This window comes from Danio rerio, chromosome 1 (assembly GCF_052040795.2).
Source record: "Danio rerio strain M-AB ecotype USA chromosome 1, GRCz13ab, whole genome shotgun sequence".
Lineage (NCBI taxonomy): Eukaryota > Metazoa > Chordata > Actinopteri > Cypriniformes > Danionidae > Danio > Danio rerio.
The window spans coordinates 25,035,871-25,105,000 of record NC_141021.1 but is presented as its reverse complement, the minus strand read 5'-3'; the positions used below and the strand labels follow the sequence as shown (position 1 = coordinate 25,105,000).

The 69,130-nt window shown below is 40.1% G+C and overlaps 1 long non-coding RNA gene across 1 annotated transcript; it reads right to left on the bottom strand.

The window, feature by feature from the left end:
• Window positions 1–32,457: 32,457 nt before the first annotated feature.
• LOC147846824 (uncharacterized) lies at window positions 32,458–35,932 on the bottom strand. Its single transcript, XR_015476589.1, has 6 exons — window positions 35,262–35,932; window positions 34,835–34,941; window positions 33,739–33,869; window positions 33,478–33,563; window positions 33,136–33,178; window positions 32,458–33,038 (listed from the first exon to the last, which is right to left on the bottom strand). It is a non-coding gene; the product is annotated as an uncharacterized LOC147846824 (long non-coding RNA).
• Between the last annotated feature and the right edge of the window lie 33,198 nt (window positions 35,933–69,130).

Below are 69,130 nucleotides of genomic sequence, written 5' to 3'. Positions count from 1 at the left end.
TGGATAGCATATTTCGTAATTTAGCGATATTTCTCAGATGAAAGAAGGCAGTTTTTGTGACATGGGATGTATGAGGTAAAACTAACTTTGTATCCCTCTAATTGTAAATTGAGTTGCGAGATCTGCTGTGTGCAAGATTTAGGCCCAATAAGTAATAATTCTGTTTTGTCAGAGTTTAAGAGAAGAAAATTGTTGGTCATCCAGTCTTTGATGTCTTTGATACGCTCAGTTAGTTTAGAAAGTTCAGACGTCTCGTCAGGTTTAGTTGAAATATATAATTGAGTATCATCTGCATAGCAGTGAAAGCTGATCCCATGTCTTCTAATAATGTCTCCCAGAGGTAGCATGTAAATTGTAAACAGTAAAGGGCCTAAAACTGATCCTTGAGGCACCCCATACTTTACTGGGCAGATTTGTGAAGGCTGTCCATTAAGATTCACAAACTGGTAGCTGTCAGTTAAGTATGACTTAAACCATTGTAGAGCCTGTCCCTGGACACCTGTAGACTTTAAGCAATTTATGAGGATATTGTGGTCAATGGTATCAAATGCCGCACTAAGATCGAGTAAAACTAATAGCGAGACGCACCCTCGGTCAGCAGCTAAGAGTAAATCATTGGTAATTTTCACTAAGGCAGTTTCTGTACTGTGGTGAGCCCTGAAACCTGACTGAAACACTTCAAAAATATTGTTCGTCTGCAGAAAAGAGCATAATTGAGTGGAAACAACTTTTTCTAGTATTTTAGACATAAATGGAAGATTTGAAATAGGCCTATAGTTAGCTAAGTTGTTGGTGTCTAGTTGCGGTTTCTTAATAATAGGCTTAATAACAGCTAGCTTGTAAGAGTTTGGAACATGGCCTATAGATAAAGAAGAGTTGATAATGTTAAGAAGAGGTTCTCCTATAGCAGGTAGCAGCTCTTTCAGTAATTTTGTTGGAATTGAGTCCAGCATACACGTAGCTGGTTTAGAGCTATTTATAATTTTTACTAACTCTTCATGTTCTATGATTTTGAAGCAGTGTAGGTTATTATTATGATTTAATGAAATATTTACAGGATTTGGAGTATAAGCCGGTGCAGAAAGTTTGGCATCTCCTATTTTCTGTCTAAAGCCTTCTATTTTATTACTGAAAAAATTCATGAAGTCATCACTACTAATTTGCGGTGTAGTAGTTTGTTCCAAGGATGACCGATTATTTGCTAATTTAGAAATGGTGTTAAAAAAAAATCTAGGATTGTTATGATTATTTTCTATCAGTTTGCGCAGGTGCTCGGTCCTGGCAGATTTTAGAGCCCTCCTATAGCTGGACATACTGTCTTTGTACGCAATTCTAAAGACCTCTAAATTAGTTTTTTTCCATTTACGTTCCAGGGCGTAAATGGATAATAATTTACGTTATATATGTGTGTGTGTGTTGTGTGTGTGTGTGTGTGTGTGTGTGTGTGTATGTGTATATATATATATATATATATATATATATATACATATACAGTTTGTATCTATAGTCTGGTTTTAACAAAATACATAACATAATTCACAAAACCACACACCCAAACTGCAAAATACCTCATATATCCTGCAAAACGAAGCACAACAACCAAAACTACACACAGCATTATCAAAATCAAACTTTTGAATGAAATCGCACACACTTAATTCATCATACCAGAATTTTTGCACACTTTTGCATAATGGAAAGCACCCCTAACTTTAGAATGCTTTGCCATAATACTAAAACATGTATCAGAATGTTTACATGCACATTATATATATATATATATATATATATATATATATATATATATATATATATATATATATATATATATATAAATGTTGGTCTTCTTTGGTCGTAAAGTCCTCTACCTGCTCTACCTCTACCTCTCAATCTTCTTATTCTTAACCTCCCACTTACTCTTTCTCTCTCTGTGATGTCTTCCGTTGTTGTTGTAATAAAATAGGTTCTCACCTGTAGTCTTTTCATAGTGCTTACATCCTGATTGAAGTGTTAACAATTAACTATTGAGGTGTTTGGCCAGGTGGCACATGTAATAAGTGAATTAGCTCATGTTGTGTCATTTTGAATGGCAGTGTTTTGAAATGGCAAACATATGACTTTATGCCAGATTGTTGTGTCTTATGCAGAGAGTTTTTAGTGCATTTAAAAATGTAAAAATTTTGAAATGCAAAATGTGTGTAAAGCAAGAAATGTAAGAAAAGGTTTTGCTGTTTGTGTGTGTCAGTTTACATTATTGTGCTGTGCATGACATTTTAGCGTGTTAGCATTTGGCAAAAATTAAAAAATATATATAAATAAATATAATAAATAAAATAATAAAAAAAAAATGTTGCAACAGAATGTGTGTGTATCTAAAACTAGTTCTGTGCATGTGAACAATCTAATACATATTTTAGTATTATGGCAAAGCATTCTAAAGTTGGGGGTGATCTTCATTATGCACTATATCTCAGCAATGTGTAGTTGGTTAGGCAAAAATCTGGTAATATAAATGAAGTGTGTGCCATTTCATGCAAAAGTTTGATTTTCATAATGCTGTGTGTAGTTTGGTTGCAGACAGTGCTTCATGTTGCAAGATATATAAGGTATTTAGCTGTTTTGGTCTGTGGTTTTGTGAATTGTGTGAAGTTCTTTGATAAAACCTGACTAGTTTAATTTTTTTTTTTTTTAAATGTGTGTTAGCAATTGGAAAAAAAACTGTAATGTTCAAAAATCATGAATTTTAACCCGGAAAGTTCCTTTAAAACATTGTAATTTCCTTAAAAACTAAAGGCTTGGTTTATCTTCAGGTGCTTTCACTGTTTAAGGTAAAAAAAGGGGGGAAAGAAGAGGGAAAAAGTTGGTGTATAGTGTAAGTGAAAAAAAAGAATAGTGGAAAAAACTAAGGAAAAGGAGAAAGAGAAGAGTGTGGGAAAAATCAATAAGACTCCCACTCCAAATCCGTCTGCAAAAGAAGCAATCAACCACCTCTCTTTTTCTTATATTCTCTCTCTCTCTCTCTCTCTCTCTCTCTCTCTCTCTCTCTCTCTCTCTCTCTCTCTCTCTCTCTCTCTGTAGGGCGGATAAACAGAAAGACCTATTGGTACCTCTCTACCATCAGAGCACATCCAGACACACAGACTGTCCCAGACACACACACACAAAGTGCAGAAGTGAAGTGGGCACCCCAGACTGTTATATTCAGCCCATTGAAAGCTGCCTGGAGTATTACACAACCAAAAGCAGGGATCACGGAGAAAGGAAACAAAAAAAAAAAGACTGCTAAAGAAAGAAAGAAAAACGAACAAAGAAAGAAAGAAAGAAAGAAAGAGGAGTTTTAAGTAAATAATATTAATTGTGCCTTTGCTTCATGTTTTTATGTGCAAAAATGAGTACAGTAATTGTGTTTGTGTGTATGTGTGTGCATACAAATATACATGTGATGAGTCTGATCGGTAAGAATGAATGGTATTGCTGATTGTTTAGGGAGGCCCAGAGCGGTAGCCAATAATAATCCTGCATTTGAATGAACAGCTTTTTTCCCTCCCTGGAATTTTTGTGTCTCTTCCACCATCCCTATTCACACCCTTTACTGTACATAATAGAAACAACAGAATAACATCGAAAGAAGAAGAAAAGGGAGGAGAAAGGCACTCTAAAGTGGCTTAGGTCTATCTATGCTATTTGTCAATTGAAACTGAGGCAAGCTGAATGCCTTTGTGTGTGTGTGTGTGTGTGTGTGTGTGTGTGTGTGTGTGTGTGTGTGTGTGTGTGTGTGTGTGTGTGTGTGTGTGTGTGTGTGTGTGTGTGTGCACGCACGCATGCTTGTACAAGACTGCGTGAAGCATTTCTGTGTAGCCACATGGCAGATGGGGGCATGAATGTGAGTGTGTTTGTTTCTCCCTGCGTGTGTTTTTCTGCATGTGTAACAGATGGTTAGTTGTGGTATGCGTGTTGCACTTGATGTACTCAATAGCAAGCTGGACAGTGTCCAGTGGATTTTGAATACAGTACACAATACTGTCTGACTGATGAAAGACACACCTGCTTCACCTCATATACTGAACATTAAAATACTGGAAGTGTTTTGAAAATGAGTCTGAATGTACTGTGCACAACTCAATACATTTGTTTTTATTAGCAGTGGTGTAAAGACTGCATATAATTATCGTTTGCCAACTGGTCAATGAAATCATATTTAGAGAGAAAAACAGCTGGTAAAACACAAGCACCGTTTCCTTGTTTTTGTCTTTTCGTGTTTTTATGTGTGCACTTATTTCCTGTACTTTCTCTTAATGAAGAGACCAAAACTTTCAATTTAAAACTCATTAAAACTTTGCAAAAAAATCCCTAGAAAATCAGGTGCCCTATGACTTTTGCAAAGTAGATTATCTAAACTGTATCAGACTGAATATGCTACTGTATATACCTCATATATATTTATAATAATTCCTTACATTTATGTGGCACTTTTTCTGGAAACTCAAATCACTTTACACATTTTTTGGGGGAATTTTCTCATCCATCACCAGTGTGCTGCTGGATGACACAACGGCAACCATATTGCACCACCACAAACCAGCTGATTGGTGGAGAGGAGACAGAGTGATGAAGTAACATGAGGATGGTTAGAAGGACAGAGGCCATGGGATTTTTAATATATCATCTATAACATCAGTGGTCACTGAGCAGTATAGATTCACCATCCAGATACTGGGGCATCAGGACCCACACAGACCACAGGTTGAGCACCCCCTGCTGGCCTCACTGACAGCACTTCTGGCAGCAACCTAGCCTTCCCATGCGGTCTCCCATCAATGTACTTACCAGGCACATCCCTGCTTAGCTTCAGTGGACAACCATGTGAGAGTTGCAGAGAGCTAGCTGCCAGCAATTATTATATGTATCAATTGGCAATTATGTGACAAAGCTATGTACAGAGTAAAGGTCTAACATTTAGGCCCACAGCTCACTGACCCCTCAACAACAGATACAACTTTTATTTTTGTTGTTTTCTGTTGAATCTCATTTAACACCAACACATATTAAATCCTGTACTGAACTTCAAAGTGATAAAATTTCATGTTATTAACAATAATTAATTCTACTAGATTATCTCTGTGAAGCTGCTTTGACAATGGAAGTCGGTGGAAAACCAACATGTTCAAAACAACTTTTGTGTTTTGCTAAATAAAGTAAATCACATGTGTTAATATTTTTTTTATTAATTATTTCTTTTACAGTTTTTCTCGATTGCTAAAACACTTTCTGAAAACAAAGAAACCTCTATTTTCTTAATCCATTAAACACAAAATATATAGTTCTCAGAGAGAAGTACATTTTTAGATTTGATGTTCAAGGCCATACAATTTGTTCATTGTACAGTATACAGCCTAAAATGCACTGCACTACAGTTTACAATACTAAAAGGGACAAAAGCATAGAAACTTGATCGATTTGCTGTTTCTTGTCTATAAGCTGTGTCCGGCCAGAGCCCAGTGACAATGTCACAAGCAATATTGTACTTCTGAGGCAACGGGAGAAGAAACCTTGTGTGCCATACCCAGCTCTAACATGATTCCTCACCTATATCACCACATGCTAAATCCATGACTTGCAGCAGATTTAGGCCTAATCCCAATTCTATTTTAGTACCCCTACCCCTTTCCCTTGGCCTTTACAACCGAGGGTTAAAGGTAAGGGCTTTAAAATTTAACCCTAAGAATTAGGACAGCACTACACCACCTGCACACGTCTTCCTGTGATATAGCCTTGTGATCTCATGCTTCATGTGAGATCAGATGATCGCGACTGCTGTAGTGATTCCAGTTGTGTTATTTTTTGGTATTTATCTTCAGAAAATCACTAAAGGCATATATTATGTTATCATAATGATCTAATGTGGCAATAAGATTGTAACTGTACAGTGTATTTACACAGTGGCCATATTCATCAATGGTAACACACCAAAAACAACATTAACATTATAGCAGACACTGTAAAAAGCTCTTTCTTGGTTTCGAGTGTGGTCCTGAAAAATCTTTGTTCGAAGGGCTATTCACCCCTTCATCTTAGCCCTATGTCTTCAAGCTAAAGAGAACTGGGACACCCCTACCCCTTGGCTTGCATGCGCGAAACAAGGGGTAGGGGTAAGGAGATGGGGCTAAGGGCTAGGATTGGGCCTTACTCTGGTGTAGGTTTGTCAATCATACACATTCCATTTCCAAGAGGAGAAAAACTCCTCAAGTGGATTCAGAATAGGAAAATATCGAGGGGCATACAAGTTCATAAACTACCCATTGCACTCGTCCTCTCACATTGTTTCTTCTATCCATGCTTCTTACCTTCAGTAACCTGTTTACTGGTTTATAGTGCTTGTGTCACTTCATTTAAAAAATGTGACATAAATGTTGAGTGGTTGTGTGTAAGCAATGACATATTTTCTCTATTTGTATTTGATTCTTGCTACTTGTGTTTTCCAGTATGGATGGCATGCATTAGAGTGCAGAATGTGTTTTGGAAAATGTGTTTAGAATTTTGCTGTAAATTCTAGTCTAAGTAAGATCTGCACATTGTATTTTACCTTGTGAGATGATTAAGTGTTTTGACAGCAGACTACACAATTAGCTAAATGAGGTCAGGCAACTGAGAACTTAGTTTAGCCAATGGGTTTTAATGTTTTAACAGTTGAGAAAAACTGTAATGCAATAGGAATCATGCACTAACAATAAATAATGACTGGCCTGCTTTATAAAAGCAAACAGTAAAGTATTTATACTAATTATATAGTGCTAATTCATGATGATTTAAAATGAGTGGTTTGTTAAGTAAGTGCATAGAGTTTGAGCTGATGACAAGCTAATTTAATTAAATGTGATGTGACAAATCAAAATTAGCTTAAAATAGTGAAGATGCTGAATGCATTAATCAAGCCAGTCAAATCTGGTATGTACTGAAAGAAGTATATAGTCCACATGCAGTTCACTCACAGTTAGTGGTGCCACTGACTGTGCTCATTTTTATGCAAGCAGCTTATTATATACTATGCTTGCAGAGTTTGTTTTACAGTGTGTTGCTGTATAAATTTGCAAAATATTTTGTTGTAGTGTTAGTTGTATAGTGAACCCACATGTGTGAGTAACTTAAAATTTTGTATTTCAATTAGCAGCAGAGGTTTCTTTGTTTCTTTTTGTGTCTCAGCACTTTTCAAATAAATGAAGTCATTTGCAAGAAATAATAATAAACTTAACCAACATCAAATAAACATGAATGTAAATGTCATTAAGTTATCCACCTATTACGTACTTAAAGAGTCTGGAAATGTTTATTATTTGTGTTTATAAAATAAAATTAAAATTTCGAATGGAAGCAAAGTGGCGCAGTGTGTAGCACAATCACCTCACTGCAAGAAAGTCACTGGTTCCAGCGCTGGCTGGGTCTCATGGACCCACCATGTTCTTGTGGATTTCCTCTGGGTGCTCCAGTTTCCCCCACAGTCCAGAGACATGTTATATAGATGAATTGAATAAGCTAAATTGTTCGTAGTGTATGTGTATGTATGAATGTGTATGGATAATAATAATTAATTCCTTACATTTAAAATAGCAGGAGAATCTCCTAATCCACCACCAGTGTGCAGCATCCACCTCGATGACGCGATGGCAGCGATTTTGCGCCAGACCTCACACCACACACCAGTTGATTGGTGGAGAGGAGACAGAGTGATGAATCCAATTATGATATGGTCATGATAAACAAAGGGCAGTAAGCAAATTTGGCCACATTGCCGAGGTAAAACCCATACTCTTTTTTGAAGGACATCCTGGGATTTTTAACAACCACAGAGAGAAAGAGAGAGTCAGGACCTTGTTTTAATGTCTCATCTGAAAGACGGCACTCACTGAGCAGTATAGGGTCCGGTTTCCTCTAGGTGCTCCAGCTTTCCCCACAAGCCATTGACATGTGCTATAGGTGAATTGAATAAACTAAATTGGCCGTAGTGTATGAGTTTGATGTGAACGATTTTGTAGGGATGTTTCCCAGTACTGGGTTGCAGCTGGAAGGGTATCCGCTGGGTAAAACATATGCCAAATAAGTTGGCAGTTTATTCCACTGTGGAAACCCCTGATGAATAAAGGGACTAAGCTGAAGAAACACGAATATTGTTATACGCCTCATCTGGAACGGTGACGAGTCTGCATACAGACAGGAGGTGGAGCAGCTGGCTTTATGGTGCTGATACAACAACCTGGAGCTGAACACACTCAAAACAGTGGAGATGATAGTGGACTTTAGAAGAAACCCCCCTGCACTCCCTCCACTCACCATCATGAACAGCACTGTGGCTGCAGTAGAGTCATTCAGGTTCCTGGGCACCACCATCTCTCAGGATCTGAAGAGTGACATTCACATAGACTCTAATGTGAAGAAAGCCCAGCAGAGACTGTTCTTCCCTCGTCAGCTGAGGAAGTTTAACCTGCCACAGGAGCTGCTCGTACAGTTCTACTCAGCTGTCATCCAATCCAGCCTCTGCACTACAATCAGCTCAGCTGCCAAAACCGACCTCCATAGACTACAGCGTATAGTCTGGACTGCTGAACGAATCACTGGCACAATCCTTCCTACACTTTAAGAACTGTACTCTTCCAGAGTCAGTAAAAGAGCTTGCAAAATCACTCTGGACGCCTCACACCCAGCACACTACCTGTTCGAACTGTTACTGTCTGGTCGGCACCTCAGAGCACCAAGCACAAAAACAGCCAGACACAGGAAAAGTTTTTTTCCTCAGACCATCTACCACATGAACAGTTAAATATTCCCCTACTGTGCAATAAACGTGTAATACTTTCTCATACGCACTTGTACTCAGCATCTCAATATACAATGCAATACTTTCTCCATACGCATTTGTATACAGTACAGTATAACCAGTATATTTATAACAAATCAGTACATACAAATCAACATCTAGATTTCTTGACTAACTGCATCTCTGTTTAATGTTTATCGTATTTATTTTTTCAATATTTATTTTGTGTTGTCACTTTATGTACACTGGAAGCTTCTGTAGCCAAAACAAATTCCTTGTGTGTATGAAGTACACTTGGCAATAAAACTGATTCTGATATTTCAATTGTATATTATTTTTCACATCATTTAATCACCCTTTATTTGTTCCAACCATGTTTGAGTTACTTTCTTCTGTTGAACACATAAGAGGATATTTTGAAGAAGTTTGTCTGGAAATCTGTAACCTTTAACTTCCAAAGTATTTATTTTTCCTACTATAGAAGTTGATCTTCTTTTTTAAAACAGAAATAACACAAGGGTTTGAAACCATTGGATGGTGAGAACAGAGTGTGTAAATTCTCATTTTTGGGTGAATTATCATTTTAACGTGAGTTCATTTATATATAGACAAGCCTAGTCCCAGACTAAAATGTAAATCTGACCCGTTTAAATGAAAAAAACTCAGCTCTTCCCCTGATGGAGAAACTTGGCAGCCCTGATGGAGAATACCGCCTGGCTCCATTCAATATTAAACTGAGATTTAGCACAGAAATAAATGTACTGTATATAGGGCGTCTCGGTAGCACAGTGGGTAGCAAGATCACCTCACATCTAGAAGGTCGCTGGTTCGAGCCTCTGTTGGGTAAGTTGGCATTTCTGTGTGGAGTTTGCATGTTCTCCCATGTTCGTGTGGGAGTACTCCGGTTTCCCATACAAGGCCAAAGACATGCCCTAGGTGAATAGGGTAAGCTAGATTGTTCCTACTGTTTGTGTGTAAATAAGTGTGTATGAATGTTTCCCAGTGATGGGTTGCAGCTTGAAGGGCATTCACTGTGTACAGCATATGCTGAATAAGTTGGTGGTTCATTCCGCTGTGATGACCCTAGATTAATAAAGGGACTGAGCCAAAAAGAAAATTAATAAATGAATGAATGATAAATGTATAAACACTGCAGCTAAATCTCACAAATGTCTTTTGGCATCACTTTACCAGAGAAAGACACTGTACAGGAAGAGTCAAGAACTTTAAGCAATCTCTGCATCGCTGGAGGCATTATTCTGATTCCTAATTCACAATTCAAGCACCCAAACAAACCAGGATTGGTAACACAAAACTTAATGACATGCCAATCGATTAGGCTCAAATTTATTAGCATGCCAAGCTGGGCCAATAAAACTCTGTGTCTGTCTGAGAGCACCTGTCCTCTCTGTAGAAGGTACCAGACAGAGTTAATGAGACCAGCCATTCAGTGAATGACTCAATTCATCTTCATTAGCAGGCTTAGACACTGACTCCTTCCTCTTATTCACATACACACGTTTTCCAGACATCTTCATGCAGATATACAGTGCACAGAGATTCATTGTGTCATGAGAGTTTATTCACTCTATGATAATAATTCCACATGTCCATATTCATAACAGGACATATAGTATAAATGTCACAATATGCTCCCATTAAAATGAGATATGTTTAACAAGTTAAACATGGTTGTTACAGTTGTTATACCTTTTCCATTTTTCCAGTGCATTAAATGTTAAAATGTTAAAAACAGACGTCTCAATGTTTCAGAAAATACGACTTTTTGATCTATCATAAAACCTCAGTTTGGTCCCTAAGAGCGGTTTAACTAGACTGCAATGTGTATGTCTGTGTGTGTGTTAGAGTGTGTATGCAAGCACGTAAATATTGATTAAACCTGACGTTTTTCAGCAGGAGGAAGTAGACACTTCAAAGCTGACTTTTACCACACAGGCTAACACACACAAGTGCGCACACACTGCTGATTTTCTACTTCAAACACTCCTGGTGTTTGCTCTGAAAATAAGACCGCTGTGTAGCCAAAAGATTCATTTCCTATGCGGAAGGGAGCAGGAGGGAAAAAAATACAGAGCTAGATACTTGTCCACCTAGTGAACTGACTTAGGATTCATAGCCATAACAATAATGATAACGTCAGTGACCTCTCTGATAAATTTCAATGTCCTTCTGTTAAAATGGCCCAAACGCATCTTAAACAGACCCAAAAACTCTTTCATAAAACCCTAGTTTAACTAAGGAATACAAGTTAAGACATTTTCATGAAATCTGACTCTCCATAAACTGCAAGGGTCTTGAAATACAAGCTTAAAATCATACAAGTTTGAAATGACATGAGGTTAAATAAATTGACTTTTCATTATGATGAAGATGCAAATGATTTTTCATTTATGTGTTTCATTTAACTATTGATTTAAGCCACATCAGTTCCCTCAGTGGCCATCTTCGTAACATTCTGTTAATAAAATAGCCAAAATCTCTTTTTAATAATTTTAATAAAATATTTTTATATATTTAATCACTCTCAGATCTGCCAAAAATATATATTAGCACCTAAAAAATACAAACTTTGTTCCTCTTAAAATTTGTAGGTACTAATATATACTTTTGAGGTACCAATATGGACTCTTCAAGTACAAATGTTTACCTTTTGAAAAGGTACCACCCCCCTAACATCTCGCGTATCTTATTTCTGAGAGTGTGGTAATACAAAAAGGTCTTGTCAAGTGAAACAATCAGGATGTGTGAAAACTTTAAAAAGGCGATTCCTCTGTTTCTCCCATTTAGTTCTGTAGTGGTCTCTCTCCTCTCCATTATATGGTTTCTGGTTAAAATAGCAGGAAGATGCTATAAAATATTAATGTGAACTCAAAACAACTGGTACAACTAAGCAAAACATACACAAAAGACACCTACTATTAATATACACATAAACACACACGGTCAACCGGTGGAGAGGGAGAGAGAAATTATGGTTGGCGTGTGGCCTGTGAGAGTGTTATCTGCCAGTGTGGCATTTCTCTATCACTTCCACACACTCTCACTGAGGCCTCATGCCAGACTCACACTGTGCTGGCCCACTGAACCACTCACCGAGCTCAGGCTGTGCCAAATACACACACACACACACACACACACACACACACACACACACACACACACACACACACACACACACACACACACACAGAGTGACTGCTGGCAGCAGTGGGTTGTCAGGCAACAGATGGTTTCACTGAATGAGCCTCTCATGAGAGATAACTGATCTGGAAACGCTCAAACCATTATACAACCAAACACCAACCATTCACAAACCAAAGTGTGACCACAAATGAACAGCTAAACTAAATAAAAACCTTTAAACAAGACCATTCTAACCATTATATCAACCAAAATATCGACCACTTGGGGTGATCTCCTTTAAAAAGATAGCATAGTGCAGAAATTTCAACAGCTCTTAAGAAACCTATCAACACTTTGGTCAAAGTCAGTGCTAAAATCAATACCGCACTGTGTACACAAAGTACATTTGCATCCAGGTTCCAACATTCACTTTTTCATTTAAAAAACAAAAAAAAAAACAAAACAAAAGCTGATTTAGACTGTTTTGCACATTTATTTGCCCCTATGTGCAATCTGTAGGAGAGGTAGATTCCAAAGTAATTGCCACTTTTGTAGTCAAAGATCTCACAAAAAATGTGCATGACCATGGCCTCAAAGCTTTTCGTTTTCAGGCTATGATTCCATCAAGTCAGAGGAAATCAAAAATGTGACCCTGGATCACAAAGCCAGTCATAAAGGTCATTTTCTGGAAATTGAGATTTACAGTGTGCATCACATGAATTAGGACAGGACAATATTTGGCTGAGATGAAATAACTGAAAATCTGGAATCTGGGTATTCCAAAAAAACAATTTATATTACTAATCAAGAAGTAAGTTTTGTTAATTTTATATTAGGAATTTTTCAATATGTCCTTATTAAAAATTATATTTACTTATTATGTGTATCATTTTTGGCACAAAAGGATCATGCAATGTTTTTTCAAATGTTTTTGATTCATGCAATGTATTTTTGGCTGTTCCTACAAACACATCTGTACAACAAAAGATTGGTTTGTTTTTTCCAAGGGCACAAATGTTGGACATTTTAATGCAATTTCAGAATCAGAACATTAAGGTGTTTCAAACTTAAATAGTTAATCCTATGAAATTCTAAAACCCCAGGGTAAATTAAATTCTAGGTTATTTTTTTCACATTTCACCCTGTTCTTTTTACAGGAAACATTCCCAAACACAGCATTAAGGGGACAATACACACAGAAAAGAAAAGTATACTGTCATCATTTATTCACCTTCCACTTTATAATACTTAAGAAGATATTGTGAAGAATGTAATGAACTGAAAGTGACTGACTTCTATAGTCTTTTTATTTCATACTACTATATACTGCATATGAATATCTCTTTGACATCCCTTATTTGTATTTTTTCACACACATGACAAGTGGCTTGATGACATAAATGCTCTAGCTCTGCATACCCTTTTATTGTAAATTGCAGACAACCTTAAAGTATTTTTTCCTGAATGAACTTGAATAATAATTTTTTCTCAAGTCCAACTGATATACTTTAAATCATTTCCAGACATATTTTCACATATAATGCTAAAACTACAGTTTATGTAATTCATATATTTTCTTGATGGCACAAAGCATGTGAATAGGAGGTCCTTTTATGATGCAAACATTTTTTTTTTAAATAGACACCTAAGTATTTAAAAGTATTTAGGTATTTTAAATAGTTTCAAGAGTTTCAAGTAATCATAATTAACACCTGAAAAGCCAGCCTTAATCTTGTTCCAGATTATAAATTCAAAACTTCAGGTAAAAAGTGGTGCTCTTCTAAATGAAATGGTTCACAGTGGGTAAAAGTATGCATTGGAATGACAATAACTCTGGTTAATTGCGGTGTGAAAAGCCTTAGATTGTTTTCAGTGTGTCACATGTTGTGTTTGGATAGACCTGAAAGTTTGGCAGTGTACAATCTTTATTTAATTCGAATAAGATCACCAGTTTATCTGTTACAAAGTACTGTATGATCCTTATTACAATTTGTTCCTGTTTTAAATAATGTGTCATATGTCATGCCTTTACACTTAAACTGCAGTCTCAACACTTACAGCAGTAAGAGTCAAATTAGTATTCTCACAACTTACAACAAAGGAAGGACTATTTAGTTTCATCTTCATTTACTAGCCTTTGTGTCAATCCAAATAATTTCACTTTTTTATTAGGTGCAACCAGTGCCGAAATGGGACTCCTTTTCATTGCTGGAGTTCAGACCAGCCCTTTAGTTCACGACTGATTATATTAAAATAACATAATTTCCTTTTTCAGTGCAAATTGTTGCTTCACAGCAAAGATTTGTTTGAACAGGTAACACAATGGAATATCTAACAGTATCAGAAACTATTTTCTGTATGAATTAGTGCTCATAAATGTCCAAACCTTGAAATATAAAAAATCAAATAAATACAAATATAATGTAAATAAAATATATTGAACTTTCTAGTGGCAGTATTATGTCTTTTTCAAGGAAACAGCTGCTTTATAACTTTAAATATTTTTCATGAAAATGAGAACATTAAAGGGTAGCTAAATCTCCAACACTATTTTTTAAAACATCACAATGTCCTTTTCTGCAATATCTGAATATATTATGTGCACAATTGTTCATAGATATACTGTCCTTAAACACAAATAAAAAATAAAACAAGTATTTCACTGTTATTTACAAGACTTTTTTGACCACAATATTGTTTTCTAATAATGGCTTCATCTTTTTTTCCCCATTTTCAGCTTTCTGATCAAGTTAAGTCATTTACAAGGCCTGGCTCATTACTTTTAGCAGACTGGACTAGAGGCTGCTGCTGCTTAAGTGCTAAAGTACAAGAAATTGTTTGATACATAAACGTTGTTTTGCATTGCTCCTAACTAGCTTAACGTTAACTTATCATCCATATTATAGTCTTCATGTGCTGTTGTACTCTCGTTGCCGCTGGTTGTAGTGAAAAATGTACTCAGCTTAGTACATTTGGTCGCATCAGTTTTTAGACATTTCTTTTTATTTAATTCTGGCCTATTCAGCGCCACTTTTGCACTTTTTATTATCCATTTTTCATCGCTTGCCACTCACACATCTCTTAAACAACTGATTTTGCTGTTGAGCAAGGTGCCGCGGTCTGGGGAGTCGAATGATAATTATGTCATCATTAACCTGCAAGAATGCTCATGGGGCTGCAGGAAAATAAATAAAAAGTGTGGAGTTGTGGTAGAATAATAACTAAAAAGAGTGAGGCTATAGTAAAAAAGATAGATAAATAAATAAATAAATAAATAAATAAATAAATAAATAAATAAATAAATAAATAAATAAATAAAAAGTGTGACTCATGTGAGTGCACACAGCTAAGGACACCGGCAATTGTGGCCAAAAAATGGAACCGGCTCGCAGGGAATTTTCCCGGTCCTCCTGATTAGCCAATGGGTAGGTGCAACACAAAACAAACTATTCTGATGGTAAGTCAGTGTGCTCCAAAATGTTCAAACTCAAAGATGTTAGAAAGATGTTCTAACTCAAAGATTAAATATGAAATTTGAATCACTTTGTATAATGTAAAGACATTAAATTTAAGCCTTTTTACTATCACATGCCTACACAGAAAATCAACCAAAACAATGAGGAAATTAAGGGAATTGTTAAGGCCGTTCCAATAGTAAGAATCTTAATGAGATTCGCATGGTGTTATTAATTTATGACAGTAATAATAATAAGACATATCCCAGTGATGGGCTCAGCTGGAAGGGCATCCGCTGCCCTTAAATTGGCGGTTCATTCCACTGTGGCAACCCCTGAATAATAAAGGGTCTAAGGGGAAAAGAAAATGAATGAATGAAGGAATAGTAATAATACACAAAAGAATGAAAGCACAATTACCAAAATAAAACATATCACTGTATTTTCATCTCTAATTATCCATGGAACTAACTGCTTTAAATACGGGAAAACTCAGAACATAAAAAATTTTCTTTCCAAGTGTGGAAATCTTCAATTGCCTGCCAGCATGGAAATTCTGGATAAAAATGTATTAGCAAACACGCAAATGAAGTCACAACAACAGCATGTACAAAAACAGATCTGGGGAGGATCACTGACTGCTCTCTACAAAATCATGGGCAATGATGTTCTAAAAAAAAAATCTAAAACAGGTCAGATGGCACATCATTTTGCTGAGTGTGCTACAGTAGGCAGTAAAAATGCTTTTTTTTCTTTCTTTTTTTGCACAGTGTTCATATTATAAAATACAAACATAATAAGACAACCTTTTTTTTATTTGTAAAAAAGAGCTAAAAGACAGAGAGACAAGAGACACCCCAAACACTGTTTATACTGAGTGAAAATGAGGACAAATGAGGAAAATGAGTCCTAAGGACTGAGGAGAGTCAGAGGGGACTGAGACAGAGGGGTCTAGATGCAGACTTAGTGCAGTTGCATGCAATACTTTTAATACGCAATGCTTTTAATGCGCACACCTAACCCCACCCCTTACTTTACCCCTCACAGTGACATCATTAGTTCCATAGAGTGTGTTGTGTCTGACATTGCCAGTCTGAGATTTGCAGTGTTAGCTTGCAAATCCAAGTTTGCATCTAGATACTTTTGGAATTTGACTGCAGAATGTTACAACTGATCAAAAAGATTCTTAAATTCCCCAAAGTCATGTATTTTAAGTCTTTTAAAAGTACTCCTGAATACAAGTTGGAGCTGTTTGTGAATGTCTGGGTGACAGATGCTTGTTTTATTGAATTCTTTCATGGTTGTTTATGGGAGTGGTACATGTGTGTCAGTGTGAGCAGTGCTCTTTTGCAAATGTGAACTGGATGAGTCTCAATCCCACTCCCTCCTGTCAGATTAATAGCAGATGATAGTATGATACTGTAAAAAGTTGGAAGAAAAAAGGGATTAGGCTACTACAACTTCTAAGTTGCTGAAGACTATTGACAAAATCTAGTAGCTGTGCAGTTTACAAATGAAAATACATGGAACTTTTAAAAAGCCAGTTCAGGAAGTGAAAAATGAAATACAAGCGTTTAACGGAGTATTAATGAACTATTTAGATGCCATGTACTGTATGTCCACACTATGTACTTACATGAACTGTAATAGAAACAAATGTCGTTAATTAGCAGTTTCTGTATTTTGTGTTTTCCATTTATTTGCGGTTGTGAATTGCATTATGGAACCTTAATCTCTGCTCTTTCCACTTTTGATGTTAAAAATTCAACTCTACTGTTTAACAAAGTGACTTTTATTGACATTGTAGTAGTTATAATAATAATAATAATAATAATAATGTATACAAAATAATATATAGGGAAATAAATCTGTAAAATAACAAAAAATGTACTGGCAGCTTAATGCAAGATTTTTGTACCATAGTATAAAGATCTAATCAATTCATTCTACAGTATGCAGACGGTATAGAGTATATGCCGAAGCATGCTAATAGGACTTTTAATTTGCCAGTAACCTAGGTTAAGCGCTTCCAGCAGATCTAGAAACAGACATAATAACCGTACTTTCCTGGGCTTCCGTCGTGAGTTCCACAGATGGACCGACTAGATGGGTGTATGTCGAGAACTAATCTACCCTCCCATCCTTTTTTCCCGGATGTGCACAGTGGGCTCATGTAACCCCGCCGGTGCTACGCCACCCAACCTGCTCCGAGCTGGTATCAAACCGGCGACCTTCTGCATGCGAGTCGGTTGCTCTACCAAGGAGGCTAAAGACCATGGCCTCTAGCGTCTGTTGCTAGAGCACCTTTAGAGGTCAGGGGAGTGAGGTTTACCTGCACAGCATTTGACTAGCTGGCCTCCGTTACACTCACACAATCTGGAGGGCACTTTTCTCTGCCTGATCTACAGGTACGTGCGCCTCCACCTCACCACCCTTGATGGTGAAGCAGCCAGGGTGTACAAGTCGATTCCGCAGATTGAGAGTGCCACTGCGGGCCCACATGGTGCCTCTTTCTGCTGGAATATGCCTTGACTCCTGTCCAAAGCGTGTCGGTTTTCTGCCTCCCCGGAGATAGAGCCCACACAGATGCGGGCCAGGCTGCTTTCACCCTGCATGCTAGGGTCCATGCGCGTGCGCTGGCCCAGCTGCACGAGGGTGGTTTCAACCCAGGCTTGTTACAAGCGCTGCACCATAGCTGATTGAGTTCCATGGACCTCAAGTGCATTGCATGTGCACCTGGGAAGGACGATTGCCACATTAGTGATCAAGGAGCGCTCGTCTACGAGAGCTGCCCCGCTCTGCCTGTGCCTCCGGCCAAGTGGTAGCGTCAAGCACCTCGCAGACAACCAGTGCTCCCCGCCTCAGGACGCCGCTAAGTTCAGTAAAACAGACCGCAAATCGCTCCTGAGGCGGCCCATCTGGAGAACATGGAACTTGCTCTCTCACCCCGGTGAAGGGCAGGCTCCTCAGAGAGAGCACTATTTCCACTTTACTGGATGTGACAGCCCAAACTCTGCCAGACTGGGATGCTTTGCCTTCCAGCTCGCAGATTCTGTGCACTTCGCCATTGGCTCACAGGTACTGGGAGGACGGTCTCCTTTCTCCCACTCCTCGAGCCCCCCCCTTTCCGGATCAGCACACCCACTCTGCTATGCCCCACTGTTGGTACGTCAGTGATTGTAGCGATGAGTCCATTAGTGAGAGCTCTGCCTGCCTGGTTAGCATGGGCCAGCCCTTCGCAGTGGCTCATAAGCACAATCAGTCTCAGTTACGCGGTTTAATTTGCAAAACAGCCTCCCAAGTTCACGGGTGTGTATTTCCCCAGGGTCAGTCCTCTGTCTGGCCCTATATTACGAGAGGAGATTGCTGTCCTCCTGGCAAAGGATGCAATCGAGCTGGTCCCTCCAGCTGAGATGGAGGGCAGGCTTTACAGCCTGTACTTTATCGTGCCCAAAAAGAACGGTGGGTCACGGCCAATCCTAGATCTGCATGTTTTGAACCGCTGTCTGCACAAGCTGCCGTTCAGAAACATCCTCCGGTGCGTTTGTCCTCAGGATTGGTTTGCAGCAGTAGACCAAAGGACGCGTACTTCCATGTCTCCATTCTTCCATGTCATCGTCAGTTCTGCGGTTTGCATTCGAAGGTCGAGCTTGGCAATACAAAGTCTGCCCTTCTGGGCTCTCTCTGTCTCCGCGGATCTTCACCAAGCTTGCGGAGGATGCCTTAGCGCCCCTTCAGTTCGCGGGCATACTCAGTTATCTCGACGACTGGCTGAATTTAGCCCACTCTCAGGAGCAATTGATTATGCACAGAGACAAGGTGCTCCGGCACCTCTATCTGTTGGGTCTTCAGGTCAACTGAGAAAAGAGCAAAATTGCCCCGTGTAGAGGATCTCTTTTTCGGGCTGGAGCTGGACTCACCATGGCACCTCTCCAGGTAGTGCGCTCAGCTATGCTGAACTGTCTGAGAGAGTTTAACAGCAAAATAGTGGTCTCACTGAAATCTTTTCAGAGGCTCCTGGGGAATATGGCATCCACAGCCGCTGTCACGCTGCTCGGATTACTCCATATGAGACCATTTTAGCACTGGCTTATGATCGAGTCCCTAGATGCATGTCACGCGGGCACACACCGAGTCACTGTTACTGCGCTGTGTCGCCGCGCCCTCAGCCCTTGGAACGACCCCTCGTTCCTACAGGAAGGAGTGCCTCTAGGACAGGCGTCCAGTCATGTTGTTGTTTCAACAGATGCCTCCAGCACGGGCTAAGGGTCTGGCATGCAGCTGTGGCGCTATAGAAAGGAACCCAGTTGCGCTGGCATATCAATCGCCTAGAGCTGTTGGCAGTGTTGACAACACGGCGGTGGCAGCGTATATCAACCGCCTGGTGGGTATTCGCTCTTGCCACATGTCTCAGCTCGGCCGCCGTCTGCTCCTGTGGAGTCATAAGTGGCTGAATTCACTGCACACCAATCACATTCCAGGCGAGCTTAACCATGCAGCCAACGCACTCTCACGGCAGACTTTACATCCCAAAGAATGGAGATTCCACCCTGAGTCTGTTCAGCTGAGATGGGCGCGATTCGGGAAAGCCCAGATCGTTCTGTTGATTCCACTTAGAACGTTTTTTTTTTCCCTGTCCGAGGGCTCTCTCGGCATGGATGCATTGGCCCACAGTTACTGTGCAAAGTCAGGGAGGACGAGGAGGAGGTCTTGCTAGTTGTGTCCCCTCTGGCACAACCGGACCTGGATGTCAGAGCTCTCCCTCTTTGCAACGGCTCTCCTCTGGCAGATCCTTTTGACAGAGGGCCCTCTCTCTCAGGGACAGAGCACGATCTGGCACCCTCGCCCCGATCTTTGGAACCTCCACGTGTGGACCTTAGACGCAAAGGAAGACTTAGGTAACCTACCCACTGCAGTGGTTAATACCATCACTCAGGCTAGAGCCCCCTCCATGACGCGCCTACGCCCTGAAGTAGAGTCTATTCACTGAATGATGCGTATCTCACCGAGAAGACCCCCGAAACTGACAGATCAGCGTTGTGCTTTTTTTCCTCCAAGAGAAGCTGGAGAGCAGGCTGTTGCCCTCTATACTCAAGGATACGTGGCTGCCATCTCCGCAGTGGCTACCCGGTGGTTATGCCTTCCCACAGCATGGTGGGAAGGCATAACCTCATCATGCGGTTCCTCGGAGGCGCTAGGTGAATTAATCCACCCCACCCCCTCTCATGCCCTCTTGGGATCTCGCCCTTGTTCTCACAAGCCTGCATACAAACCTCTTCGAACCACTCAACTCAGTATCTTTAAGATTTCTGTCCCTGAAGACAGCTCTGCTGTTAGCGTTGGCATCAATTAAGATGGTCGGGGACCTGGAGGCATTTTCGGTCAGTGACTTCGGGCCGGCTTACTCTCACGTTGTCCTGAGACCCCGCCCGGGATATGTGCCCAAGGTTCCTACCACAACGTTTAAAGACCAGGTGGTGAGCCTGCAAGCGCTGCCTTCGGAGGAGGCAGACCCAGCCCTTTCATTTCTTTGTCCAGTTCACACTTTGCGAATTTATCTGGACTGCACTCAGAGCTTTAGATCATCTGAGCAGCTCTTTATCTGTTATGGTGGTCACAAGCACGGAAGTGCCGTATCGAAACAGAGGTTGGCCCACTGGTTAGTGGATGCCATCTCCCTCGCTTCCAGAGCCAGGGCGAGCCGTGTCCCCCAGGAGTGTGTGCGCACTCCACTCAGAGCATCGCATCCTCAAGAGTGGGTGCACACGGCGCCTCTCTAACAAACATCTGTAGAGCTGCGGGCTGGGCAAGACCTAATACATTTGCAAGGTTTAACAATCAGCAAGTGGAGCCGGTTTCCTTAAGGGTATTAGGTAACCCTTGGTAATTGAGGAAACAACTCGGTTAAGGTGTTGAAACATTCTCCATAACACGGAGATACGTGCGCTTATTCACTCTGTCAGTAAAGTTACCCGTTTAGATAAGCCCTGCAGAGATTCCTGCGAGGCCCCCAGCACTCACTGAGTGGAGGGGTCACACACTAGCCCATTAGGTTGTAGGTCTTCTCTCTGGTCAGCCCGTGTGTTGGGTATTTACTCATTTTTGGGCCATTTCATTGGCCCATTTACATACTCTTTCAGACAATTGGCTTTCTGAACGAAATTCCCATAAGTGAATTAAATCCACTAAAGCATTTCCGTTCCTAGTAAACAAAGCGTTATTTATCGGTTCCTAATGATTTTTAGAGTTTTTTTTTTTTTTACAAAATAAATATTCCAATTTTGGTTCTTGCAAATTAGGGCTAATATTCAGGTAAATTGATTAAATAATGATGTGATTTGAAACAGGTGACGTTAACAGGTGATTATAATTATGATTTGGTCCAAAAGCAGCATCCAAGTAAGGTGTAGTCCTTAGGTATGGGCAGAAAATCGCCAGTTTGCAAACAAATGCATGAGAAAATTATTGAAATGTTTAAAAACAATCTTGCTCAAAGAAAGATAAGAAAACATTTGGATATTTCACCTCCAAAAATATAACAGAATTAAAATATTCAAGTAATGTGGAGAAATTTCAGTTAGTAAAAAAAAAGGGCACAAGCATGAGCTGTACAACCGTGATCTCCAATCTCTCAGGTGGTATTTTCATTCATTTCTAGGTGATATTACCACATGGGCTCAGGACTACTTTGGTAAACCTTTGTCAAGTTCCACAATATGTAGTTACATCCACAAATGCCAGCAAAAATTGTACTGTGCCTAAAGGAAGCCCTATGTTAACTGTGTCCAGAAACACCGTCAACTTCTCTGGGCTCTGAGGCATTTGGAATGGACCATCACACAATGGAAACATGTACTGCAGTCAGATGAATCAGTATTTCAGGTATTTTTTGTGAGAAATGGACACCATGTGCTCCAGACCAAAAAAGAAAAAAGGATTTTCCACACTGTTACCAGCAACAAGTTTAAAAGCCAGGGTCTGTAATGGTCAAGTGTCCTTGGCTAAGGTAGCTTGCACGTCTGTGATGACACCATTAAATCTGAAAAGTATATAGAGATTTGGAACACAGCATGCTGCCTTCAAGAAGACTTCTTTTACAGGAACGTCCAGACACAGCAATCACACTGCAACCTAAAAAACACAAAATCAATACCAATATCAATACATCAATACAATGACCAAATCACCACACAATTCGAACCACCTTTTCTCCACCGCCATCCACACAGTGCAGAGAACCCAGTGGCCACTGATGGTAAAGCAAATCCAAAACAGAGCCTACAAAAGAAAGAAAAGATTAACAAAGAAAAATACAAATACAAACTGTTGTCAACCTAACATCATAATAAACAACCCGAATTCACATACAACAAAAAAAAAGTAAAAAAAAAAAAAACAAAACTTTTCAACAAGAAAAGATTCAATAACAAAAACATTATTGTAGGTCTAAAGTCAACGGCAACCTAACATGTCTAAAAAGGGAAAACACAGTTCATTACAACACAGAAACTGAGAATATAAAAATCTCAAACAGAATAAAACATCCTATAAATAAAACACACATTAAAGTAGAAATAAAAACCCTTCTTTGTTTTAAACAATACCTCTAATATCCATAATTTTCCATTCTGATACTCAGGCAACAATCAGCAGACAATGATCCTGTAATAGCACTAAAATTAAAAAAAGATAATATCATTAAAACACAATACTAATGTCACCGACTCTGTCCCAGTCAATCCCCGCGCTGGCCAGCAGAGGTCATCATCACTGGACTATTAACATTACGTCATCCTCACAGACTGATTGGCATACACCTGCAGCACATTCCCCAATCACTCTCCACACACATATAAGCAGCACAAACACGCTGCTTCATTGCGAAGTCTTGTTCTGCCCCGGCTAACACTACTGAGCGTTCTCATCCTTGCCTGCTTTCCCGTTGTGATCTTGCTTCGTTTACTGACCCAGTCCTGCCTGCCGCCTGCCTTGTACTTTAGCCTGCTTACCGACTCTGATACTAGCCGCCTGCCTCTGACCCATGCCTGCCTACTCATCCTGTGTTTACCTGCCGCCAGCCCAATGACGATATACTACTGTGTTTGATGTGAGTTTGTGCACGCACAACATCTGTGTTCTATTTGTTATTAAACTGGGTTTAATAAAAATACTGCAAATGGATCCCTCTGTGTCAGCCACTTCGTTACAGAAGACTTCGCCAGACATGGATCCCGCAGCCCTACAGGTCCATTCCAACGAACTCACAACCCAAGCCCAAGTTCTTGCGACCCACCAGCAACAGCTTGCTTTTCTCAAGCAGCTAACGGAGGAACTTGTGAGTACCATGCGAAATTTGAAAGTTGCGACCCCAGCGCAACCTACCGCCAACTACTCAACTCATCAACCTCCGGTAACCTTTACCCCTCATCATACCAGTCCCCGCCTGGCATTCCCTGACAAATTCTATGGTAACCCTTCTAAATGTAAAGGTTTTTTGCTTCAGTGCAAGCAGTTTGTCGCACAATAACCCCATATGTTTACAGATGAGAACAGCAAGATCGCCTTTGTTTGCTCGTTGCTCTCTGGAAAATCCCTGGATTGGGCTACTGCAGTCTGGCCGGAAAACACCCCCACTTTCCCAACATTCAAGGAGTTTCTCCAGCGATTTTTGTGTTGTCTTCGATCATCCCGTGGGAGGTCGAAACGCAAGCGAAGAATTATTATCTATCCAACAAAATGATCAACCAGCAGCTAGGTTTGCTCTCCATTTTCACACTTTGGCTGCACAAACTGGCTGGGCTGACAATCCTTTAAAGACTCTATACCGCAAAGCATTAAACCCTGAATTACAGACCGAATTAGCGTGTAGAGATGATGGCAAATTACTCGACCAGCTCATTGAGCTCTCAATCAGGCTGGATAATCTGCTTCGCACCCGAAAACACTCACCTGTCGCTCTCTCCTGTCCCAGCCAGGAATCCACTCCAGCTCCTACAAGTTCAGGTGAACCCATGCAACTGGGTCGAGCCCATTTGTCCCCGGAAGAGCGTGAGAGACGCATTAAGAATAACCTCAGCCTATATTGTGGTCTTGGTGGTCATACGAAGCTCAAATGTCCCAATAAGCCTCCTTCCAAGACAAAATTGGTGAGTGCTACCTCAATTCTTGCTATTAATAAAAGCGCTATGGTTGTCCCCACTTTGGTGTGTTGCAGGAACACCAGTATTAACACTGTCGCCCTCATTGACTCAGGAGCCGCTGGCAACTTCATGGATGAGGCTTTTGCTTTTTTTTAGCAACAATATCCCACTAACTTCTTGTGATTTTTATTTTTATTTTTTTTATTTTTTTCCGCTAGCAGTCATGGCAGTAGACAGACGCCCCTAGGGGATGGAAAGATCACTTACCGCACTGTTCCTTTATCAGTACAAACTGGCTCTCTTCATAAGGAAGCATTGGATCTGCTAATAACCAAATCCCTGCAACATCCCATTATTCTTGGATTACCGTGGTTGCAGACACATAACCCCTTCATTTCCTGGAAAACCGGTGAGATCACAAGATGGAGTGATTCATGTATTGAAAATTGTCTGTGTTCTATCGTCCCAGTTCAGCTCAATATGGTTACCTGCTCTGATACCCCTGAGATTTCCATGATTCCCGAAGCTTTCAGCAAGAAGAAAGCCACACTCCCACCTCACCGTGAGTACGATTGCGCAATAGATTTATTACCTGGCACAACGCCCCCTCGTGGGAGAATCTTTCCTTTGTCCCAAACAGAAACAGAGACCATGAATGCTTACATCAAGGAGGAGCTGGACAAGGGGTTTATTCGTTCATACACGTCACCCGCATCTGCCGGCTTTTTCTTCGTCGAAAAAAAAGATGGTACCCTCCGCCCATGCATCGACTACAAAGGTTTAAACGAAATAACAGTAAAGTACAGATATACTTTACCTCTAGTCCCTGCTGCCTTGGAACAATTACGCTCAGCCAAGTACTTTACCAAGCTTGATCTTCGCAGTGCTTATAACCTCATACGCATAAGGCGGGGCGACGAGTGGAAAACCGGGTTCTCCATGTCCACCGAGCACTATGAATATCGGGTGATGCCCTTCGGCCAGGTAAACAGTCCTTCTGTGTTTCAAGCATTCATCAACGGGGTATTTCGGGACATGTTAAATCAATGGGTCATTGTGTATATTGATGACATTCTTGTCTACTCCGAAACGCTTGAAGACCACGTTAATCACGTTTGAGCTGTGCTCCAGAGGCTGATCAAGAACCAGCTATATGCCAAATTATCCAAATGCGAATTTCACCAGACGTGCACATTCTTCCTGGGGTACATAATTAGCGCAGATGGAGTCGCTATGGATGAGAGCAAGGTTAATGCTGTGTTGAATTGGCCAAGACCTAAAACTGTGAAAGAGATGCAACGCTTCCTGGGATTTGCGAATGAGCCTTCTGTAGAAATTCGCAACTTCAGTTCAGTAGCTGCACCACTCACCTCCCTGGTTAAATCAAGCAATCCTAGACTCAAGTGGAATCCAGATGCCGAACGAGCATTCAATCTTCTGAAGACCCGATTTTCCTCAGCACCTATCCTCTGTCACCCTGATCCAAAACTCCCCTTCACCCTTGAAACTGATGCCTCCAATACAGGCATTGGCGCTGTATTATCGCAGAAGCAAGCTACATCCAACAAACTCCACCCTTGTGTCTTCTTCTCACGAAAGTTAAACCCGGCAGAAAGAAATTATGACATAGGTAATAGAGAACTCCTGGCTATGAAATCAGCAATGGAAGAATGGAGGCACTGGCTAGAAGGAGCTTTACACCCATTTACCGCAATAACCGACCATAAGAACCTCGAATACATCCGTTCAGCAAAGAGACTAAATCCCCGACAGGCTAGATGGGCTCTATTCTTCATTTACTTCCATTTCACTGTGACATACATTCCCGGACCCAAGAACATCAAAGCCGATGCACTTTCCCGTCTTTCTGAAGAGGATTCCAAAGTTGAAGATGAACAACCTATTATGCCCGACTCTATGATTCTGGCACCCATCTCTTGGGATATAGATGCAGAAATCGCTCAATCCGCAGCAGAACATCCCTCTCCTCCCACCTGTCCGGCTGAAAAGGTCTTTGTCCCACCACCACTCTGAAGCAAACTAATTGAAGAAATTCATGCTAACCCCAGTTCCGGTCACCCAGGCATCGCAGGCACCCTAGACCTCATTCTCAACCGCTACTGGTGGCCCGACGTGAGAAAGGACGTCAATAACTTTGTAAAGAATTGTGCCCCCTGTAACATGAACAAACACTCCCGTTACAGTCCAGCCGGCCTTCTACAGCCTCTTGAAATTCCCCTTGACACATTGCCATTGACTTTATTACTGATCTCCCCCTGTCTATGGGCCACACCACAATCCTCACCGTCATCGACCGCTTTTCCAAGGCTTGCAGGCTGATCCCCCATACCGAAGCTTCCCACAACATTAGAAACCGCTGAGCTCCTGTGCAACCAAGTTTTTCGAATTTCTTTTTTTTTTTTTTTTTTTTTTTTTTTTTTTTTTTTTTTTTTTTTATGGGCTACTGAGGATATCGTGTCTGACAGAGGTCCCCCCAATTTACTTCAAGAGTATGGTCTGCATTCTTCAAAAACCTTAATATCAATATCAGACTAACTTCCAGATATTATCCTCAGTCCAATGGTCAGGTAGAGCGGCTGAATCAGGAAATTAAAAAAAAAAGCCGTGTTCTGTTGTGGGCCGAAAAGCCACTGGCCTAACGCCTTTCCAAATCATCCTAGGCTTTCAACCCCCCCCCCGTTCCCATGGTCTGGCGAACGATCCGAACTCCCAGCCCTCGATCCATTGGTTCCAACAGTGTGAAACAACCTGGAACGCAGCCCATACACATCTCTCCCATGCAGTCCGAAGATTTAAGGAACAGCCCGATCGTCACTGCCGCCCCAGTCCCACTTACACTCCTGGACTATGGGTATGGCTAGCCACCAAAGACCTTCACCTTAGACTCCACTGCAAAAAGCTCAGTCCAAGGTATGTTGGCCCTTTCATGATTGATCGTCAAATCACACCCGTATCCTACAGACTAAACCTGCCTAATCACTATCGCATCTCTCCTACCCTCCATGTATCACTGCTCAAGCCAGCTGCTGGTCCAGCCGAGGTAGATGGGGAGGTGGCAGCCGGTGATCAGGGTTCCCCACCAATCATCATCGATGGAGAGGAGGCGTACCAGATCCGTGAGATCCTGAGGTTCAGACGCCGGGGGGACATCTACAATACCTGATCGACTTGGAGGGGTACGGCCCGGAGGAACAATCGTGGACTAATCGAAAGGACATCCTTGACCCAACTCTGCTAAGTAAGTTCCTAAGTGAGTTCTGCATCCGGAAAGGCCGGCATCTCGTACCCGTGGTAGACCTCGGCGTCATGGAGCAGGAGGGGGGGCTCTGTCACCGACTCGGTCCCAGTCATTCCCCTCACTGGCCAGCAGAGGTCATCATCACCAGACTTCTAACATTACGTCATCCACTTACACTGAAAGCATGCTAGCCGCCTGCCTCTGACCCATGCCTGCATACTCATCCTGTGTTTGCCTGCCGCCAGCCCTTCGACGACATACTACTGTGTTTGATGTGAGTTCGCACACGCTTAACATCTGTGTACTATTTGTTATTAAACTGTGTTTAATAAAAATACTGCAAATAGATCCCTCTGTGTCAGCCACTTCGTTACAATCTGTCTATCCTTATCAAGATGGAAATTGTTTTTATTTATTAATTCAACATTTTACATATATAAATATAAATTTATCAATAAGAAGCCTAAATTTAGGGTATCGATAACTTAAATATTATTGTATATTACCAGTATCAGAGACTTTTTAAACATGAAAGTCATATGCACTTTAAAAATTTGTGAACTCTATAATGTATTTATTTAATTATTAAATATGTACATTTTGGCACATTTGTATTTTATTTATACTTACACCCTGACATATATATCTTGTGTGGCAAAATGTTATATCATGCAGTTTTTTTTGTTTTTTTATTTTAAAAAATAAACAGCATTTTTTTTTCTTAGGTGGCACAGAGGCAGAGTCGTTAGCACTCACAGCTAGAAGCTCGTTAGTTCAAGTACCGGCAGGGCCAGTTAGTGTTTCTGTGTGGAATTTGCATGTTCTCCCCGTGTTTGCGTTGGTTTCCTCTGGGTGCTCCGGTTTGCCCACAATCCAAAAACATATGCTATAGGTGAATTGGATAAACTAAATTGGCTGTAGTGTGTGTGTGTGTGTGTGTGTGTGTGTGTGTGTGTGTGTGTGTGTGTGTGTGTGTGTGTGTGTGTGTGTGTGTGTGTGTGTGTGTGTGTGTGCGCATGCATGTGTGCATTTGTGTGTGTGTGTGTGAATAAGTATTTTGGGGTGTTTCCAGAAAATGAATAAATGTACTTTCATTGTCAGTGATTTGGCTGATTATGCATATTGAAAAGTGCACAAATCTTTGAAAATGCAATTTAGTGTGTACTGATGTAACAATAAGAGAGAACGCCCCCTTTAATCTTTAACGCTGTGATTCAGATGAGTTTTATTGTATTGTAGGTTAAACATATGTATATACGTGAGTTAGTTCATAAGTTCACACTGTATGATAATCAGTGTTGCCAACTTAGCAATTTTGTTGCTATATTTAGCAACTTTTAGTACTACCCTAGTAACATTTTTTTTTCAAAAAGCACCTAGCAAACAATTTTGCAATTTTTAACATTCATTTGGCTACTTTTAGAATTTTTTAAAAAGTGACTCAATAGAGTAGTGGCTGCAGGCTTCACTCAGTATAGTAAAATGTTAGCTCAGATTGTTTTTGATATCTACTAATTTACTGATATTTGTTAGCATGTATAATTGTTGGTAATTTAGCTAACAATAAATTACAATAGTGCTATAATTGTTGTCACTTTCACAAATGAGTTAATTTTACAAGTTAAAAAGAGTAAGTAAACAAGCTGTGATTGTTTATTTAAAAGAATGTAACTGTTCATTATTCAATCATTCATTCATTCATTTGTTTTCTTTTCGGCTTAGTCCCTTTTTTAATCCGGGGTCGCCATAGCGGAATGAACCGACAACTTATCCAGCATATGTTTTACGCAGCGGATGCCCTTTCAGCTGCAACCCATCTCTGGGTTGCAGCTGAACCCAAACTCATTCACACTCATACACTATGGACAATTTTTAGTTTACCCAATTCACCTGTACCGCATGTCTTTGGACTGTGGGGAGGAAACCCACGCGAACAAGGGGAGAACATGCAAACTCCACACAGAAACGCCAACTGACCCAGCCAAGGCTTGAACCAGCGACTTTCTTGCTGTGAGGTGACAAAACTACCTACTGCACTACCGCGTCACCCTACTGTTCATTATCAGTGTTATATTTAAAATTAAAAAATTCTTATCAAAATGTGTTTGTATTACTTTTATAAAAAGTCAACTACATTTTTCATACAAATCTAAATAGACATATTTCAAATAATGTTTTTGCTGAGATGGCCAGCCAATTTGAGAAAACATTTATTTTTTATACTACACACAAAGATGTAGTTTTGAGTTGCGATTACGCAATGACGTCATCAAGCAAAGTAATATGTGAACAAGAATCTATTTATTGTGCATCTGGATGTAAAGTTTTAATATAATATAATACACGGCACCACGAGAGTAGAGACATGACAGGCTTAAGCTACTTTTTAGGCGGGTTTTAGCTAATTTTCAGTGAAAATAGTTGACAACACTGATGATAATAGAGATAAGTAACATTTTTTAAAAACTGCGTTGAAGTGACAGTGTCAGATTACAGTGGAAATTTGCTGCTGCAGGCTAATGAAGGATAAATGGGTAACACTTTATAATAACTACATACTATAAATCATTTATTGAGCATTAGCAAATAGTGAATTTATTATCCGTTAAGCATTAACTCTACATTAATAAACGTTAGTAAGCAGTTTATGACTGCAGCTACAAATGGTGTATTTTTGACTTATAACCATTTAAAATGTGCTTAATTTTATTTTCATACTTAGTAAATTATTTATTTTTCATTACTAAATTAAGTATCGCATTATTTACAAACCAGTTGTATTTAAGAGTAGTTGAGCGTTTTAAGGATCAATAAGAATGATTTAGTAAAAGATAAATAAACTATTGAAATCAATGATTATATAGCTTATTATTCAGGCATATATTAATGGTTACAATGTATGTTAAAAAATGCTTTATTAACTCAACTTCACCTAGTTTTGTGACCTAATCTAAAGTGAGGACTGTTCATGCTTTATAAATCCTTTATAAATGACAAATAAAGGCTCAGTTAAATTCTAAACAGGAAAAATTACATTATTCATTCCAATTTAATTAAAGATACACAAATGAAACTGTACTTCAAATGAAAAATAAATCTTTGCAACCGTATCTAAAATAAAATCACTGTTGAGTTTAAACATTACATTTTACTACATTGTTTAATTATTATATTGTTGTTTTATCCAGTTTTGTTGTATTTTGACACTCCTGTTATTCAGCAATCTTTAAACTTTACAGTAATTTTACATTTTAGAAAAGATTGCAAAGATTATTGTTCATTTGATTCTGAGCCTTTATTTGTCATTTATAAGGGATTTATAAAGCATGAATTTTCCTCACTTTAGATTAGATCACAAAACTGCATGAAGTTGAGTTAATAAAGCATTTATTAACATTAGTTGACTATTAGTATATGCCTGAATAATAAAACATATAAACGTTGATTTCAATAGTTTATTAATCATTTACTAACTCATTCTGGATGATCCTAAAAACCCTCAACTACTCTTAAATACAAATGGTTTGTAAATAATGTGATACTTAATTTAGTAATGAAAAATTAATCATTTACTAAGTATGAAAATACAATTATTAAGCACATTTTAAATGTGGTTATAAGTCAAGAAGCCAGCATTTGTAGCTGCAGTTATAAACTGGTTACTAACGTTTATTGATGTAGAGTTAATGCTTAACGGATAATGAATTCACTATTTGCTAATGCTTAACAGATGATTTATAGTGTGTAGTTATTATAAAGCGTTACCGATAATTGTTCTGTTATTAAGCCACAAACAGCAATGTTGATATGTTGTGAACACTATTTTTGTGTATTTGCAAGTCAGATTTTTTTATTATGTTGAAATTACTGAATGTTTCAGTATGAAGGATGATTCAAGATGCCAAGTCAACCCACAAGATGAATGCAGATGTAAAGCAGAAAAACTACACCAAGAATGTGATAGGAAACATCCAATTATCTGCTAAACTGTGCAAACAGAACAAACTTATGTTTTTGTTTTTATTTGAAAAACTGCTTAAAGGATATTTTTTCCTTCTAAACATTGGGCTATTTTTGTGCTGAACTAATATTTGATTTGAAGTGATTAAACTGAATCGTTTGAACTGGGTTATTAGAACTGAATGTAAGGAATCTCTTACACGAACTGAATCTTTTTCTTTTTTTCAACTAGATCTCTTACATTCACTGTATCACACAGTTATTGAACAAACATTTGTGAGTATAATTTCCTGAATGGTTCATTTTAAGCATGTTGAAATTGTCAAAGTTTTTGTACTTTTTGATATTTTAAGTTCATGCTATCATTCTAAGTGTTAGTGGTGGCCGTAGTCAATGAGTAATTTATGCATTATACACAGCAAAATATGGGGACCCAAAACAACTCTATGGGTGTTAATTTCAACACTTTGAAAGTGTCTCATGGGGTCCACTCAAAACAGAGTTAAATCAACACTTTCAAAAGGGTTGGCACATTGACACCGAAGTAAGGGTTAATTTTAACTCTGGGCAGAGTTAAAAATGTAACTATATTTAACACCGCCTGGTAGTAATTTTTTTACTACAATATATTGTTATTTTATTCAACTCTCTTGAGTGTAAATATGGTAAAAAGGTAAAATAGACTGTAAATTACAAAAGAAAAAACATTTTATTTGAAAACATTCACCACTTCAACAATTCATTCAGTTTTTAAAATGCAACAATGTCAAATATGCTTTAAATGTTTTATTAGTACAGACAGTATCAACAAAATATGTATGACCAGTGCTCAAAAAGGCTGTTTCAGTCCTTTGGTCCAAACTTGATGTGTTATCAGAGCAATTTGAAAGTTCAATATAGCGTCACTCATAGTTTTCTTCTGAACTCATAGTTTTCTTCTGAACTCATAGTTTTCTTCTGAACTCATAGTTTTCTTGTAAAATTACATTTTAAACAACTTGGTGTGCAAATCTTTCACTTCGGGTGTTTCCTTGGTCCTCCATATCAAACACAGCAGTTTAAATGAAGGTATAAATGCTGTAAACTTGTGTGAAAACAAACTGCAGCTAGGAAATCTCATCAAGCATGTCCTGTGAATGAAGTGCTTCCCAGCCACAGGATGACCTTTTTATCCATGACGATGTAGCAGCTGCTGATCGCTCGTCTGGTGGTTCCTGATGCACGGATATAGGGTGATGCTCATCTAAGAACTCCTCAAGTCTCCAGCATGACTAAGAAAAATTTTTGAAAACAAATTGCAATCAAATTCTATGATATATTTAAAAGAACATTTAAAGTAAATAAAACATTCAAGAAATCTAAACTCACCTTTTGAAAATCTACATGATGATCCACAACTTGACTCTCCCAGCTGGTTGAGGTGACAGGATATGGAAAAGTAGAAAAAACACATACATCCCTGTTGGAATCTCCAAAAACAATTAGGTTAACCACTATGACTAGAACTGGAAAAACAGGCAGCTGTCTGTCCAGAATCCTGAATTTAACACAACACTTGGAGCAAAATTTAGAGGAGCTTAAAATCTTTTATATTATTTAGTGATGCTGACTTCCCCAAAATATTGGCCACAGTGTAAAAAATATTCATAAACTTCATAAACAACACTTTTCTGTAAGTGTGCGTGCGTGCGTGTGTGCATGTTTCTTTACCAGATTCAACTTGTTAGGCCCTTTCAGGTCCAGTATTGACGCCACCTTTACTGGAGTCTAGCAGATGTTTCAGGTCCAAATATAATCTAAAATATTAGGATAAGCAGAAGAGGAAAAGTGCAAAGCAAAGAGTAAAACATTAGTTAAGTAACCGTTCACCCACAATACAAAACTTATCACCTTCATGTCATTTGTTATTCTCTAATGCTCTAATACCCTCTTAGCTTATGTGAAACAAATACAGAACTTTATCAAACATACCTTAATTATTATTATCACCACATATGACCAAGAAGGTGTGCTTGGTCATTTCACCAACTCTGGAAATACACCATCCGTCTCTAATCAGCCAATCGTCACAGGGTCTTGTGTTATTGTATAGAGAACTGTGGCTGTTAAAAAAACAACAAAAAATTAGTATCCACACATATGCATAACCTTCAGATAAAAAGGAGAGATGAACATCACAAAGTATGCCTCACACTTTTTCAGATTTCTTTTGATTCAAATGTTGATTATTGATAATAAATCTACAAATCAAACCTGTATCATCATTAGGCTGCTCAAATATGAATCAGTTGATTATTTTTTACAGACAGGTGGCTGTTTACAACGCACTAAATTGTCTTTAATAAAAAGGAAATGTTGTGTACAGTACATGCTAAGTTTAGCCTATAGTTTTAAGCACAATATCATGCGGGAGAAAAAGCTTGACTAAGATGTTCCTGACTACATAAATAGCCTAACTTACTAACGTCAGACATCCCGAGTTGGGAAAAGTAATTTTCGAGGAATACAGAGTTGATTTGCGGGAGGTAGCGGGAGAGATGAGAACCTGAAGAGCAATGGGATGAGTTGCGCGCGACGTACCTGAAGAGCGGTGGGGGTGACTTGCGCGCGACGTACCTGAAGAGCTGGGAGGGATGCGGTGGAGAGGGCTGTGCAAAGTGTTTAATGACCGGGCGGGAGACGCGCGATTTTTGGGAGATTATCATTCATTTGCGGGCATCTACTTGGGCATCTGGGAGTCTCTGTGCATTTGCGGGATAACGTTAACGTTAGTCCCGCAACTTCCGGGAGACTTCTGTAACCTTAAATGTCTGAGAAAGTGCAAACGCGGTCATTTAAAGACATTAATGTTAACATTCCGACTTTAATGGTTGTCAACACTTAATATAATTCAAGCGTACGTTATCACGCGAGTCTATGGACTAACGGTATATGGACGGCCACGAATGAACCAGTTTAAAAAGGCCGCGGTGTTTAAAAGAACTAAATTAATGTACACGAATAACAAAAAAATCATATGTTTTAGTCAGGAAGCCTTTTACAAGTAAGCATATGTTCATTTACTCACCAGATATGTTTTAGAAACTCTCCAGAGCGTATGGAAACCGTCCTGTGTTGCCGTTAGCATCCGGGCAGAGTAGGCTAGGCTGCTCCGGGGATTCCCTCGCTAGTTTGCTTCGAATTAAAGGAGAAGTGTCGATTTTATTTTACAGATGGGTAACAACGCACAAAATGGCAATAAGCGTGACAGAAATGTGTTGAACATGTACATTTGATGTTTTTATGCACTATGTATGCGTGAGCATATATAAAAACATTCTTGAAAAGAAGTGAATAGTAATGCAGTTAAGCTAGATACACAAACGACCATGAATGAACTGCAGAAGTTTAAAATTGTCACTCCATTCTAAAGTTATTAACTTAACAATATGTTTACAACTGTATTTCCTTAGAGAAAGTCAGTAAAATACCAACATTTAGGTAGTTTGACTCACCAGTTGCTGTTCTAAACCTCAGATGGAAAATGGCGTCTGGAAAATTCTTCAGTGACTGTTGCTGCATGAATTCCCGGATGTTGGAAATAACACCACCAAGTGTAGAAAAGATAACTCCTTGATTTCGCACTGAATAAAATCAATTCTAACTCTTATTATATTCATTTATCAAAATCTAACTCTTTAACGTCAACACTTTACTCTGAAATGCTTCAACACCGAGAATTTAACTTTTACAAATTAACACAAAGTAATTGCTCATTGTTTTTTATTTTCTTAAAATAATTTATTTAATATCAATACAGATTTCTACAAGCTAAATTAAGTATATAACATGCTGTTACGCGAGAAAACATCAGACAATAAATTTGTATTGTATCATATATCACCTGCACAATAGTACACTATTATATCAAATTGTTAAGTTAAATAACACTACATACTAGTTAAAGACTACATAAAATGACCAGGGTATCCATTTTTTCATCAGTATTGAGGTACAAGGACTGCAATCAATCTAAAGCCAAAATTGTGCCCTCAAGCTTTTCTTTGAAGGACATCTATATATACAGTTCAACATAGTCTCAGCAAGTATTACTGATAACATCTGAAGCATTGGACAACTGCAGGGAATGAGAAACACATGTCTACAAATGAATCTGTATCTTAATATCTCACTTATAAACTATTAAATTATTTAAATAATTTAGGCAAGCCATAAAATATTTGAGAAGCTTTTACGCAAAGTGATTTATTTTGTTTCCTCTCTCCTTGCTTCCCGTCTCTCTCACTTTCTCAGCCTTTGTCTGTCTCACTCCATCTTTCTATTTCTAGGCCTTATTTCCACTTGGAATGAGGTATGACTTCATGATTCCACTGACATAACTTGGGCGATATGAGCTCTAAATAATTTCCACATTTCTTAGAAATGGCATTGTAGAAGTAATACACTCCATCAATACATCTCCCAGAAGCATGTGTGACAAAAGGGAGGAAATATAGTGTGAATATATGGCTAGCGTGTGTGTCATGTTTTATACAGCTATTAAAAAGTAGAATTTTGAAATATAATCTCTTCCTTGCTGTAGATAATAAAAAACATGTAATCATTGAATCCAAGAACACACACAAAGATCATATTAGATAAAGCAAAATGCTGTACTCTGTATAAGGGTCAGACATTTGTAAACTTACGCACAGAGAGTTCTGGCACATTATTTGGGAGCAGGGTGGCCTGTGTGTGTGTGTGTGTGTGTGTTTAAGAGCTTTAAGTTTGAGACGCTACAAAACTCAAACCACATGTTTGGGAAAGTGTGTGAAAGAGGCAGACAGAGCGAGGAAAAAACACCTTACTCTGCTGTTGATGTTGCCAAATCTAATGCTCTCTCTGTACAACCTCCTGCACTTTTGAAGCTGTCCACAGCTCATAAAGGCAGAAAAACTGCAATTCCCATAAGGCTCAGTTACAGCCATGGCTAGCTGCTTACAATCAGCAGAAGTACAGCAGAGGCATACATTAACCTGTGCTTCAAAAACATTTATCTTTGAGCTCATGTTATTTATAATATTAGCTAATATCATTGTGGTAAAAAATTAGGTAATAGTTTATTTTGATGGTCCATTTGAGTATTAGTAAACTGTCTGCCTAATATCTGTTGATATGCACCTTCAACAGACATTTAACTGACAATAAGAAACTGTGCAAGTACATGTCAACTTACACTAAATAACCCTAACCCCAACCCTAATCCCATTTTAAAAGACTACTTATAATCTAATGAGATAGTTGGCACGGAGATGTAATGTTACTTAGATTCAACAAACAGACCATCAAAATAAAGCGTGACAAAACATTACAATGAATTATACATTTGACAATAAATTCCTAACTCAATTCATTGGCAAATGTATTTTGAAAGACATTTGAAAGAATTTTAGTACCAAACAGTTGTTGGTATCTTTGAGTGAATGGGTTTTGAGATCTGTTTGATACTGGCATTCTTTATTCGGTATTGTTCAATATTCATTTTTGAATGAACTATCCTTTTAACATTACAGGAATAACTATCCACTTGACACATTTAAGACACAACAACATGTACACAAAGACTCAACATTAATCAAAATCACTAAGCTGTACAACTTTAAATACCACCTCTCTGCTAAGATTTCTATGGGAACTGCAAATAAAAACATTAAACAAGAATGTGGCACAAGCCCTGCCCAGAACACGCCAGAAAAAAAAAAAGATTTAAACCCATAGACACATTTACAGTATATAATGTAACACACATAGACAGTCTGTAGCAAGTTGCCATGGTCTGGGAATACTGATGTCATTAGAATGACATCACGGGTGTGGTTAAGATTTTAAGCTCAGAGTTCGTTTTGGTTTATCCCTCAATTACAATCAAGTACACATTCCCATTCTCTTTCACACACATGCAGAGAGAGTAACAAGTGTGTCTGAAAATCTACACAGCATATAAAGGAACGTTATGATTAACGAACAGTCAGAATTACAATAATGCTTTGATCATGCCCTTTGCTCACTGGAACAACAGCTGGGTTGAGTATGATTACTAAAGTTCGTATGACAACCATGTCGCACACACATGCATGACAATGTGTGTCATTTGAAACTTGTCCGAAGCTTACTTCTCATGTCATAACAGAAAGAAGAGGGGGAGACAAAAAAGAAACAGACAAGGAACAGGTGAAGAGTGGATAGAATTGCATGTTTTATACAAGATAATTTACATGTTGTTTTCTGAAATTTATTCATTCATTCACTGACAGATAAATATAGATATGCCATATTTAAATGTTTAAGATCTATACATTTTTAAAGAAATTATAATCATTCTTCAGCAAAGGTTGCATTATTTTGTTAAAATGCTACAACTCAAGCATGTTATAATAGTAGTAGTAATAATAATAATAAAAATGCACAAAGAGAAAAATTGTTATGCCTCCAAAAAAACACAAGATGATTGTAGGGTTTCAACATCTGTCTAAGGACATAAATGCATGAATAGGGCTGGCTGCTCTGAAAGTCCTCTCAAAAACTATTAACACATTACATATTAGAAATATAGGTAATATGGGTTTGTATCTATTGTTAAGTAAAATCACACTTCAACAAAAAGTTAATTACTTACATGTTAATTAATATACAATGATAATTTATATATATATATATTTATATATATATATATATATATATATATATATATATATATATATATATATATATATATATATATATATATATATGTGTGTGCGTGTGTGTGTGTGTGTGTGTGTGTGTGTGTGTGTGTGTGTGTGTGTGTGTGTGTGTGTGTATGTATGTATGTATATTTATGTATGTATGTATGTATGTATACCTAAAAATCCAGTTACATAATACATACAAATCTAATTTAGTTAGGTGTAAAATTATATACATTTTAGGCCTAACAAAGATTTGGAACCATCAAACTGAAAAAGAGCATTAAGATATATATATATAGAAACAATAATTACCTATATATGGCTTTACTTAACTTGGTCCACCACACAGCACTGATACTCAAATACATGATACACTGTATGAACTGTATAAATAATTTGAACCGCAAACTTAAGACAACACAAAACTACACACAATGAAATTGTGTACCTGCTTTTCCTCTTTACTTTACATTTTCCCACAGCCCACAAAAAAGTGTTCTGACTTTTATAAAGTGCTGTAACAGAGAGAGACAGAGAGAGAGAGAGAGAGAGAGAGAGAGAGAGAGATTTGGCTTTCTAAATGCATATATGGAGATGGAATCTCCTCAAATAAGACACTTGCAAATATTTGAGCTCAAGAGTAATGATGGACATCATTGTGTTTTGGACAGTCAGCAAACGATATGAGTCTCATTTAAAGGTCTTTGTGCTCTCAAACACTCAGTGTGAGATTTGTGATTGTGTGAGAGGGCCAACTAGGATATTTAAACCTATTATGTTTGACACTGTGTATGTAGATCATCCAGTGGCCCCCACAAATGAAATAAACATCTAGAAATAATGAAAATGTAAATGCAAAAAAAAAATATTTCTGTGAAGGTTAGATTTAGGGGTAGGTTTAGTGGACAAAAATACTGTTAGGCCAATATAAAAAGAATAGAAATTGATAGCAAGTAACTACAAACATTCAGTGGGACGCATGGGGACTAACCAACATTAAAAATGACATGAATAACATTCGTGCAATAACAACTTTTAGCACTCAGCACTTGAATATTTTTGCTAGACTGGACACAAACTAATTTATGTAACAGGAAAGTATTTTAATTAACTGCTGAAAGCAAGTTTTATGTCAATATTGTAAATACCCCCTTTAAGTAACAAGAATGGAAATGCTTATATGGAAAGGAAATAAAATACAATATGGAAAGAAAATGCTGTACTGTATTTATTCAATGCACATACACACATGCATCTAGCACTTTATTTGAGGCTATTGCGTAATAGTGAGACTATGCGTGTATGTGTGTGTTTTTGTATTCAGTCTAAACGTCTGGTTGGAATAAACAGCCAATCATACACTAAGTCTACACATTCCCTTTTTCCATCAAAATATCAGGAAGAGCTCATGCCGCCTACAAAGCTGTTTTTGTAACATCAGAATGCTAATAATGTGGTTGCTAATGATTAAATAGGGATTCTCTTGGGAGCAGTTTGTGGAATGTGAGCCTGAGAGATGTTTGGACCTTTCAGCAGTGGCCGTAAGTGATTAGGTTTAACCTAAACACTATTTAAATTAAGCACCAATCAAATCTGTCCATAGCTTGTAATCATCAGGGCTGTTATAGCACTCCAGAGAGCTCAAATCAAAACACTGAATATATTCATTTACTAAAAGAGTCCCAAAGAAACTCAATGCAAAGCCAAAGAAGTGGGAAATGCAAGGTTACAATGACCATATGTGGGATAATATTTGTATTCTATAAAGAAATAGTTTGCCTGAAAAAGGAAAATTAGTACTTACAGTTAAAGTCAGAATTATTAGCATTCCTTAGAATTGTTTTCTTTTTTTTTATATTCCCCAAATTATGTTTAACAGAGCAGGGAAATGTTGACAGTATATCTGATTATATTTTTTCTTCTGGAGAAAGTCTTATTTGTTTTATTTCAGCTAGAATAAAAGCAGTTTTTAATTTTATTAAAAACATTTTAAGGTCAAAATAATTAGCCCCTTTAAGCTATTAGTTTCCAATAGTCTACAAAACAATCCATCGTTATACAGTAACTTGCCCAATTACCCTAACCTGCCTAGTTAACCTTGTTAAGCAAGTGTCTTGAAAAATATCTAGTAAAATATTATTTACTGTCATCATGGCGACGATAAAATAAATCAGTTATTAAAAATGAATTATTAAAACTATTATGTTTAGAAGTATCTTGAAGAAAAATCTTCTCTCCATTATTGTGGAAAAAGTAAAATAATTCCAACTTCACTTGGGCTAATAATTCCAACTTCACTTGTACACATATACCGATTGTTCTTTATTAAACAAAATCCATATGTTATTTGCTACTTATTATTTTGCACTTTTAATATTTTGCCCTTAGTTTTATTTTTTTCAGTTGCACCACAGGGTCTTAGAAATAGGTGCATTCCAGCATCTGGCATTTTCTGGACCTGGTGTCAATAAAAGTGGTTATTTTCTTAACTCATGACAAGTTTTAAAGCTTGTGGATGTTTTACAAATGGAGATGGGATTGACTTGCTGCATGCAGCAAACCAAACCGACTGTTTGTTTTATGCCATTTTCAGCTCTGAAACAAAAGTATTCTTTTTGTAAGGTGATTTCTTATATATCAAAAGCCATAAGAATTAAATTAAATCAACAGTTACAAGAGCGTCAAGGTGGTGCAGTGGGTAGCACAATCATCTCACAGCAAGAAGGTCACTCGTTCGAGCCTCGGCTGGGTCAGCTGGCATTTCTGTGTGGAGTTTGCATATTCTCCCTGTGTTTGCATGGGTTTCCTCTGGGTGCTCCAATTTCCCCCAAAAGTCCAAAGACATGCTATAGGTGAATTGGGTAACCTAAATTGTCCGTAGTGTATGTGTGTAAATGAGCGCTTATGGATGTTTCCCAGTAATGGGTTGCAGCTGGAAGGGTATCTGCTGCGTAAAAAAATATGCTGAATAAGTTGATGGAAAATAAATGAATGAATGAATGAATAAATGAATGAAAACAGTTACAAGTTGCAACTGATTTACTTAACAGCTAATTAGAGGTTCAAACCACTGAGTACCACAGAAGTATTACATGGAGAAAACATTTTTTTATATATATTTTACATTTCTTTTATATCCTGGATGACAATATTTTAAAGCATATTAGTATTAAAAGTGTACATATCAGGTATCTAAAAAGTACACTTTTAAAATGGTATTTTTTCCAGTAACTGCTTTTGTACATTTACTGTAGTTTGAGACCCAAATTTGAAATCTGAACTGAATCTTTGGCAGAGAAATGCATATCATTTAAAAAAGACTAAAATATTACTTTTTGGCATGCAAACGCCTTGTATGAGTTCAACAGTTTGTGTTACACTTTTACAGCGCATTTACTCTTTTTCCTTTGTCTCTCTGAACTTGACAGCACCTGATCACAATGAACCATCATTGTTTAGCAAGAGCTGCTTAATGACTCTTTGAAACATTCCGTGGATTTGAAACAACATGACCATGGGTAAATAACAGAAAAATAGTTTAAAGCTGTCAAAGTTGCTTGCATTCAGATCAAACACAATATGCACACATACACATACAGCCTGAAATTAAAGCAAGACACAGAGATAGAGAAAGGAATAAAAGGGTCTACTGTTTTATGGCAAGTTTTGTATGGCATAGCTCACTAGACTTGTCAAGCAAAACAGTTATACATCATCTGTGGCCTAGAGAGGGAGTGAAAGAGTGAGAAAGAAAGAGCAAAACAGAGCCATAGCTTTTGAACTTTAGGGGGGTGGACAGTTAAATGCTTCAAAATCAAAAGACTTTGAAACAAAAGCCACACAACAACAATCATTTCCAGACCTTCTTCTGATCGAATGCACTAACCCAAAGTACATGTGGGAGAGTCTCTAATTGACTCTTATGGCAAAGTCAATCTGAACCACACCATGCTGATGTCATTCTGGGGTTTTCCAAAAGAACAATACAACAGCAGTCTAAAAGCCTCAGAGTGAAACACTTGTACCAATAGATCCCCACCAAATCAAAACTCATGGCAAGTTTCAAAGCTTGTGGGTGTTTTACAAATAGAGGTGTTAAAGGATTGACTTGCTGCATGCAGCAAAACAACCAACCAGTCCAAACCAAACCGACTGTTTGTTTTATGCTACATATAAATCAAAAATTGAACTTGACTGATGTTAACTGTTACTTTAAGTGCAACTACTCAACAGTATTTGAGTACAAAAATGTGTGTGCTATTCAGTCACTGCCATCCGTCTAATTTAGCCAGATGCTGAATGATCTGAAACTCTTTTGTGTCTTTAGGGCCTGAAACAAAACAGACAGACAGACATCAAAATAAGTGAAGTTTCACAAACTAATTTCAAGAGGAGCAATATGATTGAGCATGACTGGCTGCTTATCTGTAATCAGTAATAATCCAATCAGAGTGATCCAAGCTTACAATAAATGGACTGTTTTTTTCCTAACTGCTCAATCTTCGTTTTGGAAGAATCCAAATCTCCCTCTATCTCCTTCTTTTCCTCCCTTTTCAACGGGGAGCTCTCGAGATCTCGGATCCCGTTATATGCTTATTGACTGGGCAGGAGCCTTGGGCTCAAGTATCTCCAAGCTCAGGGTTCTCTACCGGGACAGCATGCAAAACCTACTAAGAACGCTAACCATATCTAAGTGGGAACTCTTGAAACATGTTTTATTGAAAGCACTAGTTATTACATTTAGTTCAAAACATGCTTTGTGACAATTAGAAAAAAAACATACAGTATGAATGTATGTAGTGTGAATAAAGTCCTATGTACATTATTAAAAATCATAGATGCATTTATAAATAAACAAATTCCCATTGTTCCATGAAGAAACTTTAAAGGGAATATGTTTTGTCTATTTTTACAAGACATAAATGTCTTTTATGTCCCTTGAATGTTAATGTGAAGTTTCAACTCGAAATACCTTAGAAATAATGTTTTCTTTGAAATTGCCCCTTTTAGATTTTAATGGCAATAGTGCCATTTTGGTGACTGTCCCTTTAATTTCAAATGAGATTGTGCTCCCAGCTCTTTTTTCAAAAGAGGACAAGGCTACAAAAGCCTGTGTGTCAGCATAGTGGGAGATTCAAACACAAGACTAACATCTAATGCTAATGAGGAAGAGAATGGCTCTATTGGATAAGACTTCCCCCCTTCAATGGCATGTACAAAGAGAGAATGTCAGCTGAAGTTTTTCTGCAGACTGTTTAATGAAGTGTAATTCTAAAAAAAGACGTCACAGTGGTGCAGTGGGTAGCACGATCGCCTCACAGCAAGAAGGTCGCTGGCATTTCTTGTTTGGAGTTTGCATGTTATCGCTGTGTTCATGTGGGTTTCCTCCGGGTGCTCCGGTTTCCCTCACGAGTCCAAAGACATGCGGTATAAGTTAATTGGGCAAGCTAAATTGTCTGTAGTGTATGTTTGTGAATGGGTATGTATGTATGGATGTTTCCCAGTGATGGCTTGCAGCTGGAAGGGCATCCGCTCCGTAAAACATTTGCTGGATGAATTGGCGGTTCATTCCACTGTGGCAACCCCAGTTTAATAAAGGGACTAAGCGGAAAAGAAAATAAATGAATGAATAAATAAATTAATGATTATAAAAAATAAAATTACTACTTCAGTTCAGATGCAAAACCCTCTAAATCCATCAGACCTCTTTTTTTGTACATGAGCATTTACTATCAGGCTCCTCTGATTGGGTTCAGATTTTTTATTTTACAGGTAATGATAGGGTTATTAGGTAGTAATTTTTTTTTTTTTTTTTTGTCCCTTTAGACATTTCTTTGGTTTTTAACAAGGTAGATTTTCTTTTGCATCAAAACCTGTCAGACACAGATGCAGGTTTAAGGATCAAGATAAAATTATTTTAAGCTCAAAAAGTTAAAATAATAATTGAGGAAGACCAAAATACAGCCAGGGGAAAAAACAGAACAAAAAATCTTTTGACAGTATGCAGCTGAAGTAGAGATCTGGCACAAGATACTCCAGACAGAGGACGTCCCTTTGCAATCCTCAGTTCAAAGAGAAAAAGCAAAAACAACAGTCGGAGTAAAGTCACAAACTACAACAAATTCAGTGTTCTTCTCAACATTACCTGGCAGGGGGCGCTCAAGGATGCGGCCGTGTGGAAGATGCAGAGGAACAAGTGAGAGAAAGAAAGCCGGTCATTGTAAGAAGCCGCTGGGCTCCGAGAGCGAGAAGTCCGGCCTGGGAACAGAGAGAGATGAGAAAAAACCAGATGCTGGAGGCAATGGCCCTCGGGAGATGCAGCACGACATAAAGGCGAACTGGACTGACACACACACAGACAGAGAGAGAGAAAACTAGACAGGACACGACTCGAGTGGCTGAGCGTGAGCACACTCGCAAACAGCGATCTTGCACAGGACGACACACATGCACCGTATAGACTGGGGAGCTATCCACTAGATGAGGTGAAGGGGGGGTTGGGGCAGAAGAAACAAGGGATGAGTACAACACAGGTTTAACCCTAGATACATGAAAAGTAGGGTGTACCCGACCAAGCGTGGGGGGATGTTTGAGCTGTACCATCACTGGACTCAAGACCTTGATGATCCGGTATGGTCCAATAAACCTGGGTGCCAACTTGTGTAAGGCTACTCTGAGAGGCAGGTAGGTAGTGAAAAGCCATACTCTTTGACCACACCTATAACAGGGGGCATTGGAAGTCTTGTTCTGAGCGCAAACCGAGCAGGCAGACACAAACTGTCTGACGTCCTTGGCCATATATGGCTACCAGAATCTCTAGGTCTCTAGGGTGACAGGTCAACTCGGAGGAAAGACCCCACTGAATAACTTCAGAGTGCATTTTGACTGGAACAAACAGTTTATTCGCTGGAATCCTTACGGGTACTGTACCTATCTGCCTGGCCTACTTAATCTGAAGGTTTCAAGATATCGTCAAGGTACACAAAGACAAAGCGATTGAACGTGTCTCTCAACACATTATTGACCATTTCCTGGAAGACTGCTGGGGCATTGGTCAGACCGAGTGGTAGATGCCGGTACTCAAAGTGTCCCATAGGGGTGTTAAAGGCAGTCTTCCACGAATCCCCCTCGCGTATGCGAACAAGATGATAGGTATTTCGGAGGTCAAGTTTGGTAAAGACCTTGGCTCCCTGCAACACCTCAAAGGCAGACTACATAAGTGGTAAGGGGTACCTGTTCTTGATAGTGATGTCGTTAAGCCTTCGATAATCAATACAGGGATGCAAGGAGCCATCCTTCTTCTTGACAAAGAAAAACCCAGCGCCCGCAGGGGAAGAGGAGGTCAGATGAGGTTGGCTTTAAGAGATTCTATAACGTATTTGTCCATGGCCTCTCTCTCAGGACCAGAAAAGGAGAATAACTGACCCTTTGGTGGAGAAGTGCCTGGGAGATCTATGGCACAATCATAAGGAAGGTGCAGAGGCAAGGAGGTGGCCCGAGACTTGCTAAACACCTGGCGCAGGTCATGGTTCTCCGCTGGAACCCCAGCCAGATCAGCCAACTCCACCTGCAAGACATACAGAGACAGGAAAAGAAGCAGGACCAAGACACGAACCAAGACAACGCTGATTTCATGACAAAACTGAATTAATCAACCAATTAACTTGTGGGCTATGCTGCGCTAGCCATGGGTGATTGCCTGAAACAATAAGAGTGACAGGAGGGGTGCTATGGGACACAGTGGTGATAAGTGTGCCATTAAGTGAACAGGCAGGGATAGGGTCCGAAAAAGAAAGAGCAGGGATCCCCCACAAGGCGGCTAAGTAACGATCCTTGGAGTTACCCTCGGCTCCCGAATCAATCAGGGCCAAACAGGAAGTAAAAAGATCCCCAAACTGGACAGAGACAGAAAGAACAGTACAAGAGGAGGAGAAATGCAAAAAAAGAGTAGTGCTCACTCTCTTTACTGGTGAGATGTGGCTTTTAAAGGACAGGCAGCTGCAAAATTTCCTGGCTTGCCACAGTACAAGCACAAGCCCTGGGCGAGGCGATGCTGCTTGTTGTGGAGTGTGCAGGAGGCGTCCCACCTGCATGGGCTCTGGACCCGTGGAAGCAGAGTTGGAGGCATCAGAGGTAGGAAGGGTGTCCTCAGTCTTCCAGGAAGGGTGGAATACCAGGCGATGACTGCTGCGGCGGCGTAAACGTCCCTCCACCCGTAGGGCCATGTTAATCAAATCATCAAAGTCGTGAGGAAGATCAATGGTGGCCAGCTCTTCCTGGATCTCATCCTCCAGCCCTGTGTGAAACATGAACCTGCAGGCCCACTGATTCCAGTCACAAGATGCTGCCAAGGTCTTGAATTGGATGGCATATTCAGCAACTGAACGGCCTGCCTGTCGCAAACGGGCCAGCTGCTCTGCTGTTGCCTGGCCCTGAGCAGATCTGTCGAACAGCCTAATCATTTTCAGTCTGAACTCATCAAATGAAACGCATCAAGGAGCTTGAGTGTCCCAGACCGATGTCCCCCAGTCACGAGCCTTGCCAGTGAGGAGCGTTAGGATATAGGCCACATTTGTTTCTTCAGCTGCATAGGTGTGTGGCTGTAGAGAGAATACTACAGAACACTGAGATAAGATGGCTCAGCACAAATTTGGATCCCCATCATAAGGTGGCGGGTTATTGTACTGGGGGTCATGCTGGTGACAAGGGCCAGGGGCTGTTTGCCCTCCCTTGGCTACATTGTGCTGCAACTCTTGAATTCGGAGTGTCAATTCAGCTACTTGGTTGGCCAGGAACTCCATCTCTCTGTAAGCACTAGTCAGCCTGGCCTCATGCTGCCCCAGCAATGCTCCCTGCTGTGTGATAGAGAGTCTAAGCCTGCTGTGTCCATAGTTGCTAGATCGTTCTGTTGGGGATCTCAGACACAGATGCAGGCTTAAGGATCTAGATAAATTTATTTTAAGCTCAAAAAGGTAAAATAATAATTGAGGAAGACCAAATACAACAGGGAAAAAAACAGAACAAAAAGTCTTTTGACAGTGTTCAGCTGAAGTAGAGAGCTGGCACAAGATACACCTGGCAGAGGACGTCCCTTCGCAATCCTCAGATCAGAAAGCAAAATCAAAAACAGCCGGGGTAAAGTCACAAACTACAACAAATTCAGCGGTATTGTCAACATTACCCGACAGGGGGGCGCTCAAGGATGCGGCCGTGTGGAAGATGCAGAGGAACGAGTGAGAGAAAGGAAGCCGGTGATCGGAAGAGTCTGGCCAGGGAACAGAGGGAGATGAGAAAAAGCCAGAGAGAGAGAAAACTAGACAGGACATGACTCGAGTGGCTGAGCGTGAGCGCACTCGCAAACTACGATCCAGCAGAAGACGACACACATGAGAAGAAATAAATAGGGCAAGAGGGGAACTACTTATGAAAATCAGGTGAGTGTAATTAATGTAAATAGAAGAACAAATGGGAGGGTTGCCATAACGAACACATGGTGACTGATCAAAACAAAAAACATTCACGTGCGCTTGTGACATGTTAACAAACACAAAAAGACAGCGTGATCAGACAAGGGGTGTGACAACCAGCTAAATCCACTTGTACTTTTTTTTTCTGCAAAAAACCTCTAAATCCACCTATTGAAAAAAGACAGTGTAAGTAGTTGAAAATCACTAAAGATGCAATTAGAAATTATTTTACCAAACTTAAAACACCTAAAATTAAAAATATATAAATCTGTCAAGTAAGTGGCGCTTCATTCAGTTGTGTTAAACCCTGATAAACCAGGGACAATGCAGAAGGAAAATTAATGAATTAAATCTGTCAAGTAAGTGCATTAATCAATGACATTAAAATTGGCATTAATTAAATCTTAACAATCTGTTGTCATTTCTGATATTTGGGATTTAGATTTAATGTAAGTAGAATAATGTAAACATTGTAAACTAAGCTTGTTAGATTCAAATAAAGTAGATGTGTATTGTCCATTAATTGTCCATTAACTGTGTAATGTCCATTAATATAAAAAGTTTATCAGGCATTTAGATAATATGAAGTAATATAAATAATGCATAGTTTTATACATTATATTTATCTTTTAAAAAATATCTTACATTAGCAAATAAAACAAGGTAGGCCTACTGGGCAAAAAGGGAATGTCTCTCAGACACTTTTAGAAGCTGTCATTTATTCATCCTCGCCATAATCAGTCTCTTTTTCGTCTCTTGTTTATACTCGTAGCATCCACGTGGGATAAAAGAACAGCATCTTAACTTTGTCTTTTGTGAAATATAGTTTCCATTAATCCATTAATTATACAGTGAATAATTAATGAAAGATAAAAACATAATATGGTATTTCAAATGAAGCAATGATTTTAATAGTATCCTTTTTATGTTTCCCATATTGCAGAACTTGATTGTTTGTACAGCTGTCGGTTTATCTACAGTAGCTAATCTATACACATTATTTTAAAGTGAGCAATTTTGTGCAATCATGTGGAATTTTATTTATTGTATTCTATTATTAAAATGACGTTCCTTTGCAATTTGGAAGCAGGATGTAGAGGCAGAAAGGGCAAGGTTCTTAGCAGGATAATTATTTAGCTTGAATCCTTGGCTTTCTCTTTGATTAAATTCTTAAGTAAAAGTCACCATTGACCATGTGATATTTCAATATATCACAAGAAATAAAATAAAAAAATTATACGGAGAATTGAGACAGGAAGCCGCGCTTCTTCTAGCAGATGTTTTAATGGTTTGTTTGCTGACATTTTAGTGTGTTATTGTTGTTGTGATCTGCAGTGGAAGATAAATTAATTACTCAATTGGAGACTGAGTCGCTGAGCCAAAAATTGATTGGAATGATATTTCAAAAGCATTTTCAATCAAAAGCTATCAGAGAAGGTTAGAAGTGAGGAGAAACTACACAGTGAATGAGAGAGTAAGTAAGAATTAAAGATTGTAACCCTACTTCTCCAAATAATTTTTGCTTTATGTCATTTTAAAATACCTGAAAGTAGTGTAGTGTCACTTGTGCGTAGTAATAAAGTATTAAAGTTTAAAGGTACAAAACTGACACCTGAAAAAAAAAACAGAACGAAAAAAGTAATTAAAACTAAAATTGTATGATAAATAAAATACTGGACTGCAATCTACTCATTAGTCAACAACTCACAGATTCAAATTATTCATTCAGACTGAGTATATATAAATAATTCACTGATCCAAATTATCTGTTTGGGGTTAGGCTCTAGTAAATGATTCACTGATTCAAATGATCTATTCAGAGTAAGTATCCAGTAACAACTCACTGATTTAAATGATCTATTCAAAGTGAGTCTCCAGTAAATGATTCACTGATTTTTACTAACTGATCTGAATGGGGTTCAGACTGTAAATGTGAATTTGCTAGAATTAGGAATTATCAATGTTGTTATTAGAGTATGAGTTATAAGAAAATGAATTATAATGCTGTGGTGTGGTTACACCAGACGCGACAAGCGTGGCTAAATCGTGCTATTTGCGCGTAAATAGACCCGTGAATAGACTCGTGAGTTTACTCAATTCATTCATGTGTGAAATCTGCTTCATTCGTGCATCAAATTAACTTCACAACAGATGTGGATTCACATGATGGGCAGGGCCTCTGTCTGTCTGGTGACTCTAGCTTCGTTGCTAAATGGGTAATATGGATTTTATTGAGAGAATAGCTGTGTTTATGTACTTTATTAAGGCTGAAAAACAGCGTTGATTCTTTTGGAGCCGAGTCCACTAGATCCTTTCAGAGGTGCACCCAGCTCTGAGCTCATAAACTCCTCCAGAAACTTAACCTGGATGATGGAAGCTTTCAGCTTTCCATAATAGAATGCTTCTGACTGAGCTGAGCACAGTTTAGTGAACTGTTGTCTGTGTCGGCAGGACACCAATAACCAACAACAAGCGCTATGTCATAATCACGCCCCCACAAGAGCAAGCTCCTGATTGGTTAATGCGGCGTGAATGTACACTGAGGTTCAGATTTTGGAACTCAAATGATTCACACGAAACATGGGAAGTGCACAATATCACATCAATTGCGCAAAAGGCTCAACTTGTGCAAAATAGCGTCATTCGTGCCGCCCCCTTCGCACGTATCATGCCGCAGGATGTCTATTCGCATCTTTGCATTGACTTAACATGTAAATCACTAGCGCTTCATGCTTCTTCCGTGTCTGGTTTAAACGTAGCATAAGAATTTTGGTAATTCAACTTTCTTGCAAAATAAACATTCATAAGTATTTTTTTACTATTTATTACTCAAATAAATGAAAAGTACTCTAGTAATATTGAAAAGGAGGACTTTGTACTTCTACTGTAGGGATTTTTTAAGGTGGCTGATTTGGGTATTTTTGTCCACCACTGCCTGAAAGCTTCTGTCTACTGTAACCTTTATTATTTTAGGTTCTAACAGAAAGACTTTAGGCGGCAGGCAATTGTTTGAACATTTATTGTGAATTATTTGCATGAATAAGAGTTCCCCTTCGGTTGGGGAACTCCAGTGTTATAAGTGGATTTGATGTTAAAATCCACGTATGGGAGGTTTCGGTTCAGAAGCCGCTTAAAAGAGTATTGAACGGGCCAATGAAAACAATGAATTGGCAGCGTAAGCTTGCGCAGGTGTGCTGCATTGCCAATTAACTGAGCATATAAGCACACCTGGCGCCAGCAAACGCCATCCTTTTCGCCTCAGAGACTTTTCCGATCGAGTTCATGAGGGTTCCTCTTGCTGAGCTACAGTGACGTCGAGTGAACGAGTGTCTCCTAGTCCAGAGCGAGTCCACGCAGCGGCAGATGGTTGAGCTGGGTTTCTCCCTTGCCTGGCGTCCCTTTGGGTCCGGTCCTCCAGAGCGGTGCGTATTGTTGCAAATTTTCCTAAAAGAGCAACACAGTCGTGCAGCACGTCCTTTTCAGAATGGCGCTCCGACTGTGTGTTTCTGGTTGCGGGGGTTTCCTGGCTCCGGATGATGGACACGATCACTGCATTACATGTTTGGGGGACCAGCATGTCAATATGGTGCTCGGGGGCGGTTCATGTCGTCACTGTAATGCCATGACCATCACGCAGTTGAGACCGCGGCTTACTTTCGTAAGAGAGCGAGACACCCTAGTCGCCTCCTGCTCTGCAGCGGGCGCTCGGGCAGATCTGAGGGTTTCAGCGGGAGATAATCTGCCGCCCAAAGGGCTTGCGGACCACTCGCTCCTCCAAGCGCTCCATCCAAGCTTCGGGTACTGGGAGTGATCCGTCTAATCAGATGGTAGCTCTCACCCTCGCTGACACCGGAGACCAGATGTCCTCCGCGGCATCGGAGGGTGGGCTTTCATTGTCCGACGATGATCCGGACCTGCTCGCCCCCTCTGGGCAAGCGAGCGCCGTCAAAACGGATCCTGAAGTGGACATGTTGGCCGTGCTTTCCCGGGCTGCTTCGGCCGTCGGGTTAGAGATGGTTCATCCCCCAGCCCCGCGGCCGGACCGACTAGATGGGTGTTACGTAGAGGACCAGAAGGCGAAGCATTTGAAGCCTCTCGTCCCCTTCTTCGCGGAGGTGCACAGTAGGCTCACGCAGTCCTGGAGGGCACCTTTCTCTGCCCGCGCTGCGTCCGCCTCCACCCTCACCACCCTGGATGGTGGAGCTGCCAGGGGGTATGAGGCGATCCCGCCAGTGGAGCGCGCCATTGCGGTCAATCTTTGTCCGCGTGGCGCCCCTACTTGGCGAGGTCCGCCCCGTCTCCCGTCCAAAGCCTGTAGGTTATCTGCCTTCCTCGGAGCTAGAGCTTACAAGGCTGCGGGCCAGGCTGCTTCCGCCTTGCACCCGATGGCCACCTACCAGCGCTGCCAAGCGCAGGCGCTGGCCGAGCTGCACGAGGGTGGGTCTAATCCAGGCTTGTTACACGAGCTGCGCACCGCGACCGACTATGCTCTCTGGACTACTAAGTCCACCGCGTGTGCGCTGGGGAAGACGATGTCCACACTTGTGGTCCAGGAACGCCACCTCTGGCTAAACCTGGCTGTTATGCGCGATGTTGACAAAGTTCGCTTTCTTGACTCACCCATATCCCAGGCTGGCCTGTTCGGCAACACCATCGGTGAATTAACCCAGGAGTTCAAGGCGGTGAAGGAGCAGTCGGATGCGATGGGCAATGTCATCTATCGGCGGGACTGTAAGCCCTCTCCGTCCGCCGAGCCGTCCACCTCCGCTGCTCCTCGTCGAGCACGCCGGAAACCAGCAGCCCCTCCTGCCCAGGGCGCCGCTAAGTCCGGTAAACGGACCGCGAAGCGTCCCTGAGATAGGCCATCTGGAGAGGAGGAAATTTGCTCTTTCCCTGCTGGAGGGCGGGACACATATTCCAACGGCACTTTTCAGTGGCACCAAAAATTCAGTAAAAGAGCACTTTTCCCTTTACCCGGATGTCACAGCTCAAGCCCTGCCAGTCTGGGACGCGCCGCTCCTCAGCTCGCAGGGTCTACATGCTCCGCCAGCGGCTCACGGGCGCTGGGGGGACGGTCTCCCTTCTCCCAAGCCCCCTCTCCGGAGTCAGGATGTGGAGCCAGAGTGAATCGCTCTCCTCCAGCTCTTCTGTGGGACCCTCGCGCTCCCCGGATCAGCACACCCGCTCCGCGCTGCCCCACCGCTGGTACGTCAGCAATTGTTGCGATGACGCCATTAGTAAGGGCTCTGCCTGCCTGGTTAGCGCGGGCCAACCCCTCGCAATGGCTCATACGCACGATCAGACTCGGCTACGAGCTTCAGTTCTCCAAACCGCCTCCCAAGTTCACGGGCGTGTATTTCACCAGGGTCAATCCCCTGTCCGCCCCTGTCTTGCGAGAGGAGATTGCTGCCCTCCTGGCGAAGGGTGCAATCGAGCCAGTTCCTCCAGCCGAGATGGAGAGCGGGTTTTACAGCCCATACTTCATTGTACCCAAAAAGAGCGGTGGGTCACGGCCAATCCTAGATCTGCGAATTTTGAACCGCTGCCTTCGCAAGCTGTCGTTCAGAATGCTCACGCAGAAGCGCATCCTCCGATGCGTTCAGCCTCAGGATTGGTTTGCAGCTATAGACCTGAAGGACGCGTATTTTCATGTCTGCATTCTTCCACGCCATCGTCAGTTCCTGTGTTTTGCGTTCGACAGTCGAGCATGGCAATACAAGGGCCTCCCCTTCGGGCTCTCTCTGTCTCCGCGGGTCTTCACCAAACTCACGGAGGGTGCCTTAGCGCCCCTTTGGCTCGCGGACATCCGTGTACTCAATTATCTTGACGACTGCCTGATTTTAGCCCACTCGCGGGAGCAATTGACTCTGCACAGAGACGAGGTGCTTTGGTATCTTTGCCTTCGCTCGGACTGCTCCATATGAGACCATTTCAGCACTGGCTCTCACGGCAGCAGATTCACTCTGGAGAATGGAGACTCCACCCCGAGTCTGTTCAGCTGATATGGGCATGATTCGGGGAGGCCCAGATCGATCTGTTTGCCTCCCCCGAGATCGCTCATTGCCAGTTGTTCTATTCCCTGACCGAGGGCACTCTCGGCACGGATGCACTGGCCCACAGCTGGCCTCGGGGCACACGCAAGTATGCGTTTCCCCCAGTGAGCCTAATCGCGCAGCTACTGTGCAAGGTCAGGGAGGACGAGGAGCAGGTTCTGCTAGTTGCGCCCCTCTGGCCCAACCGGACCTGGATATCAGAACTCTCCCTCCTCGCGACGGCCCTCCCCTGGCAGATCGCTTTGAGAGAGGACCTACTTTCTCAGGGACAGGGCACCATCTGGCACCCTCGCCCCGATCTCTGGAACCTCCACGTGTGGTCCCTAGACGCGAGGAAGACTTATGTAACCTGCCGTCTGCGGTGGTTGATACCATCACTTAGGCTAGAGCCCCCTCCACGAGGCGCGCCTACGCCCTGAAGTGGAGTCTATTCACTGAATAGTGTGTCTCTCGCAGAGAAGACCCCCGAACTTGCCAGATCAGTGTTGTGCTCTCTTTCCTTCAAGAGAAGCTGGATAGCAGGCTGTTGCCCTCCACTCTCAAGGTTTACGTTGCCCCCATCTCTGCTCACCACGACGCGGTGGCTGGCGGCACCGTGGGAAAGCATAACCTCATCATCCGGTTCCTCAGAGGTGCTAGGCGAATTAATCCAACTCGCCCCCCTCTCATGCCCTCTTGGGATCTCGCCCTCGTTCAGATCCCTTCGAGTCACTCTATTCAGTATCCTTAAGATTTCTGTCCCTGAAGACAGCTCTGCTGGTCGCGTTGGCCTCCATTAAGAGGGTCGGGGACCTGGAGGCATTTTCGGCCAGTGACTCGTGCCTGGAATTTGGGCCGGATTTTTCTCACGTTATCCTGAGACCACGCCCGGGTTATGTGCCCAAGGTTCCTACCACTCCCTTTAGAGATCAGGTAGTAACCCTGCAAGCGCTGCCCCCGGAGGAGGCAGACCCAGCCCTTTCCTTACTCTGTCCAGTTCACGTCCTGCGCATTTATGTGGACCGTACTCAGTACTTTAGATCCTCTGAGCAGCTCTTTGTCTGTTATGGTGGACGGCAGCAGTGGAGTGCCGTGTCCAAACAAAGATTATCACACTGGATTGTGGAGGCCATTTCATGTGCTTATTTGAGCAGAGGTCAGCCACTCGGAGCGGTGCATCCTCTTGGGCGTGTGCACGCGGCGCCTCTTTAACAGACATTTGTAGAGCTGTGGGCTGGGCGACACCCAACACATTTGCAAGGTTTTACAATCTGCGAGTGGAGCCGGTTTCCTCAAGGATATTAGGTAACCCTTGGTGATTGAGGAAACAACTTGGTGGGGTGTTGTAACACGCTTGCAGTGCCTTTTTTCCCTAACACGGAGAGATGTACACCTTCCTGTCTGTCAGTAAAGTTCCCCGTTCGGTGAGCCCTGCAGATTCCTACGAGGCCCCCAGCACTGACTCAGCGGAGGAGTCACTTGCTGGCCCACTACGTTAGGTCTGCCCGCTGGTCAGCCCGCATTTTTGGGTATAGGTGCCGGCTATGCGATCCCATATGCTTATTCCACCACGGTTAAGTCCCCCCCCTGGGTAGACCTATGTCTTCCCTATCCACTAACCACCTTCTTAGTCGCACTCCCCCTCCTTAGGGTTAGTCCATATGTAATTCCATTTTGTCTACCTTATTGGGTGCGGATGGTCTCCGCAGCGTCCTCCCTATCGGGATTGCACGCTTCCCAATGTACTGTCGTATTTCCTAGAATTATCTAGACGCTAGCAACTCCCAAAAAATATACCTATTCCATAAAGCTTCTTTTGAAGTGGGGATAAGTTAGGGCCAAGGGCACGTTGGAGGACCGCGCCTTCCATGATTTGGTACGTCATGCTTGCCTGACTGCCCTCTCATCGGAGGCGTTGGTAAGGTGAAGTCATTATGCCGTTTTCAATGGCTCCCATACGTGGATTTTAACATCAAATCCACTTATAGCACTGGAGTTCCCCAACCGAAGGGGAACGTTCGAGATTACAGAAGTAACCCTTCGTTCCCCGAGGAGGGGAACGGAAGTGCTATACTCTGTCGCCATAATGACTGTCCCTTAGCTGTTTAAAAGTCTCTTCAGCTTAAAAAGGGTGGCGTTTGCTGGCGCCAGGTGTGCTTATATGCTCAGTTAATTGGCAATGCAGCACACCTGCGCAAGCTTACGCTGCCAATTCATTGTTTTCATTGGCCCGTTCAATACTCTTTCAGACAAGCGGCTTCTGAACCGAAACCTCCCATACGTGGATTTTAACATCAAATCCACTTATAGCACTTCCGTTCCCCTCCTCGGGGAATGAAGGGTTACTTCTGTAACCTTGAACGTTCGTTACAGTCCTTTTTTTAAAGTTCTTTGGCGTAAGCCCCATCTATAGTGCAGAACTCTGGATGAGCTGGCAGATCCTGCCTGAAGATGAAGACAGGGCGAAGCCAACCCCCTGAGTGGAGACGAGGCTGACCTGGTAGTGGTGGTGATGGGGAGGATGGAGGGAAACTTCCGCAACGTCACCTGAATACAGCGAAACAGATTGTTTAGATGAGCTTTTATACATGGCTTGCTTGGTTGTTATAGGCTGACAAGATCATTATTATGAATGACGTGACATCTCAGTCTTCCTGGTAGAACTATTGCTAAAGCTTTCATGTAAAAGAAGGAAGTTCATTTTTAGTGAAATTACATTTTGGTGATAATGAATATTTTGTTATCAATGCAGCTGATTGAGCTTAAAGGGATAATTCAACCAAAATTGAAATCTTGTCATAATTTCCTCAGCCTTCACTTGTCACAAACTTTTTTTCTTGTGTAAACACAATTGGTTAACAAGAAAACATGTTAGGAACCTGTAACTATTAGCTTAGCTTATCTCTTGCTTATTCATAAATACCATTTATGAAAGAATACTTGGTCAGACATATAGATGGAACACAGAAACACATTACCTATAATAAAATGGAAAAATTACAGATTATCTTGCACACACAGTCCAATGGATATTGTATGCAGCTCAGGTCTATGCGTGAATCAAGTCAGTCTGCATACAAGAATGTTGTTACTCTTAGATGCTTATGATCATAACTATGAATAGTTTAAAAGCATTAAGCATAAAGCTCTAAGTTGTGGTCTATAATGTGTGTGTGTGTGTGTGTGTGTGTGTGTGTGTGTGTGTGTGTGTGTGTGTGTGTGTGTGTGTATGTGTGTGTGTAAGAGAGAGAGAGAGAACAGAAAGTGCACATGTATCAGAGCAGCTGGATTTAGTTTCTGAGTTTTAATGAGCTTCACAGTGTGATACTAAGACTGCAGGCTTTATTAAGTATTTCTAATGAGGTCCACCCATTTGACAACCCACACAGACCTGTGCAAATCCACACTGCAAAAATGACATCATATTTACAGTGAGAATAACACCAAAGATAATTCGTAAACTCGTCCATGAAAACGTATGCATTGTTTATGTTGACAAAATACATTAATTATGGTAACTCTGCATTAAAATAATGCAAATTAGAATGGATAAAGTCGTTTTTTTTAGATTTACATCAATGTACTCCAAAAAAACCTGTTAGATAATCACATATATTTTTATAACAATTCATTCTGATTCTTGAATCTGACTGTCTGGAAAGATTTCCTACCGTATATGATATTATATTGAAAACAGCACTCCTACAACCATTTCACCATTTGTATTATCTGCAATTGTAGCTTTCCTCACTGTGAATGCCATTGAGGAGAGTGTCTTTGTTATCCTATCTGTAATCTACATTCCCCGAAGAAGGTAAATGAGATGGAGTGTCTACTGACAGGAATTACTAGACGACCAATCACTCTAAAGAGTAAGAAAATGGGCCAATGGAAGCCTATGAGCTGGCAGAGCGCAGCTCCTGCAGGTGCTGCCAATTAAACAGGTGAGTATACAGCCAGCACCTGCAGGAAAGCAAGCTGCGATTTAAATCACTGAAGAAGTTGAACACTCAGTTATCAGATGAAGACATAGCTGTTGTAGCAAGAAGACACCACATCTCCGTTCCCTCCTTCAGGTAACATGACCAAGCGAGCATACCAGTCAATGCACTGGGCCAAGAACTCACCTTCTTCACCAAACCGGGTACTGGGGGCCTCGGAGGAACTCTTTCGGATTTGCCAGATGGCAGTCTTGCTAAGCAGAGCAGAACGAGTAATTGCATCTCTGAGTTAGGAAGAATGGTGTAGCAAGCATTTTTGGACACCAAGCTCAGTTTCCTCTGGAATGACCAGAATTGCCTAAGAATTGAGAGGTATCTCCACCCAAAGATTATAGAATCTCGTGAATGTATTAGGTGTTGTCCAACCTGCAGTACTACAGATGTCTGTTAGAGAGGCACCATGTGCTAACATCCAAGAAGAGATCTTGGATCCCGCAAAGAGTCTTTAATCTAAATCCTTTGGTTGGGAGCTTTGATTGTCCCCTACAGGTAGTGGCGCCTTGTAAGCAAAGGATGACCGCAATAGCACACTCCACCTGAGAGACTTCCTGGCCACCCCGCCAACAAGGTCACTAAAAAATTGAAGCAAACGAGGACAGGGAGAGGAAAGACACCCACCATGCCTGCATGACCTTACTGTGCACCTCTGGGAATAAAAGGATGGGGACTTTGAGGGTTTGCCCCTCTTATAAGCCCCACATAGCACCCTTCTTGTCGGTCCAGCGGCAGGACTGGGAGTGAAGTCACTTTTATAAGTTAAAGAGATTAAAGAGGGCCCATCTTGTCATCGGAGCTTGGCAGCTCACCCTCCATTCCGCGATGGACATCTGGTCCCCGGTGTCATCAAGTGCGAGAACGGCCATCCCTGAGGAGGAGTGCTCTTTTTGGGCAAATCTGCTCTTTATTGAAACTGCTTTTTCATACACTCAGCAAAACACCCAGGGGACAGGAGATCCAGCTCGACCAATGCTGCTTGCGAAGGGATAAGTCTGGCTTGCTCTCCTACTGATTAATTGGCAGCACCTGTGGGAGCTGTGCTCTGCCAACTCATAGGCATTCATTGGCCCGTTTTCTTACTCTTCTGAGGGATTGTTCATCAAGCGATTCCCAAAGTGTCAGTAGACATTAAGTTGAAGTTCCTGATCTGAGGAGGAACTAAACTCACCATGTCCAGTTAATTTAATCGTGATGAGATAGCAGCTATTTGAAAATGTGTTTCAATCATTTTAGAAATGATTTTTGGCTTATATCGGTAACCAAAAGCAGCTCTAAAACAGACAGGTTTTGTGAAAAGTGATATATATGACATATGACATTTGATATATAAAAATGATTATTGGGGGATATGTCCCGTTTTCAGTATTTGGTCTTAGTCACTGGTAATTTGTTCCAGATTAAACAGGACTGAGAGGGGCAACTTTAAGTTTTTATAAAATGCATTAAATGCTGTATCAACCTGTAGATTGTTCTTTTGACTAATTTCTTTTTTTTATTGCTGCTTGTTAAATACAGACGTTCAACCAATTATGTTTATATAATCAATAGTATTATGTAATGCAAGAATTTAGCAAAAACAGCCTGTATTTTTAAAGGTGATTTGCAGTTCATGTTACATTGGTGACTGTCTTATGATGAGTCACTACTAAAGACTTTTATATTGAATGAGAGCAAAATAACAAACAATCAATCCTGCACACTATCAATACTTGCTTTAATTTTATTAAATGTAACATTCTCAGTCTCCTGACCTTCATTGGACATACTAAAGGGGAACAAAAGCAATGTTGGTGAATCCCTCTGGTGAAAAGATGCATTGCATTCCTTGCATTGTTCATTCAAACCAATGCTTTATATTGATGAGCTTGACTCATTGCAAATATAAAGGCATATCACTATCTCTGTGTTCATCTATGTCTCCTGCATAATACAGAATAATCTGCATATTATTGTAATTAAGATTTTGCTTTGCTTGGGCATTTGAGGGACTAATAATGGGGAATTCCTGGATGCAGATGAGTAATACAGACTCGTTTTTTTGTTTGTTTGTTTGTTTGTTTGTTTGTTTTTTTGTTTTTGTTTTTTCATCATTTAGCGTAAAAATCAAATGTAAGCAATATCTTCAGACTTGTCATCAAGTTTTTACAACACTTTATATAATGTGGTGAAAAAGAATATTTATTTTGTTACTAGTTCTGATGTTTCCAAATGGCAATGGAATGGATTGCAATGGATGCAATGGAGCAATGGATGCTTTAGCTGAGATTTGTGATTTGGAAAAAGGAAGTATAACCAAGAAAAAATATCTAAAAAGGGCTAACAATATTGACCTTTTTAGACATTCTATGCACATTTAGAACAAGAAAGTGAGAAAATTACTATACTGTACCTTTTTTTTTTTACAATGATTTCTTAAAAAATAATCTGTAAACCTGTGAGAAATACAAACAAGATTGTTAAATTATCAGCTGGTAAAACTTATTTACAGCTTATATCTTATTAATAGCACTATTCACAGATCACTATATAAGTTTTGAATAAATGTGTGGTAATATGGACTAAAAACATACACAGAGGAACCCTTATTTACCTCGATTTCTTCAGATTTCTTAATCCAAAATAGTACAACAAATGTCTAAAATCTATAACATACTGCATTGAAGAAGAAAATTACCTGGAGGCATTGGACATTAAACAATATGTGTTTTTGTATGGTCACCCACTCTGTTAAGATACTTGTGGCTTCTGGCAAATAAGAATAAACATACAAAGTAGTGTTCGCATCTTTCACAAAGAGAAAATAAAGAGGAAGGGAATCACTCTGTTTTCATATGAATGTGCTGTCTATCTCATCTGATATTTGAGGCTAAAACCTCCGGAATCTTAGTTCTGCAGTTTCCCTTACCACAGGAATGTTAAATAGATACACAGCTCAGTGTCCAACCTCTCTAAATGACAAAGGTTGTTATCAGATTGCAAGTGGACAAAAATATTATGACCCAAAGTAATCTGCTATGGTCATTTGATCACAAGTTATATGATCACATATAAACATAAGCACTACATAAATCAATTGATCAAGAAAATACAACCCACATAAAATTGCTTGCAATTTAATTTCTCAATCAGTGATGGTCAAGTTGCATACTGTAGCTTCAATGGTTTTTCTCTTTAAAGGTGCTAAAGATTAAAAATATTATTAAAGGAAAACAATATCCAATCAACATAGCCTTCTGTGAAAAAAAGTGTTTGAGCCTCATTTTCACGTAAATCCTGTGTGAAAAGCCCAGTAAAAAATAGGCCAACAAAACACTGACTCTGACAATCCACATGTAATCATTACCCCTTTCACATGTGCAATCAGACTGGTGTGATCAGCCTTGGCTTGTCGCCGAAGCATACAATCATACTTGTGTGATTAGAATGCTTAGAATGCATGTCATCAAATCCTCTTTCCCACAATTGCTCACACTGAGCCAATGCTCATAAATTCATCAGTGTTTTCAAACAAATAAGATTTATTTTACATTTCAGACATTCAACTACACATAAGTTCAGCTAACACAACATTTATGATTTGTAAAATACACTGATATCTATGGAGAGAGCAATAACAATTATTTTAAAATATAAATGAATGATGGGCGAAACAGTGGTGCAGTAGATAGTGCTTCCGCCTCACAGCAAGAAGGTCGCTGGTTCGAGCCCCGGCTGAATCAGTTGGCATTTCTGTGTAGAGTTTGCATGTTCACGTAGGTTTTCCTCCGGGTGCTCCGGTTTCCCCCACAAGTCTAAAGATATGTGGACCAGGTGAATTGGGTAAGCTAAATTGTCCATAGTGTATGTGTGTGAATGAATGTGTATGGATGTTTCCCAGTGGTAAGTTGCAGCTGGAAGGGCATCCGCTGCATAAAAACGTGCTGGATAAGTTGGTGGTTCTTTCCGCGGTGGTGACCCCAAAATAATTAAGGGACTACACCGAAAAGAAAATGAAGGAATGAATAAATGAATGATGTGCTTTATTCACCTAAGATACACACTCTTTATGTTACTATAATATTTATTTCATTTAATCTCACTGTTAAACAGCCACTAAGTTTCATGTATTTCAAGAGAAGTAGTTAAGTTAAATTGTAATTTTAAAAGTTTATTAGTAAAGTTAAACTAAAATTTAGCTAATCCAGCACATCTGACCTCTCATGCAGTACAAACCCTACCATTAGCTTTGTAGCTGCCATTTGCCCTGAGTGGCAATTGAAGTCGGCAATTGAAGAATGCCTTGAGGATGCCCTTCGATGATGGTTATTAGTTTGATGCTGGTATCTTAGGGAGGTTCAAAAGAAAGTGATTTTATCTCTCCTCCAGGTTAGTCAATGGTGTTGAACAAAGCATAGGGCTGAGGGAACTTTCACTTGCACAGGGAACAATGGGGGTATAATCAAATTGGCAATCAAAAGGGCACAGTTCAGTGGCTGAGGACTTAGGGGTGTTGTGGGCATACTCGGCCCACATAGCATAGGAAGTCCAAGTGGTGGGGTTGTTGGCTGCTTTGCATCGTAGTGTGGTTTCCAGGGTAATTTTCTTATCCCTTGGTTTCGAGTGTGGTCCTGAAAAATCTTCATTTAAAGGGGTGTATACCCCTTGCCCTTAGCCCTACGCCTTCAAGCTAAAGAGCATTGGGATACCACTACCCCTTCACGGGCATGCGCAAAATGAGGGGTAGGGGTAAGAGGAAGGGCTAAAGGGTAGAATTGGGATTTGACCAAATAGGGTAAAGTCCTTGCAGCAGTTTTGTGGCAATGGTCATCAGAGGCAGGGGATGTTGATTCTAAACTGTTATTTTGTTGAGGGCCTCGAAATCAATGCATGGCCCAAGACCCCATCTTTTTTCCCCACTAAGAAGAAGCCAGCACCAGCAGGGAAAGTGGAGGCTTGGATGATTCTAGCTGCCAGAGACTCCTAAATGTAAGTATTCATAGCAGCCTGCTGGGGTGGATATAAGGGGAAGACTCGACTCCTGTGAGGACAGGAACCAGGGAGAATATCAATTGCACAGTCGTATGGGCAGTGAGGTGGCAAAGAGGTGGCTCAGGACTTAGTGAACACTGCCTTAAACTGATGATAGACAGTGGGAACTTGAGACAGGTCTACAGACTCTTGAGGCTCAAGATGAGGGGCTGAGAGCCTCTGGGTTAAGCAGGTGAGTTGACAAGTTGGACTTCAACCTAGAATGGAACCAGAGAATGGGTTGATCTGGAGATTATGTCTGTGCAGCCAGGGATGGCCCAGAATAACATGATACTCAAGAGAGTCAATAAGGTAGAAAGTCTACTCCCTGCTAATGTTAAGCAATGGTAAGTTTCAGGAATTAAATGGCTTCAGTTGCTTTGTACTGTTCAATGCAGTAACTGCCTGGGGATGAGAGAAAAAGTGGGTAGGGGTCTTAACTCTCTCTGCCAAGGACAGATCCATGGAATTAACTGTAGCACCAGAATCAACCATGGCCTGGACTGTAAACTGGTGGCCCTCCTATGATAAAGTGGCTTGAACAGCTAGTCCAGTATTGGCAGGAGGAGCTCTTAGCTACCCCATCACAGTTCTCCTATAACTACGTGGGAACCATTGTTTCCTGAGAGTTCAGGGTGGACCAGAAGTGACCAGAAGTACCATAGTAGACATTGTCACTCCTTCATGCTTTGTTCCTTTTTACTTCAAGAGAGTGTGTAAAGACCTAGTTGCAAATCCTTTGGACGATTAGGGGCTCGATCAAGAACCAGGGGAACTCTGGATGGTGGGGCACAATTTGGGGATACAGGTTTGCAAACAGGAATTTGGGACTAAGATGCTCTGCCTCAAGTCATTCTCTCAGACAGTTGTCTAGGCGAATGGCCATATCAAAGAGGGATTTTAAGTCTTCTTGGGTGGCCAACTCATCTTGAAGAGGTTCAGATAATCCTTTCTGGAAGCAGACTCTCAATGTTTCATCATTCCATCCACTGCCTGCTGCAATGATCTGAAACTCAATGGAAAAATTTGCGGTGCTGCAGGGACCTTAACGGAGAGTAAGCAGATGCTTATAAGCCTCTTGACCACTGACTGGATGTTTAAAGACCCGCTTGAACTCCTCCTCAAAGGCTGTGTATGACTTGCAACAACTAGCCTGGGACTGCCATACCACAAAGGCCCAAGATAGTGCCTTGTCAGACAAAAGGCTATAAATATAAGCAATCTTGGAGCAATCAGTGGGAAAGCTAGAGGGCTGAAGATCAAAAGTGAGAGAGCACTGGGTGAGAAATCCCTGGCAGGAACTAGGATCTCTAGAGGATGGCTTGGGAGGTGAAAGTCAGGGCTCTGCAGCAGGAACTGGAGCTTTGGGAGGGCTGTTGGTGCTTAGAGGTGGTGCAGCAGCAGAATGAGAAACACCAGGGATTCTTTCCAAGAGCTGCCAAATGGAGGACATCACATCAGCAAGGAGTTCTTAACTCCTCTTGACAGAGAACCTCTTCTTGGTGCTGGAATTAAGTTTTAACAGATCATTAGCACTAAGTGTCTCTGGGTTCATGTCCAGTTTTTCTGTACCATTTGGGTATTAAACCCAGGTCTCTGGTGTGGAGACTGGTGAGTGAACCACTGGGCCACAGGGGCAGCTGTGTTGGACCCAAACGAGACACTCAAAGCAGAGATCCATAAAACAAGGATTTATTTTAAATATCTGATTATTCTCAGAATGAGATAGCAAAACAGACAGCCAAGATTCTTCTCAGATGAGATATACAAAATGTATATCATACAAAACATATAAAGAAAACTCCACGTTGGGAGAAAAAACAGACAACAAGGCAGCAAGCAACAGAGAAAAACAAAAGAGTTTTACTAGACGTACTGTAGCTCAGAAGGTCCAGTGAACACAAGGCAAGTTCACAGGGTACTGACTCAAAAACCGAGTGACGAACACAGAAAAAAAATTACAACTTAAATACACAGGCTGAAACAGGTGATAGAAATGAAGGAAACAAGAACACGCAAGAAAGAACTAAGGCAGAGAGGGAACACAGGGACCTCTCAAGGAATGCAGACAAAGTGTAGAATGGTGACAAAACCAAGAGATTCTTGCTGCAGTCTGTAACCACGATGGTTTAACATGTAAATTGTGAAATTTGTTGCCTATGTTTGTAATGATGCAACAATTACATGTCGACATGTTTATGTGGAGGTGGATATTAATTCCCACTTTTGTTTTCATATACAATTAACCTACTGAATACAACTCTAAATATATTTGTGGCAGCCCAATTTTGTCAAGTATAATTATAATTTAGCCTATATTTTTGTGTGTTACCTAAGCTACTGTACATACCTACTATGCAGATACCAAAGGAGAGTTTATCATATTGAGTAAATGCTTTATGACATCTTTAAAAAGGGAAGCACTGAAAATCAGCTTCTGAACTGAACCAGACATTTGCAAGCCTCATGAATTTGGCAAACTATGCCAAGTCTAATGATTTCAATTACTTTAGTAATGATTTCTAATCCATGACGTTTTTAAGAAATAATATAAAAATACTGTGTATGTTTACTATGTTCATCACTTTGTCCCTGATTGTAGTTGACAGTGCCGATTGCAGCAGACGTCACTAGCCTGAAGTCAGGAGCAGCTGTGAGTGCCGACACCTCCAGAGCTCAGAGAGGCGACAGCAAGAGCACTAACCCAGCCAGGAGGCTTTGATCTGGGCCAGCACTCCAACACTTCCCCCTACAGCCCCGGAGCAAGGTGACACTCAGAAAAGCAGAGAAAGCACCATAAAATAAGAGAAAGACATGTTAGATTTGGCACAAAAAGACAATCAAGGCAAAACAGTGCAGATAGAAGAGTAACCAATGTCAAACACGCACCCTGGCCGCTTTTGTTTCTACCAAATGTGTGAGCATTTTTCTTCTGTCTCCAAGCTTTAGAGAAATAAACAATGCAATATATCTGCAATATCAATGTCCTGTTGTAGTGTATGGGAGGAAGAATTTGCTTTAATAAGCCTCTGAGTTTTACATCCTTGTTCGTGCCAAAAACACATTATTTAATGTTCTTCAAATTTAAAATAAACAGGAGAAATGCAGATCTATAAAAAAGTGGCAGGCAAATGACAATAATATTAGCATACCGATAAAAATGCTGCTCTCATCTCTAACCAGTGGACATGGTGTAACATTCACCAAATGATGATCTCTGACCTTTACCTGTAGGCCCATAAGAGTTCATAGTTGGGACATGTTAAATCCATGTTAACACGTGTCCATGCTCACTTAAGGACCTTACCATACATTATTTACGCCCTAAATCATTCCATATTTTGTATGCCAATGGTAGCTCTAAGCACTCTAAGACCTGGTCAGACATGTTGCACAAGATCTTTGAAGCCTGATCACACAGTTGATGTAACAGATGATGTCAGTTTTCATTGAAAATTACTTTTTTGAGTTTTATTACATTTGATGAAAGCAGAACAAATAATCCTGTACTTTTTTATTTTGTTTCTATGCTCTCTCTCTCTCTCTCTCTCTCTCTCTTTCTCTCTCTCTCTCTCTCTCTCTCTCTCTCTGAGATCAGTCAGAGCTTATGGAGGTACTTACAGTATCTATCTATCTATCTATCTATCTATCTATCTATCTATCTATCTATCTATCTATCATTATATTATTCTGTCATAATTTTTCTATAAATATTTTTGAACAATTCGTACCCTATACTGTATTTATTATTCTGTGCACCCAAACTGGATCAGAAATAAACCGCAATGGCACTCTGGGCATCTTCAAACAAAGAATTTAAGGGGGAAAAAAGGAAAAACAAACAAACAAACAAACAAACAAACAAATAAATTAATTAATTAATAAAACAAAGTACATGGGAAGTTTACTTACCAATTCATTCCATTTCATGTGAGATCCGCTCCTGCTTTTGTTCAATCCATAATATTTTTCTTCTTTAAGCAAGTCCTTTATTGCAATTTTACAATACAATTGTAAAGAGTAGTGAGAAATCTAATCTACAAATTGCTATAAATATAAAATGTGATCTGTATTGAACAAAACTGTGTTAACCAACTGTGATGGTCATATATGCTTCAAAATCCTTATCAAAAGTCAGTATCTCTTTTATGAAATTCAAGTGAACCTTCAGAGTTCCACAAACTTTAAAGTGCTTTAAATTACACAAATTTACTAGTTTGAACATGCTTATTCATTTTAAAAGATAAAGACAATGGGCTCTATTTTGACGGTCCATGCGCAGAGCGCAAAACGCAGGGCGCAAACGCTTTCAGGGCGTGTCAGGACGCATTTTTGCTAATTTAAGGACGGGAAATCTGCCTTGCACCGCGGCGCATGGTCTAAAAGGGTTGAGTTTATTTTCTTAATGAGTTATAGGTGTGTTTTGAGAATAAACCAATTAAGAGTCTCATCTCCCATTCCCTTTAAGAGTCAGCTGCGTCGCGCCAAGAGTGCATTCGCTATTTACAGGACGCAAAGTAAGTCTAAGTAAGCAAACAGTTAACAGTTTTTTAACAGAAAATTGTTAAACAGAGCATCTACTGCGTGAGAATGAGAGATAATAGAACACTTTTACTTTTGCTCTTGGATAGGGAAACCTTTACGCACAGACATCAGTTAGTCTATAAATAAATAATTTTTGTTTGTTAAGAGCAAATATTCGTTTTAAAACTATTTCTAAATTCAGTTCTAATTTCCAGCAAACGAATAAATGAACAATAATTACAAAATGTGCTCAAAAACCTGAGTTATATCCTAAAACACATGCTGTGCCCCATATGGTCTAAAACCTGACAGGTGGGCAAATCTAAGCTTGTTTTTAATAAAAAAATATATAAATATGGATATAATAAATAATACTGCTAATAATAATATTATACAAAAGCAAATTGTTATGAATGAACTGAAAAAGCCTCCCGAGATGAAGAAGACATAAAAGCAGTGATTTTTCATATTTATGTAGGCTAGAAAATAATGTTTTGTAATATTTTAATCCTTTATATTTATATTCTATATCTATTCTTATTATATCCTATATATATATCCTTAATATTAATTTTTTTTTTCATATTTAAAGATATTTGCCTATTGCTCTCTTGTGCGTATTAAGCAGTGTGTAAGCGAGGCGCAACTCTGCGCCAGAGTTTAGACCGGGTTAGTTTTGGTCTAATGAAAAATCTATTATAGTTTCTCAAAATAGCAACGCAGCAGCGGTTCGCCTCAGAACGCCTTCCTTTTTAGACCAGGACGCCTATGGGCGCACAAATAAGTGCTAATGCATTTGATATTTAAACAGCATAGCGCAACGCCTCAAAACTACTCTTGCGCCAAGCTGAAACTACCAAAAGACTATTGCGCCGGGTGTATGATAGGGCCTTACATGTCTAGGCCGACACAGTGGTAAGCACTGTTGGCTCACAGCAAGAAGGTCGCTGGCTCGAGTCCCGGTAGGACCAGTTGGCATTTTTGTGTGGAGTTTGCATGTTCTCCCCGTGTTGGCGTGGGTCTCCTCCAGGTGTTCTGGTTTTCCCCATGCACAGTCCAAAGACATGTGCTATAGGTGAATTGAATAAACTAAATTGTCTACTGTGAATGAGTGTGTATGGATGTTTCCCAGTACTGGATTACAACTGGAAGGGCATCTGCTGTGTAAAACATGCTGTATAAGTTGACGATTCAATCTGTTTATTATTGATATTTATTTATTGGGATAAACCCCTTGAGATGTACCATCTCATTTTCAAGGGGGTCCCACAATTAATCACAATCACATGATAACAACACAAGAAGGCAAAACATAATTTACACAACATCCAAAAAGCATGAAATAACATCAAAAAATAATAAATAAATGAAATAAAGTAAAAGTTAAACAAATTTAAAAGAAAAAAAGAAAAGAAAAGAAGGGGGTGGAGTAGTTTACATACACACATACGTATATATACGTAGAAAAACTATATACAGATCAGTAAATCAATCACCAAATAAATAATAACATTCTCAGGAAAAACAAGTACAATCCAAAGTAAAATATGATAGCAAAGTCTGCTTAAAGACCTTAAATGATGTAATGTATCGAATGTTCGCAGGTAAATTATTCCCAGTCTGTTGGA